Consider the following 69,748-nt stretch of genomic DNA (forward strand, 5'->3'; position numbering starts at 1 on the left):
AAAGCCTGGCACCTTGGGGAACCTCTATCAAACCTCACCCAGCCTAACCTTCATTCATTCATTGTCGTATTTACTGAGCGCTTACCGTGTGCAGAGCACTCTATTAAGCGCTTGGAAAGTACAATTCGGCAATAGAGACGATCCCTGCCCACACTTGGCTTGCAGTCTAGACCGGGGGAGACAGACATCAAAACAAGCAAATGGGCATCAATATAAATAAATAGACTTATAGATATATACATAAATTATATATGGGGTAGGGGCATGGTTGGGGAAGAGCAGAGGGAGCGATCGAGTGGAACTCAGTTCAACTAGCTCTTCTCTTACCTTTCCCATTCTCCCTCCTCTCACAGAGACACTCAAAAAATAGCATCGATTGGTTGGCCTGCCCGTTCGGGCCTGAGTTCAGTTCTCATTGTTTCTTCAACCATATCTGCAAAGCACATAGCCACACCTTTGAAGCTGGCAGCAGGATGGGCCTAGCGGGACCAAACTTGTGGGCAACATTTAAGTAGCACTAATAGTGTCCATTGAGCCACCTACTGGGCACAGAGCACCGATGGAGACTCTGGGGAGGAACGATGGGTAAGCCTCGGTCTTGTAGGATCATAAACCTGCCCTGAGGAATTGACTAGAGGCAGGGTGGTTTGCACAGTGCCATTCACACTCTCTCTCATTCTTGATAGCGGGGCACCTGCCAGTGCAAAGAAAACGAGAAGGAAGTTGGTGAATGGTGGTGGCCGGGGAGGGTGGCGGGCGGCGCTTGCAGAACACTGAACTAGGCCCCAGGCAAGTACAGTGAACTATCATTTTTCCCCACAATGTGAGCTTCAAAGCTGTCCTCTTCACCCCAGACATTCATTTTGAAATATGGTAATATAATAATAATAGAAGCAGCGTGGCTTAGTGGAAAGAGCACGGGCTTGGGAGTCAGAGGTCGTGGGTTCTAATCCCAGCTCCGCCACTTCTCTGCTGTGTGACCTTGGGCAAGTCACTTAACTTCTCTGTGCCTCAGTTACCTCATCTGTAAAAATGGGGATTAAAAAATGTGAGCCCTATGTGGGACAATCTGATTATCCTGTATCTACCCAAGCGCTTAGAACAGTGCTGTGCACATAGTAAGCGCTTGACAAATACTATCATTATTATTATTATTATAATGGTATGTGTCAAGCACTTACTATGTACTAGGCACTGTAATAATATTAATAATGGTATTTGTTAAGCACTTACTATGGGCCAAGCCCTGTTCTAAACGCTGGGGCAGATACAAGGTAATAATAATAGTATTTGTTAACTGCTTACTTTGTGCCAAGCACTGTTCTAAGCAGCGTGGCTCAGTGAAAAGAGCCTGGGCTTCGGAGTCAGAGGTCATGGGTTCGACTCCTGGCTCTGCCACTTGTCAGCTGTGTGCCTGTGGGCGAGTCACTTAACTTCTCTGTGCCTCAGTTACCTCATCTGTAAAATGGGGATTAACTGTGCGCCTCACGTGGGACAACCTGATTACCCTGTATCTACCCCAGCTCTTAGTGCTCTGCACATAGTAAGCTCTTAACAAATACCAACATTAATTACAAGGTAATCAGGTTGTCCCACTTGGGGCTCACTGTCTTAATCCCCATTTTACAGATGAGGCACAGAGAAGTGAAGTGACTTGCCCAAAGTCACACAGCTGACAAGTGGCAGAGTCGGGATTAGAACCTATGACCTCTGACTCCTAATCCCGGGCTCTTTCCATTAAACCATGCTGCTTCTGTACTAAGCACTGGAGTACCAGATGCTAATTAAACTAATCCTTAACTAGTAATAATAATTTAGCTACTTTAACTGGCTAATTTATCTGCCTTACTTTCTGCATAGCTACTCTCTAAAGTGCACTTTCTGTTCTATATTAATAAGAAGAAAGTCTGATCATCCAACAGTTTGGTCAAACCTAACTCAACCCATCTGAAAACAGAGACTGCAGAAGCTATTTCGGTCATATCACAAGGAGGAGTCAATGCAGTTTGCACTGGGAAACTATCAGGTATTTGGCCTTAGGAAAGTGACCTGAAGTGAACATTAATCCAAGGGCTCCAGAACAAAATGTAATCAATTCCTGTAAGACCATGAGCGGGGGGTAGGTTATTAATAAATAATCTGTCCTGTAAAAGCTTTTAATAATGTTGCCATGACCCGCTCCAAGCAGCTCCAGGGACCTGGTGACTGGAATGGAAAATATAAGACTGGACTTTGGTATCCTCTGCCTCACCGTTCTGTGGGCCGAGGGCAAATTAAGCTTTCCAGTGACTTCCTTAAGAATATCGGCTCTTTGTGATAACCGTGGGCATAGAATAGTAGTAATGAGAATAATAAAAATAATAACTGTGGTATTTGTTAAGCACTTACTATGTGCCGGGCATTGTACTAAGTGATGGGTCAGATACAAGTTTATCAGGTTGGACACAGCCCCTGTCCCAGATGGGGCTCACAGTCCTAAAAGAGAAAAGAAAAGAACACACTCCCCATCTTTAAGGGGGGCAGAAGTCTCAGAGGAACAGAGACAAAGCTGTCATATAACTCCAGCCCCTCCATGATGTCTGTCTCCCCCCTCTAGGCTGTAAGCCCATTGTGGACGGGGATCGTCTCTCTTTATTGCTATATCGTACTTTCCGAGCACTTGGTACAGTGTTCTGCACACGGTAAGCGCTCAATAAATACGATTGAATGATTGAATAATCCCCATTTTACAGATGAGTTAACTGAGGTACAGAGAAGTGACTCAGCGTCACACAGCAGACGAGAGATAGAGCTGGGATTAAAACCCATGACTAGCAGGAGTAATAGTAGTGTTTATTAAACCCTTTGTGTATAGGGCCCTGGGAACGAATACAACAGGTAGGAATTAAACACGGTCACTGGCCCTCAGAGGGCTCATATTTTAAAATGTAATGGTGGAGAGGGTACTGGCGACAGACAGGAAAGGAGAGAGAAAGCGAAACACTAAGACATGGGCAGATACGCTAAATAAAAACCAAGTTCGGTAGGACACTGAGGCTAAAGAGCAGAATTTTTTAATGGTATTTGTTAAGCACTTAGTATGTGTCAAGCACTTTTCTAAGCACTGGGGTAGATACAATTTAATCAGGTTGAACACAGTCCCTGTCCCACACGGAGTTCAGAGTCTGAGTAGGAGGAGCGCAGAATTGTCCATTCCAAGCGCTTAGTACAGAGCTCTGCACATAGTATGTGCTCAATAAGTACTATTGAATGAATGAATGTGGGGAGCGGGGGCCTGAGAGACATAGTGGGATGGTGGCTGCTTCCCAGAGGATTTGCTGTTCTGCCTGGTGGAAAGGGTGCTGTGCAGTGGCTTCCCCATGGGGTTTGAGGTATGCTCCCAGCGCTTAGTACAGTGCCTGGAACATACTAAGCACTTAAATACCACAATTATTATTATTAACAGGCTCCCTGGGAGAGCAGCAGCTTCCCAAGGGGTTGTTTCTCCTGCCTGGAGGAGAGATCCAGGGCTGCTCTGCAGTGGCTTAAATCCTTGCAGCCCACAGGGCACAGGGCATAGTGGGAACAGGCTCCTTGGGAAAATTTTCCCAGAATATTCCTGCTGTCTGGCGGAGAGGCCCGGAAGGCGCTCAGCAGCAGCCTAGAACTCCGTGGCCCAGGGCGCACAGATCATTCCAGAAGTGAGGATCCTGGGAGTCACGGTCTGTGGGTTTGAGGGAGGGAGGAGGGAAGGGAGGGAGGCCTGGTGGCAGATTCCGGGGAATAAGGTCCGCAAGGCAGTATTGCACATGGAAGACTGGCTGCAGAATGTAGGTGCGGAGGTGGTGGACGGGAGTGACGAGAGCAGAATGGACGGGCATGTCAGGAAGTAGATCCTGTTCCCATTTTCAGCTCAGGGCTCCCTCACATTTTCCCGAAACTTTTTATCAGCCCTTCAACAGCCATGGGGAAACCCTGTGTGCTGCTCTTAACTTACCCCACTGCTCTGACAGACTACCTTTTGGGTTGTGATAGGGTCTAATTAATATAATAATCATAATATTGGTATTTGTTAAGCACTTACTATGTGCCGAGCACTGTTCTAAGCCCTGGGGTAGATACAGGGTCATCGGGTTGTCCCACATGAGGCTCACAGTCTTAATCCCCATTTTACAGATGAGGGAACTGAGGCACCGAGAAGTCAAGTGACTTGCCTAAAGTCACACAGCTGACAGGCGGTGAAGCTGGGATTAGAACCCATGACCTCTGACTCCTTGGCCCGTGCTCATTCCACTGAGCCACGCTGCTTCTCATATCATATCATGATAATATCTTTATCAACAATTTCCTGTTTGTGATTGGGCAATAAATGAATTTAGAGAAGCAGCTTGGCTTAGTGGAAAGAGTGTGGGCTTGGGAGTCAGAGGTCGTGGGTTCTAATCCCACCTCTGCCACTTGTCAACTGTGTGACTTTGGGCAAGTCACTTAACTTCTCTGGGCCTCAGTTACCTCATCTGTAAAATGGGGATTAAGACTGTGAGCCCCACGTGGGACAACCTGATTACCCTGCATCTACCCCAGCGCTTAGAACAGTGTTTGGCACATAGTAAGCGCTTAATAAATACTACAATTATTAGTATTAGTCACTCTGTGCCTCAGTTTTTCCAATCGTAAGAGAACAGTTATTCTCAACCGAATAGCAAAATAGTTATCTATCGGGAGCCAGGGGGCAGACATTTTAGCAACTCCTTTTTTCTCAGTCATTTGTCACATTTTGTTGCTTAAAAGAAACTAAAAAATGAGACCTACAAATGGCCGGTTGGAAGGTTTTGAAAGAAGCAGGTTCTAAAAAGGAGGGCGTCAACAGGTAATTACAAACTGGCAAAGTGGGATTGTTCTAGGAAAAATAATTGGAATCTTGATTCGGGTCCCCAAGAGAAGTGGAATAGGACTGGGCAGTATTTATTACCAAATTTCTCTTTCTCTCAACCAGCTGCTTTGTTGGTACACTTTTTGAAGGAGGGTCATGGTGGCTGAGTCAGGCTGGAGGAAAAGAAGGTGCAAGAAGGAAAACTGGCTCTAGACCACTCCCCATTAATGGGAAGCAACATGGTCTAGTGGAAAGAGCAGGTGCCTGGGAGTCAGAGGACCTGGGTTCAAACGCCAGTTCCACCACTTACCTCCTCTGGTGACCTTAGGCAAGTCACTTAACTTCTCTGTGCTTCAGTTCCCTCATCTGCAAAATGGAAATTCAATGCCTCTTCTCCCTCCTACTTAGACTGACCCCAACGTGGGACCTAATTATCTTATCCTAGTACAGTGCTTGGCACAAAGTAAGCGCTTAACAAATACTATTATTAGTAACATATCCTTATACTCCATTATTTCTCCTATCTGTAATTTGTTTTAATGTCTGTCTGCCCCTATAGACTAAGAAGTTCCTTGCGAGCAGGGATTGTGCCTACCAACCCTATGGTAATGTGTTTTTTCCAAGCACTTAGTACAGTGTTCTGCACAGACAGGTGCTCAGTAAATACCATTGATTGATCAGCCTTCTCAAGTGCACCTAGAACTGCAGAAGGAGAGGTTTTAATCGAGTTCCTCCCTGACAGCTAGAAGTGTGTACGTTGTTAACATCCAAAGTAAATGCTTAAGTAGCTTGGCTGGGACACACAATTCCAGAGCCAGTAAGTCCATCTTCCAGATTGGTCTTTCCTAACTGGACATGCAGTACTTAAGGCGACTTCCGAAGCATCAGACTTTAGCACTGACCGTCCTGTTGGGCTCCGGCCAGGGCCTCTCGTTCGAGTTGCCAGCCCTAAAAGCCACAAAATAATTGCCATGGTCTTTTTGGTGGCTGTTCTGCCCTTGCTGATGACCTCCTCCCTGGTGAGTTGATGAACACCGTCCTTTCGGGACCAGAAACGGACGTCACCTAAGCCCTTTGGAGCTGCAGAGTATGTGACTTTCTTTCCCCACTCCTTACAAGGGGGAGCCTTATAAGGTAAGTGGCCTGTATACTCTCAGCGAATGTGCTTTTTTATGGTACTTGTTAAGCACTTACTACGTGCCAGGCCCTGTACTGAGCGCTGGGTAGAGGCAAGCTAATCAGGTTGCACACAGTCCATGGCCCATGTAGGGCTTGCAGTCTGAAGAGAAGCAGCGTGGCTCAGCGGAAAGAGTCCGGGCTGGGGAGTCAGAGGTCATGGGTTCAAATCCTGGCTCAGCCGCTTGTCAGCTGTGTGACTTTGGGCAAGTCACTTCACTTCTCTGGGCCTCAGTTACCTCACCTGTAAAATGGGGATGAAGACTGTGAGCCCCACGTGGGACAACCTGAGCACCTTGTATCCTCCCCAGTGCTTAGAACAGTGCTTTGCACATAGTAAGCGCTTAACAAATGCCATCATTATTATTATTATTATTATTAATCCCCATTTTAGAGATGAGGTAACTGAGGCACAGAGAAGTGACTTGCTCAAGGTCACACAGCAGACAAGTGGCAGAGCCAGGATTAGAACCTACATCTTCTGACTCCCTGGGGGCCCAAGCTCTTTCCATTAAGCCACACTGCTTCTTCTTCCCCTCTGGCAGCCTGGGACCCACTGGTGCCTTTCCAGGATCAGACTGGAAGCCTGAGTGGCCGTTATATGCCACAGGAGGGTAGACAGAGATTCCTTCATCCATCCTTTCATTCAATCGTATTTATTGAGCGCTTTCTGTGTGCAAAGCACTGTCCTCAGAGCTTGGGAGAGTACCCAACCCTGAGGAGGAAACTCAGCTCTCCCCACCTACCACTTTAACTCCAGCTACACCGAATGCTGGACTTGAGGGCAGCCAAAGCTAGAAACTGCCTGGGACGCTGAAAGCGGGGGAATGGTAAAGAGTCAGGAGCCACTCTCGAGATGATGGAGGCACCAAAATCCCTTCTGTTGCTGCCTGCCAGTATCCCAGAAATGTCCTGAAATCAGACCAAAGTTAGCGTCTGAGAGATACAAACATACCCGATCAATCAATTGTATTTATTGAACGCTTACTGTGTGCAGCGCGCTTAGGAGAGGGCAAGATAACAGACACAGTCTCTGCCCACCACAAATTTACATTCTAGAGGGTGAGATAGACAATATAAATGAATACAATTATAGATATGGTCAAAAGCGCTTCAGAGTCGGGAGGGAGAAGAGTAAAGGGAGTAAGATAGGATGATGAAGAGGGTGAGTGGAAAAAAGGAAAAGAGGGCTTAGTGAGGGAAAGTCTCTTGAAGGAGATGTGCTTTCAATAAGGCTTTGAAGGGCGGGAGAGTAATTGTCGGATATGAAGAGGGAGGGCATTCCCAGGCCAGAGGCAGGATGTGGGTAAGAGGTCAGAGATGAGATACACGAGATCGAGGTACAGTGAGAAGGTTGGCATTAGAGGAGCAAAGTGTGCAGGTTGGGCTGTAGGAGGAGAGTAGTGAGGTGAGGTAGGAGGGGGCAAGGTGATGGACTGCTTTAATAATAATAATAATAATGTTGATATTTGTTAAACACTTATTAGGTGCAGAGCACTGTTCTAAGCGCTGGGGTAGATACAGGGGAATCAGGCTGTCCCACGTGAGGCTCACAGTTAATCCCCATTTTACAGATGAGGGAACTGAGGCCCAAAGAAATGAAGTGACTTCCCCACAGACACACAGCTGCCAAGTGGCAGAGCTGGGATTCGAATCCATGACCTCTGACTCCCAAGCCCGGGCTCTTTCCACTGAGCCATGCTGCTTCCCCCTAATAATAATTATGGTATTTGTTAAGCGCTTACTACATGATGAGCACTGTTCTAAGCACTGGGGTAGATACAGGGTAATCAGGTTGTCCCACGTGAGGCTCACAGCCAATCCCCATTTTACAAGTGAGGGAACTGAGGCACAGAGAAGTGAAGTGACTTGCCCACAGTCCCACAGCTGCCAAGTGGCAGAGCCAGAATTCAAACCCATGACCTCCGACTCCCAAGCCCAGGCTCTTTCCGCTGAGCCACACTGCTTCTCGGCTTCTTGCTTAAAGCCAAGGGTGAGGAGTGTCTGTTTGATATGGAGTTGGATGGGCAACCATTGGGGTTTCTCGAGGAGTGGGGAACATGGCCTGAACGTTTTTGTAGAAAAATAATCCAGGCAGCAGACTGGAGTCAGGAGAGATGGGAGGCAGCGAGGTCGGCAAAAAGGCTTGATACGGGAATCGAGGTGGGATGGGATAAGTGCTTGGATTAACGTGGCAGCCGACCTTATTCCCCCATTCATTCAGTAGTATTTATTGAGCGCTTACTATGTGCAGAGCACTGTACTAAGTACTTGGAATGGACAAGTCGGCAACAGATAGAGTCCCTGCCCTTTGACGGGCTTACAGTCTAATCGGGGGAGACAGGCAGAAAAGAACAATGGCAATAAATAGAGTCAAGGGGAAGAACATCTCATAAAAACAATGGCACATAAATAGAATCAGGGTGATGTACATCTCATTAAACAAAATAAATAGGGTGATGAAGATAAATACAGTTGAGGGGATGAGTACAGTGCTGAAGGGGTGGGACGGGAAAGGGAAAGGGGGGAGAAGAGGGTTTAGCTGCGGTGAGGTAAAGGGGGGGTAGAGGGAGCAGAGGGAAAAAGGGGGGAGCTCAGTCTGGGAAGGCCTCTTGCCCTTCACATCTACCGTCCTGGCTCCATCAGGAAGGAGAAGAAAGGTGTTTTATTCTATCTAGGGCTGGCAGCCCACATCTGCTTCTCCATCACCCCAACCTCCTACTCCTGTTACCTTGTCTCTCCCTCTGCTCCACCACCTCTTCTACTTTTGCCCCCTAACAATAATGATCGTATTATTTAAGTGCTTACTATGTGCCGTGCGCTGTACTAAGCACTGAGATAGATTAAAAAAAAAACAAAAACCATCAGGTCCCAAATGGGGCTCAGTCAAAGTAGGAGGAAGAACAGGTATCGAATCTCCAGTTTGCAGAGAAGTGACTTGTTCAAGGTCACGTAGCGGGTAAGTGACCTACCGATGGGCAAAGCTACCAGCCAGACATATTTTTTCTTGATCCAAGGCGGAGGATGGGGAAATTCAGAGTGGGATCGATGTGGTGAGTCTCAGGGACACCCAAATGACATTCTCTCATGCTTTTCTGCGGAAAGTAAGACTCCAGAATGGCTGGAGGGAGGAAATGTGGATGGAAAGGAGCCCATACTATCCCTACTGGGAACTTTTCCCTCCCCTTTAGAAGAAGGGGACGAAGAAGCAGTGTGGCCTAGTTGATAGAACCCAGGCCTGCGAGTCAGAAGGACCTGGGTTCTAATCCCCGCTCCACCACTTGTCTCCTGGGGGAACTTGGGCAAATCACTTAACATCTCTGAGTTATTTCAGTTATCAGTAAAATGGGGACTAAAACTAAACCCCATTTGCCTGTATCCAATCCAACTTGTATCTACCCTCCACCCCCACTTAGCACAGTGCCTAGCACAAAGTAAGAGCATAACAAATACCCTTTTTTTTTAAGGGTCCCCATTTTTAAAAACGGTAAAAGGGTAGACGGAATATGGAGAAAGGTCTCTCTGCCCGGTATCTGGCTGAGCGAGGAAACGACTGCCCTTTTCCAACTCCGTCTTCCTGGAGTTCTTGCGGCCCTAGACCTAGTGGCAAGAGCCCGGGCTTGGGAGTCAGAGGACGTGGGTTCTAATCCAGACTCCACCCCTTGTCTGCTGTGTGACCTTGGGCCAATCACTTCACTTCTCTCTGCCTCAGTTACCTTATCCGTAAAATGGGGATTTATTCATTCAATTGTATTTACTGAGCGCTCACTGTGTGCAGAGCACTGGACTAAGCCCTTGGAAAGTACAATTCGGCAACAGACAGAGACAATCCGTACCCAACGGCTGGCTCACAGTCTAGATCTAGACTGTGGTTGAAGAAAGAATGAGAGCTGAACTCAGGCCCGCACGGGTCAGGCCATCCAATCAATGGTATTTTTTGAGTGTCTCTGTGAGAGGATGGAGAATGAGAAAGGTAAGAGTAGAGCTAGTTGAACTGGGTTCAACTTGAGTCGCTCCCTCTGCTCTTCCCCAACCACGCCCCCACCCCATATATAATTTACGTAAATGTCTATAATTCTATTTATTTATATTGATGCCCATTTGCTTGTTTTGATGTCTGTCTCTCCCCTGTCTAGACCGCAAGCCAAGTGTGGGCAGGGATTGTCCCTAGCGCCGAATTGTCCAGTCCAAGTGCTTAATTGAGTGCTCTGCACACAGTAAGCGCTCAGTGAATACGATAATGAATAAAGGTTAGCTAGGTGAGGTGAGGTGTGACAACCCGACTACCTTGTAAGCGGCACGGCTCAGTGGAAAGAACCCGGGCTGGGGACTCAGAGGTCATGGGTTCGAATCCCGCCTCCACCACTTGTCAGCTGTGTGACGGTGGGCAAGTCACTTCCCTTCTCTGGGCCTCAGTGGCCTCATCGGGAAAAGGGGGATGAAGACTGGGAGCCTCACGTGGGGCCACCTGATGACCCTGTATCTCCCCAGCGCTTAGACCAGTCCTCTGCACAGAGTAAGCGCTTAACAAATACCAACATTATTATTATCATTACCCCAGCGCTTAGACCAGTGGTCGGCACGTAGTAAGCGCTTAACACAATACCATGGCAGTTAGGAGGATGGCGCGTCGCCATGGCAACCCCCGGGGTTTCCCTTGCCGTTGGCCGGGGGGGAGACCAGAGGGCCGCCTATGGGGGCGGGGCCTAGAGCGGCCGTGACGTCATGGGCGCCCGGGGAGGAGGGGCTAGCGCTGCCGTGACGTCACGGGCGGGGGGGCGGGGCCTGGAGCGACGGGAGCGTCGTACGCGAAGAGGGCGGGGCTCAGAGCGGCCGTGACGTCAGGCGCGATGGGCGGGGCCGCCGCCGCAGTGACGTCATGCGCGCCCGGGGGCGGGGCCTGGAGCGGCCGTGACGTCGGCGGGCGGCGGGGCGGGGCCTGGAGCGGCCGTGACGTCGGCGGGCGGCGGGGCGGGGCCTTCTTAAAGGGGCCGGCGCCTTCTTAAAGGGGCCGGCGCCTTCTTAAAGGGGCCGGCGCCTTCTTAAAGGGGCCGGCGCCTTCTTAAAGGGGCCGGCGCCTTCTTAAAGGGGCCGGCGCGATGGCCCTGCCGCCCTCCCCGCCCGCGCTCCTCGTGCCCGACTGGCACCGGACCGCCCAGGGCCAGGAACAGCTGGCCGCCCTGCTGCGCCGCACCCGCCAACGGCCCTGCGGTGAGAGCCGCCCACCCCCGCCCCGCCCCGACCCGACCCGGACGAGGACGGGGGGCTCCGGGGCGGGGGGGGCAGGGCCGAGGGGGCGGGGCAAAGCTCCGGCCTGGCCCGGGCAGGGGGCCTGGGGGGGATAAGGTCTGCAGAGGGCAGGGGTCCGGGCTGGGCAGGGCTCTGGAGGGGGCAGAGGGCGATGGGCAAAGTTCCGGGGGGGGCCGGGGCCCTGGGGGGGCAAAGCCCCGGGGTGGGCAGGGGTCCGGGGTGGGCAAAAGTCTGGAGAGGGCAGGGGGCCCTGGGTGGGCAAAGCTCCGGGGTGGGCAGGGGGCCCGGTGGGCAAAGGTCTGGAGAGGGCAGGGGTTCGGGTGGGTAAAGCTCTGGAGAGGGCAGGGGGTCCGGTGGGCAAAGCTCTGGGGTGGGCGGGAGGCCCGGGTGGGCAAAGGTCCGGAGAGGGCAGGGGGCCCTGTGGGCAAAGCTCTGGAGAGAGCAGGGGCCCGGGTGGGCAAAGCTCCGGGGTGGGCAGGGGACCCGGTGGGCAAAGGTCTGGAGAGGGCAGGGGTTCGGGTGGGCAAAGCTCTGGAGAGGGCAGGGGGTCCGGTGGGCAAAGGTCTGCAGAGGGCAGGGGTTCGGGTGGGCAAAGCTCTGGAGAGGGCAGGGGGCCCGGTGGGCAAAGGTCTGCAGAGGGCAGGGGGCCCGGTGGGCAAAGGTCTGCAGAGGGCAGGGGGCCCGGTGGGCAAGGCTCAGGGGTGGGCAGGGCCGCGGGGTGGGTGTGGGTTCAGTTTGTCCCTTCCCGTGGGCCGGGCCCCCGCCGCACACACCCCCTTTAACCTGGGCCGGGCCTCCCCTCCCTCCTCCCTCCCGCCCACACCCACCCGGCCCGCACCCGCACCCGCACCCTCACCCTCACCCGCACCCGCACCACCAGCGCCTTCACCCACCGCCTACTCCCGGCCTGGGCAGTCAGAGCTCAGGGCTTCCAATCCCGGCTCTGCCACTTGTCCGCTGTGTGACTGTGGGCAAGTCACTTCGCTTCTCCGGGCCTCAGTTCCCTCATCTGTAAAACGGGGATGAAGACTGGGAGCCTCACGTGGGACCTCTTGATGACCCCGTATCTCCCCCAGCGCTTAGAACAGTGCTCTGCCCAGAGCGAGCGCTTAACAGATACCCACGTTATTATTAAACGCTTGGGAGAGTACGACAGCGTGAGAAGGAACTCTCCTCTCGAGGCGGAAGAGGAAACCGAGGCCTCATGCCCTGCCACCCTAAGGGGTGCCGGGGGTCCGGAATCTGAACCCCCACCCCCGGTCCGATTATACTGCATCTTCCTTAACGTTTAGCACAGTGCCTGGCTTAGGCACAATAAGTGCAATAAGTCCCTCTAGTTGTTGTGGCCAGGGAATGTGTGTTATTGCATTGCACTCTCCCGAGTGATGATGATGAGGTTGGTATTTGTTAAGCGCTTACTATGTGCCGAGCACTGTTCTAAGCGCTGGGGTAGACACACAGGGGAATCAGGTTGTCCCACGTGGGGCTCACAGTCGTAATCCCAAGTGCTCAGTACAGTGCTCCGCACACAGTAAGCACTCAATAAATACGAACAAATGAAAGTGCGTGGCACATACCGCGATCCTTATTACGGCAACGTGGCTCAGTGGAAAGAGCCCGGGCTTGGGAGTCGGAGGCCGTGGGTTCTGATCCCGGCTCCGCCACTTGTCAGCTGTGTGACTTTGGACAACTCACTTCACTTCTCTTTGCCTCGGTTACCTCGTCTGGAAAATGGGGATTAATAATAATGGCATTAGTTAAGCACTTGCTATGTGCAAAGCACTCTTCTAAGCACTGGAGAGGATACAGGGTGATCAGGTTGTCCCATGTGAGGCTCACAGTCTTCATCCCCGTTTTACAGATGAGGTAACTGAGGTCCAGAGAACCGAAGTGACTTGCCCAAAGTCACACAGCTGACAAGTGGCGGAGCCGGGATTAGAACCCATGACCTCTGACCTCCAAGCCCGGGCTCTTTCCACTGAGACGGAGAGCCCAATGTCGGACAACCTGATTACCTGTATCTACCCCAGGCTTAGATCAGTGCTCGGCGCATAGTCGGCGCTTAACAAATACCGTCATTATTATTCCTATTGGAGATTTGAGTGAAATGCTGGCCCTCAGGATGGAGTACTCTTTACTTTGAAAAAGTGGGCCCTATAAAATAGCAGCAGTGGATTCAATTACAAACTTCTCAAGTGGATGAACTGTGACCTTTACTTGTATGTTCCTCACCTCCTAGGTCAGTGCTCTGTCTACGGTAGAAGCTCAGGAATGACTTTGAATACCCCTGCAAGATATTTATTGAATGCCTAATTGTCAAAGCATCACACTAGATTGTAAACTCACTGTGGGCAGGGGACACATCTACCAACTCTGTTAGATTGTACTCTCCCAAGTGCTCAGTCCGGTGCTGTGCACACAGTACCTGCTTGATAAATAAGGATGACTGATTGATACTAGGGACTTGGAAGCGTACAATAGAATTAGTAGGCGTGATCCTTGTCCTCAAGGGGCTCCCAGACTAGCAGGGGCAAGTCAATAAGTGAGGTGGATCTAAAAGCACCTACAGATGGATGCCTGCCCTCTGGGAGCTTCCAACAAACCGAGAGGCTTCAGATCCTACACCGAGGGCCTGTAGAGAGACGTAGATTCTTGAGCTAGAGCGAGACGATGGGGCCGAGGGACGAAGGGGATCGTTTTGTCGCCGCAGGGCTGATCGAGCGCCCGGTGCTGCCTCCGCAAGTAGCTGCTGACACCGCCAGCTACAAGATCTACGTGTCCGGGAAGAGTGGGGTGGGCAAGACGGCCCTGGTAGCCAAGCTGGCCGGGCTTGAAGTCCCCGTAGCCCACCATGAAACCCCAGGTGAGCGGAGGACCCGGCCGGGAAGGGCTCATTCCTGAATGGGGAGGAGGGAATTCACATACATTCTCCTCATTTATTCAATCGTATTTATTGAGCGCTTACTATGTGCAGAGCACTGGACTAAGCGCTTGGAATGTAGATTCCAGGCTGTACCATTTCCTCTCCTCCCTCCCCGATGGGGCAGTGGAGAGACTACCTGTCTCTCTGACCTGGAGAGGATGCCAAAGGAAGAGGTTTAGCGTGGCCCGTCGATTCCTTCGTGTTCCTCCCCGTGGGGCTGAGACCGAAATTCATTCAATTCATTCATTCAATAGTATTTATTGAGCGCTTACTATGTGTAGAGCACTGGACTAAACACTTGGAATGGACAATTCGGCAACAGATAGAGACCATCCCTGCCCAGTGACGGGCTCACAATCTAAATGGGGGAGACAGACAGCAAAGCAGAACAGAACAAAACAAAGCAAGACATCATCAAGCTAAAAAGAATCATGGAGATAAACACCTCATTAACAAAATGAATAGCATAATATATACAAATAAGCACAATGCTGAGGGGAGGGGAAGGGGGAAGAGCAGAGGGCAGGGAGGGGAGGAGGAGCAGAGGGAAAGGGGGGCTCAGTCTGGGAAGGCCTCCTGGAGGAGGTGAGCTCTCAGTAGGGCTTTGAGGAGGGGAAGAGAGTTTGGCGGATGTGAGGAAGGAGGGCGTTCCAGGACAGCAGTAGGTCATGGGCCAGGGGTCGACAGTGGTACAGTCGCAAATGGGGCACTGCGAGGAGGTGAACGGCGGAGGAGCGGAGTGGACGGGGTGGGCAGTAGAAAGAGAGAAGGAAGGTGAGATAGGAGGGGGCGAGCTGATGGAGAGCTTTGAAGTCCAGAGTGAGGAGTTTTCCAGCCTGGGCTGGGAAGGGATGAGCTATAAAACCGACCCCCCTTTGATTTCCCTTCAGGGATCCAGATGACAGTAGTGTACTGGCCAGCGAAGCTGCAGGACAGCAACCGGATCCTCATCTTCCGCTTTGAGTTCTGGGACTGCGGGGAGGCGGCCCTCAAGAAGTTTGATCACATCCTGCCCGTGAGTGGAAGATTCGACTCCGGGCTCCCCCACCGCACGATGGGGGTTTGCTTTCCGGGACGGGAAGGGGTGGGACAGTTGAGGTGGGCGGGGAAACCCTCCTGGAAGGTGCTTTCTGTTCGCCTCCCTCTCAGAGTCCGGGCGAAGGGTCAGAGGAGACGGTTGGGACCTCAGGATCTTGGAATGGCCAAACTGACCTGGCTCCCTACCCCCGCTTCTCCTCGGGTCTCTTCCAGGCCTGCAAAGAGAGAGCAGATGCTTTCTTCTTCCTCTTCTCCTTCACCGACCGCTCTTCGTTCGAGGATCTCCCCAACCAGATTGCCCGAGTGGCCGATGACGCCCCCAGGGCCGTCAAGATGGTGATAGGCTCCAAGTATCCTTGGGCAGTGAGCTGCACCAACCCCTCGGTCCCCCACACTGGACCTCTGCCCCCATCGGGCTGACATGCAACGTATGAGACATAACTCAGCTCCAGAGTGTCAGTGGATGGTGGGTGGCCAGGGGGATCTCAGCGAGCCCTCAGAGGGGACCGGAGATGGGGGTGGAAGACCGAGAGCGAAAAGAGTATGTTCCTGGCCTTACAGCGCCAACTCTTTGCTGGGGAAGGTCGACCCCTGGGGCTGGGATCCTGAGCTACTGTTACCACCCTCCACTGTTTCGTAGATTCAGGACCAGCAGGTATATCATCCATGTTCTTGTTGGGTTTGGGGCTGGGGAGGAGAGCGAAAGGAGGGACACACAGCAGGTAAGTCGGCCCAGGACACGGTCCCGGCTAATGGAAAATGTCTTGGGATGGACAAGCCAAGGGCTAGGAGGTGACAGCAACCATGAGTGGAGGAACGGGGCATTTCAGGAAGCCAGAGGCTGGGGGCCCAGGCCTGCCGGTTGGCCTTGCGGATACTTTGTGGACTCCTTGATGCTGCTCACCAGGTTTGACCAATACATGCACACGGACGTGCCCGAACGGGACCTGACAGCCTTCCGCCAGACCTGGGGGCTGCCCCTGCTGCGGGTGAAGAGCGTCCCTGGGCGACGGCTAGCCGACGGACGCACCCTGGACGGCTGGGCCGGGGTAGCCGACGTGGCCCCCGTCCTCAACAGCCTGGCGGAGCATCTCTGGCACCAGGACCGGGTCTCCGCCGGGCTGGTCCCCGGCCCCCGGGAGGTTAGCCCGGATTGAGAAAGGAGGTTGTGCCCCGCAGATGGGCCAGCGGGGCACATTCCAGCCTTGCTGATCAGGCTGGCAGAGGGAGGGGCATGAGGTGACATTACTGGGGCTAAGCAATACTGAAGAGGCCTCCCGCCCCCAATGCTGAATTGGCAGCCCCAGGGTGTGCAGACGGAGGAGAGGGTGCATCCTGGTGCCCAAGAGCACTACCGACCTCCCTGCTGATCTGAGGGGTTCAGCCCACAAAACAGCCTGAGGAGCACGCCCCTCCTCCCCTCCCTGACCCTCTCCCTCCCTTCTCCCATCATTCCCAGTTCTGGACGCCACGTGCAGGTTAGCAGAGCCCGGTGACCCGATTCGGGTGATGCTGGCAGATCCGGCCCTGCAAGCTCCAGAAAGGATTTTCCATAGGTGGCAACTGGTCTCGATTTCAGGAAGAGCACTGTACCGGACCAGTGAGAGAGATACCGTCCCCAGCCCGCCTTGATGCAGGGGCAGGAGGTGCTTTGTTTGCCCTATCACATCCTGCTCTGTGCCCCTTCACCCGGAGAACACGGGCAGAGGCCAGGTGACCCAGAGGGCCTCTACCCTTGCCCCACATCCTTAGGGCATGAGACTCTAACCGGTGATTGCTGATATTCCTGATGGGGCCCCAGAAGAGGCTCTCTCCTGTGGCCCTTAGATGCCCTTCTTGCCCACTGCCCTCGTGCCTACAGCCAAGCTCAAGCCCAAAGAAGTAACCAGTGAGCAGGCACCGTGAGGGCCGGGCTTGAGGCCTGAGGCAGGGGGACTGAGGTTCCACAGGACCTCATAGGGGGAAGGGAGGCCGTATGTATTTCTGAAACCAATAAACATTTTGGGCTTCAGTGACCTGCTTCCTTTAGGAAATCTCGGGGCCAACTGGAGTCATGTGGGCCCTTGCCCCACGCAGTCAGTAATTCTAGGACCTGGGAGGGTTGGCACAAGGGGCCAGGAAAATGGTCTTTTCCCCTCTAAACATCCCTGGGAAAGGCCGGAGATGTTGGACGGGGGAGAGAGGAATCCAGGGCCTGTTCTCATCCGTTCTGTCCAGGTTATGGGTTCCTGGGCCGAGGGTGGGGTTGACCCTTTTTGACCATCACAGGGTGATTGCGGTACAGGAGATTTGTAGAGCCCTGAAATCCCCTGCACCCATCTGCCTCCCCTTTCCAGTCCCCCTCTGAGATCTGTGCCACACTGCCAACCCCAGGCTCCCCAACCCTGGGCTTCCTCCCTCAAATCTCTGGTTTTGTCTCACCCTTGTTTGACAGATCAAGGCTGGGAGGCTGGCAGCTCACAGACGAATCCCCCTCAGCGTCCGTTCCCAGAGCTGGAGAGTCACCTGTCCTCTCTCCTCTGAGCCAGTGACCCAGAAGTCCCCGTCACAGAGGGAGCCCCACCAGAGGGTAGGATCCGGCTCCAGAGCCATCCAGCAGTGGCATTTACTGAGCACCTACTCTGTGCAGAGTGCTGTACCAAGCGGTAGACAGAGGAGGTCTACAGCTCCAGACTCAAGTTGTCTGGGGCTTCTGGTCACTCCTTGGCACCTCCCTCTCCTGCTGCCATGCTCTCTGGAAGCCACAAGCATTGAAGCTCTCAGACCTCCCAGGAAGCCAGAGCCAGAGCAGGGAGGAATAGTAATAATCATGGTACCTGTTCAGCGCTTACTATGTGCCGAACACTGTTCTAAGCAAGGGTAGATGCAAGTTAATCAGGTTGGACACAGTCCCTGTCCCACATGGGGCTCACGGTCTCAATTGCCATTTTACAGATGTGGTGACTGAGGCACAGAGAAGTTAAGTGACTTTCCCAAGGTCACGCAGCAGACCAGTGGCAGAGCCGGGATTAGCTTCTCCCCGTGCCCAGTGGGGTTGGGGGAGGTGGAGGCAGAAGCAGGTACCTACCCTACCTCCCCTCGCTCAGATTAGATCTAGACCTGGCTCCTGGGCCCGCGCTCTATCCACTAAGCCACGCTGCTTCTGCAAACCAAGCTGTTTCTGAATTTAGCACCTGGGAAAGTACAATACAACAGAGTCGGTAGTCGTGCTTCCTGCCCGCCAGGAGCTTACAGTCTAGGGAGGAGATGGGCCTTAAAAGACGTTACGGATATCTACGTAAGTCCTTTGGGGCTGAGGGTGGGTGAATATTAAGTGCCTAAAGGGTACAGCTCCGAGCGCGTAAGCAAAATCAAACATTGGCAATTTTTGAGTGCTTACTGTGTGCAGAGCACTGTATAGAGCGACTTGGGAGAGTACAACACAACAAGCAGAAGGAGGGAGCCTAGATGGATCCCTGTCATCCCAAGGTCAGCCCTGTAGAGGGGGAGGGGGAATGAGGTGATCGCCCCTGGCAGGAAGGAAGTACACCTGCTCCCTGCAGCCCCTAGCAGTCCTGTGGACTCAGCCCCAAGATGGCAACCAGTCCTGGGTTGGGAGAGACCACCCAGAGGTCTGCCTCATGTTTCTCTTCCTCCCCTTGGGTTGGGCAAAGCTCTGTGACTAGGAAGTGACATAGGGATGCAGAAGGCTCTCCACTATCTGCTGCTGAGTGTGCCCTGGGAGGGGCTAGGTTTGTGGAAGAGCCATGCAGGCGAGCATCTCTGCAGGGAGGGGCTGGCCCTGCAGAGAGCACCCGGCCTGGCAGGACAGGCGGATGCTGGGCTCGGGGGGCCCTCCATCCAGGGTCTTGCCAGGGCTCGGTGCCCACTCCGGGGAGGGAAGAGTCCCAGGGGCCAGGCCGATGGGAATGATGCCCCCTTTCTCCTCGAGCCCTGCTAGGTCTGTGCTTTGGCAGGCCAAGGCCCATCCCAGCCCTTGGCATGTGAAGGAATCCAAGAGCACAGGGCTCTGGGGTGCAGCTGAGGTTGGGCAAGGGTCCGTGGGCTGCCCTGGGTGGGGAGGCATTTCCACCCTGAATTCCTGTGAAGGGGAGCATGTGGGGTTTTTTTGCAGGGGGAGGGGGCAGCTGGGAAGAGGGGGAAATGTATGGTAGAGAGATCAGCTGCTGTTGGGAGGGAGGGAGGGATGTTCAGGGACCTGGAGAGGGCCCAGCTGGGGCGCTCCGCTCCCAGCCCCACCCTGACGGGGACAGCTCAACCAAATGGCAGGGCTGCCTGCCGTGTTCATGCCTACGTGGCACCTGGCCGCAGTGAGTCCCCTGCAGATCCTGGATTACCACACCAGAACTCCAAGGTCATCTTGGGGGCCTCCCCAATCCCCAATCTTTGTCCCTCCTATCACTCCTCCCTCTCCTGCCTGTCCCCAAATCCTGGGGAGTGCTCAGACCCAACTCTTGTGATACACAGAGGGCCCCAATGATGAACAAGCCAACTCCACAGGCAGTCTGAGGAGGACCACCTCTCTCTGGCTCCCACACCTTGCTGCCTTCTGCCCCTCCTTATGGAGCTGTTTGGCCAGACTGCCCACAGACAAACCCACTGTGTCTGGGCCCCAATCCCAGTGGGTCCTGTTCCCAGCCTCCTGGCATACCACATAAATAATAATAATAATGGTATTTGTTAAACGCTATGTGCTAAGCACTGGGGTAGATACAAGGTAATCAAGTTGCCCCACGTGGGGCTCACAGTCTTAATCCCCATTTTACAGATGAGGTAACTGAGGCACAGAGAAGTGAAGTGACTTGCCCAAGGTCACATTTTCCCATGAGATAGCTACTTGTCTGCCAGCCCACATGCTCATCATCAGCCCCATAGCCATCGGTGCATTTGGTGAGAGGGAGGAGAACTGGGGGTGATTGGAGGTCAGCGGTGGAAGAGCTGTGTTGAGAGATCAGGGATTGGAGGTTGGGGGGGAGAGATTGGGGGTTAGAGGTCAGGGGTGAAAGATCAGGGATCAGAGGTCAGTGGTTGAAGAGCTGGAGTGGGAGATCGGGGATTGGAGGTCTAGAGATCTGAGGAAAACCAATCGCTCAAACAATGGTATTTATTGAGCACTTACTATGTGAAGAGCACTGTACTGAGTGCTTGGGAGAGTGTATTGCAATAGTTGGTAGTCACGCTTCCTGTCGTCAAGTAACGTACAGACTAGTCAGGGAGAGAGACGTTAAAATACATTACAGAGAGGGGAAATGGCAGAGTATAAAAAACTTCTTCAACTTTCCTGTCTTTCCCAACAATATCTCAAGAGGAAATTTCCTGCCTTTTCTTAAAATCTACTTCTTTAACGTGCTTCTCTGAACCCATCCTTTTACACTTTATTAAAACTCTTGTCCCCTCCCTTCTTCCCCCCTCCTTGTACCCCCCCCCCCCCCCCCAGCCCCGATTGCCATCGTCAGCTATTCACTTTTCAACGGTTCCTTCCCCGGTACTTTCAAACCAACGAGGTCTCCCCCATCCTCAAAAAAATGAAGAGAGGGGAGGCAGGGAGGGCAGCAAGGAGGGCTGATGAAGTAACCGGGGGAGGATATGAAGAATCAGTGTGGAAGCAGTGTTTTAGGTAGAGAGGAAGGGGCGGATTCTAGAGACGTTGTGAAGGTAGAACCGAAAGGATAAGAAGGAAAAGTCAAAGGCAGAGACGGGATGAGCAGGAGAGATTTTAGAGAGGTCACCCTTGACGGTTTCAATTTAATTGATGAAACAGGTGGCAAGGTCGTTAGGGGTAAGAGATAGGGGAGTTGGGGGGACAGAGGGGCTCGAGGAGGGGAATTTAAAGTATGACACAGTCGGCCCAGACAATGGGCGTAGGAGTTAATAAGATTCTTGTCCTCACACAGTGTGGAGGGTCTGCCCTGCCTGGCAGCCCAGTGCCTGCTCTGTTACCTCCAGCAGGACACCTGCCCCCCAAGACCCTGGTCCCGGCTCAGATGGAGACCGGGGGGCTCCAGGGCCAAGGCCCCAGCCACCTTGCTGGGATGGATCCGGGGGGAGAACTTCCAATTGGACCTTATTTTCTGGAAGAAGAGCCCCCAGCCTGAGCCGAAACTACTCGAACCTGCCTCTCCATCTCACTGACGTCCTCCTTCGGGGCGAGGGGCGTTTAGGGAGAGCTCCCATCCCTAGCCTGTGGAGCCCCTGGGGAAGGGCAGAGTTGCAGATTGGAGCTGCCCTCTTGCTTGTTGCCTGGGGCTCCTGGGACTTCCACTCTAGCCCCGGGGACAGCAACTGGAGGCTCATATCCTGATCCTCCACGACACCCCCCTGTGCCACTTCTGACCCCTGTCCCCCACAGGGCTGGGCTAGATTGAAGGACGGGGGAAGCACGAGGTGCATCCCAGTAGGAAGTCGGGGGGGGGAGTGGGGGGCAGGTCTGCGGCCCACTTTTGGACCCTTCCCTTCTTATAATAATAATGATGATGGCATTTAAGCGCTTACTATGTACCATGCACTGTTCTAAGCGCTGGTAATGATATTTATTAAGCACTTACTATGTACCAAACACTGTTCTAAGCGCTGGGGTAGAGACAAGTTAATCCGATTGTCCCTCGTGGGGCTCACGGTGTGGCTCAGTGGAAAGAGCCCGGGCTTGGAAGTCAGAGGACATGGGTTCTAATGCCGGCTCCGCCGCTTGTCAGCTGTGTGACCTTGGGCAAGTCTTTTAACTTCTCTGTGCCTCAGTGACCTCATCTGTAAAATGAGGATGAAGACTGTGAGCCCTACGTGATTACCTTGTATCCACCCCCGTGCTTAGAACGGTGCTTGGCACATAGCGCTTAACAAATACCAACATTGTTATCATTATTATTATTGATCCCCATTTTCCAGATGAGGGAACTGAGGCCCAGAGAAGTTAAGTGGCTTGCTCAAAGTCACACGGCTGACAAGTGGCGGAGCCGGGATTAGAAGCCACGACCTCTGACTTTCAAACCCGGGCTTTTATCCCCACTGGGGGCAGAGGGCGTGGGCATTGCCGGGCAGCAGGGCCGAGCAGCTGATTCTCCTGGTGAGTCCGAGGAGTAGGGGCTCTGGGGTTGCTGGTAGCGGCCACCCCCTAGTTCCGACCATCTGAGAGCCCCCCGACTCCCCCACCGCCACTGCTTCTGCACGTGCCCTCATAGGGTCTGACATGGGTCCTCTTGGGGGGTTTCTTGGTGATTGAGGCCATGCTGGGTAAGGCCAACGAGGGCAAAGGGCGCTCTTGGGGGTCCTACCACCCCTTGATTCTATTTATTGCTATTATTTTTGTCTGTCTTCCCCGATTAGACTGTAAGCCCGCCAAAGGGCAGGGACTGTCTCTATCTGTTACCGATTTGTACATTCCAAGCGCTTAGTACAGTGCTCTGCACATAGTAAGCGCTCAATAAATACTATGAATGAATGAATGAATGAATGAATGAATTAATTAATGAACGTGGCTCAGTGGAAAGAGCCTGGGCTTGGGAGTCAGAGGTCGTGGGTTCTAAACCCGGCTCTGCCGCTTTTCAACTGTGTGACCTTAGGAAAGTCACTTCACTTCTCTGGGCCTCAGTTCCCTCATCTGGAAAACGGGGATGAAGACTGTGATTACCTCGTACCCCCCTCAGCGCTTAGAACCATGGTTGGCACATAGTAAGCGCTTAACAAATGCCATCATTATTAGTACCCACCAGCATTTGCCATCCAGGCCAGGGCTGAGCCCCCTGAGATTGAAGCCTAAGGGAGCTGGAGCTCCGAGGGTGGAACCGCCCCCCTTCCCACCCCCCAACACACACACACAGAGACCCAAAGACACACACAGACACAAACACACAAAGACACACACAGAACCAAGCAAATACACAGACCCAAACACACAAAGACACAGACACAAACACACCCAGACCCAAACACACACACAGACACACCCAGACCCAAACACACACACAGACACACTTAGACCCAGACACACACACACACACAGATAAACATTGCCATTGTTCTCGTCTGTCCATCTCCCCCGATTAGACCGTAAACCCGTCAAACGGCAGGGACTGTCTCTATCTGTTGCCGACTTGTTCATCCCAAGCGCTTAGTACAGTGCTCTGCACATAGTAAGCGCTCAATAAATACTATTGAATGAATGAATGAATGAATAAACACACACAGACACACCCAAACGCAAACACACACACAGACCCAAACAAACACACCCACAGACACACCCAGACCCAAACACACACAAACACACACAGACAGATAAACACACACAGACACACCCAAATGCAAACACACACACAGACCCAGACAAACACACACACAGACACACCCAGACCCAGACAAACACACAGACACAAACACACAGACACACCCAGACCCAGACAAACACACGCGCAGACACACACACACACACACACAAACACACCCAGACAAGCACACACACACAAAGACAAACACACACAAACACACGTAGCGTGGCTCAGTGGACAGAGCCCAGGCATGGGAGTCAGAGGTCATGGGTTCGAATCCCAGCTCTGCCACTTAGCTGTGTGACTGTGGGCAAGCCATTTAAACTTCTCTGGGCCTCAGTGACCTCATCTGGAAAATGGGGATGAAGACCGTGAGCCTCACATGGGACAACCTGATGACCCCGTATCTCCCCCGGCGCTTAGAACAGTGCTCTGCACATAGTAAGCGCTTAACAAATACTAACATTATTATTATTATAGACAGAGAGAGGCCGGCGGGTCGGGCGGTCCTAGTGACCCCGGCCCCGCCGCGCAGCGCCCCCTGGTGTCAGAGCTCGGGATGGCCGTCATTCATTCATTCATTCACTCCATCGTATTTATTGAGCGCTTACTATGTGCGAAGCGCTGTACTAAACCTTTGGAATGTCCACCCTCCTCCCCCTCCCCGGGTGTCTGCTCCCGACCACCGCCCAGGGCACCCAAACACCCGCACCCAAAGGCCGCAAAGGGGAAGGGTACCCTGTTTATTTTGTTAATGAGGTGTCCATCCCCTTGATTCTATTTATCTCCATGATGTTGTCTTGTTTTCGTTCTGTTCTCTTTTGCTCTGCTGTCCGCCTCCCCCGTTTAGACGATGAACCCGTCTCTGGGCAGGGAGGGTCTCTCTGTTGCCGAATTGCCCGTTCCAAGCGCTTAGTCCAGTGCTCTGCACATAGTTAGGGCACAATAAATACTATTGGATGGATGGATGGATGGATGGATGGATGGATGGATGGATGGATGGATGGATGGATGGATGGATGGATGGATGGATGGGGAAGGGATGCCCTGCGGGGCGCCGTGCCCGCCCCGCGCGCTCCCGCCGCGGGGGCGCGCTCCGGACTGGCCAAACCTGTTCTCGGGAGCGGGAGGGGCGCGGGGCCGCGCGGGAGGAGCGGGCAGGTCGGGGCAGACACACCGCTCCCTCCTCCTCCTCCCTCCTCCTCCCGCTCCCTCTGTCCGTCCCGCCCCGGGCCCGAGCACCATTCCGGCCCGCACCCCCGCCCCTCTGCCCAGCCCTCTGCCCCTCTGCCCAGCCCCCTCCGCCCCGGGTCTGCCCGCCCCTCCCCCTGCACACCTCTGCCCCTGCCCCTGCCCTGCCCTTCTGCCCAGCCCCCCGGTGTCCCCGCACACCTCTGCCCCTGCCCCCCTGCCCCTCTGCCCAGCCCCCTCCTCCCTGGGTCTGCCCGCCCCTCTCCCTGCCCACCTCTGCCCCTACCCTGCCCCTACCCCTGCCCTTACCCCGCCCTGCCCCTCTGCCCCTGCCCCTCTGCCCCCGCCCAGCCCCCCGTCTGCCCGCCCCCCTCCCCGCTCATCTCTGCCCCTGCCCCTCTGCCCAGCCCCCTCCCCCGGTCTGCCCGGCCCCCTCCCCGCCCCCTCTGCCCCCCTTCTCCCCTCCCCCCTTCCCCGCCCCCGCCTTTGTCCCCGGGGCGGCCTGGCCGGTCCTGGCGGCAGAGGAGCCCGGAGGGGCCTGTGGCGGGGGTCTCGGGGGTCCCTGCCGGGAGGCCGCCGGTGTCCGGAGGGAACCGGCCGGGAGGACCGGCCGCCGCGGGCCGCAGGTCGGAGGACCAGGTAGGGCCCCAACACCCCCCATCCCGGGGCAAAGCGCAGCCGACGCCCGCTGCCCACTGGGCACTGCCCATCTCCTCCCCTCTCTTGGCGCTGTCATCCCGGACGGCCGGGTGGGCTCTGCCCCCAGCCCCCACCCCCCATCACCGTCCCCGGCCTGGCTTTGTTTCCGAGGGCGCAGGCCTCAATCCCGGGCTGGGGCAGGTGGATCTGTCCCCAGCGGGCAGGGGCAAGGGGAGGGGGTCGGGACCTCAGTTCTGGGCTGGGGCAGGTGGATCTGTCCCCAGCGGGCAGGGAGCAAGGGGAGGGGGTCGGGGCCACAGACCCGCAGGGGTGGAGGGAGCAGAAGAGCTGGTGCCAAACCCCTTTGCTCTTTGGGCAAGGGCCACCCCATCCCGTCCCCCACCGAGGTCAGCTAGCACTCCCTCAGTGTGGCAGGGCCGCCAAGGGGGTACCGCCCCACAGGCAGACGAGACGAGGAGCAGAACAAGGGAGGTTTGGCACAATCCCCTTCCCAGCCCCTCGGCCCCCTGCCACCCTGCCATGCGGGCATTCCTCCTACAGCCGCTCCTCGCCCCGTACTTCTGCAGAACCACCGGGGAGACCGGAGGCCACTGGGTGTAGGGTAATCATAACGATGGCATTTGTTAAGTGCTTACTATGTGCAAAGCACTGTCCTAAGCACTAGGGAGGATACACGGTGATCAGGTTGTCCCACGTGGGGCTCATAGTCTTAATCCCCATTTTACAGATGAGGTAACTGAGGAACAGAGAAGTCAAGTGACTTGCCCGAAGTCACACAGCTGACAAGCGGTGGAGCTGGAATTTGAACCCATGACCTCTGACTCCCCAGCCTGTGTTTCCACTGAGCCACACTGCTTCTCTTGGGTACCCAGAGTATGGGAGGGGGGCCCTGAGATCCCCTAGAAACCCTCACCCTCGCTCAAGCCGGGGTTCGCCACGACTCTCTTTGCCCCAGAAGATGCGATGCAGCAGGGCACCTGTCCTGATTGGCTGCCAGGTCCAGGCTGGGCTCTGCCCCTGCCACCTCCTGGCTCAAACTTTTCATCCACCCAGAATCCTTAGCAAGAAGGTCTGGAGCCGAGATGGGCAACTCCAGATGGGTCAGGAAGGCATTCCAACCCAGGCACCTCTTCAGGGAAGGAAGTCAAGGGTGGGCCTGTGGGTGGGGATGGCTCTGCCGGGCATCCTCAGTGCCAATGCCCAGATCAGACTTACCCCTGTTCCTTACCTGGGGTGGACCTCCGGGGTCAGAGCTCAGAGGCTTCCCCAAGCCGGTTGATGTCCCTGCCCAGGCCCGAGCTGCTTCCTCTCAGGGTTCCCGTGCCCTCCTTCTCGCGAGGGCATCCAGGGTCGAGAGCCTGCACTCAATGCCCAGGAACCGAATGCCGTGCTGATTTCTGCAGGACCAGTGTGACCGACCTTAATGCCGTTAGCTTCACTGGGTCTGTTGGCAGGATGCCGAACTGTGGCTCTGACCCCCACTAGACTCGCCATCAAGGTTCCTGCCTGCAAAATGCTTACATTTGAATGGCCAAGCTTGCAGTTTTTCTATCCTTCAAATGCAAGGGCGTTGGGGGCTTACATAACGTTGGTATTTGTTAAGCGCTTACTACATGCAGAGCACTGTTCTAAGCGCTGGGGGAGATCCAGGGTCATCAGGTCGTCCCACGTGAGGCTCACAGTCTTCATCCCCATTTGACAGATGAGGTCACTGAGGCACAGAGAAGTGAAGTGACTGGCCCACAGTCACACTGCTGACAAGTGGCAGAGCCGGGAGTCGAACCCATGACCTCTGACTCCCAAACCCGAGCTCTTTCCACTGAGCCACGTGCTCCCACAAGTTGCTACTGCTGCGGGGTCAGAGGGCAGCTCTGGAGGACATTAGCAGAAAGCTGGCTGGAAGGAGTAGAATACCCTCCCCTCTGGCTCAGTTTCCCCACCCTGGAGACAATGGAACAGAAAGAGAAAGTGGCCAATCTGGTTTGACTGCATGGAGGCACTGAGGACAAGATGATGGAAGCAGAGGGCTGGACCAGATAACCTCTCAAAGTTCCTTCCATCCCTTGGATTCCCTGCAGGGCTGCATGCATTGGCTCCGGGACCCGGTTCGTGGCTCCAGGTCATGTCATCAGATGCCCATGTCCTTGCTGCCCCAGTGCTTTCTCGGGCTGAGATGGGAGGAGGCAGCTGCCGTTTTTCCCTGGACAAGGGCATTAAGACCCCAGCCTCCCCATGGGACCCTCTCTGGCCTTGTTGAAAATCAGCTTGGTCAAGTGGAAAGAGCAACTGGAAGTCAGAACACCTGAGTTCTAATCCCAGCTCTGCCGTTTTTCTGCTGCGTGGCCTTGGGCAAGTCACTTTAATTTTCTGTGCTTCAGATTCCTCCTCTGTAAAATGGGCATTCAATACTTGTTCTCCCTCCTACTTAGATTTTGAGACCCTTGTGGGCCAGGAGCTGTGTAGATTTTAATTAAGTTAAATCTACCCCAGTGCTTAGAACAGTGCTTAACACATTGTAAGTGCTTAACAAATACTTTTATTATCATTATTATTACACATAATAAGCAGTTAACAAATAGCATTATTATTGGTGTTGCTTCCCTATCTCCCTTGGGCCCAGAGCAGCGAATCTGAGCGAGTGACCCCAAAGAGGCTTTGAGAAGGATGTTGGATGCCGCTCCCTCGCCCTGGGAAAGAAGGAAAACCCAGAGCATCCTGGCTCTCAGACACAGGCACCTGAGGTTCTTTTTCTGGGTGCAAAGCTTCCCCTCCAGCCCCTAGGCCAGGGGCTGAGAATAACACTTTGGTCTTACTCCCTTTCCATCATTCAGGTAGTTCCCTAGCTGTCCCCTACTTCTCCAGCGGGCTTAGAGGAGGGTCTGAGTTCCTACTCTTCAGAGCCCCTGCCCAGCTTCCCTCTACACCTCTTGTCTGCCCTCGGAGAAACTTCATCTGCTCTTGGTGGTGACCTTGAGGTTAAGTGTGATTCTCTCCCCACCGCTGGGCCCAGTGGGGAGATGCCAGGGGTGTCAGACAAGTGTCCCAGCCGTGCAGAGTTCAAGCCAGGTGGGATTGGCTGGTTGCCGTCCTGTTCACCCGCAGAGCCCTGAAAGACTGGGTCTAGCAAGAAGAGCTGGTGTGCCCACTGCGACCGAGAGGGCCATCGACTCAGGGGGACATTGGAGCCTCCAGGCTGGCCCCCAGCATGTGCAAGTGGAGTTGGGGAGGCCCTCTGGGGGCCACAGATCCGGGTTTGGGGTGAGAGGCTCAGGAGGAAGTCAAAAGGGTCTTTGCTTGTGCCCGGGCTCTTAGGAGGATCCAGGAGCCAAGTGGAAGCTGGCAGGGGACTGGCACCTGGCTCCTGCCCATCTCTTGAAAGCTGTCTCCTCCCGTTCCCCGGAGCTGCCAACAAAACAGCTTAGTGCCTCCTAGGTGGAGAGGTGGCACAGAGAGCTGAGCCTTTGAGGGCAGGCGGGGAGGAGTGTTGCTTGGTGGACAGAGATGGAATGCCCCAGTGATGCCCTAGTGATGCCCCAAACTAGCTAGAGTCTTCTCCTCCCTCCTTCACCCCACCACCCCCTCACCAAGGGTTCAGTTCCCCACCTGTAGACGGGAACTAAATCTGATCCAGAGTCTCCTGGCAGGCGGGTGATGAGACATTGTGAGACTGGGTTGTGCAGTCCTGAGGGCACCGGTTCTCAGCCTGGGGCTTGACTGAGGGAAGACCCTCTGGAGTGGGAAGGAGAGGACCCCTTTCCTTCAACCTTCCAGATTCAACCTTGCAATTGGGGAGTTAAGGTAGACCCTGGGGTCCTCAGTAGAAAGGGTGGTAGTGGTGAAGAGGGTACTTCTCGTCCTGAACCGAGGTTGCTCCTGACCCAGCTGGGCCGCGGAGCCCAAAGTTGGGGTCGGGTTCTGCAGTAGAACCCAGAGGTCCCCAACTCCCAGTCCCTTGATGATGATAACGATGATGATATTTGTTTACTATGTGCCAGGCGGTATACTGAGCGCAGGCATAGATCATCAGGTCGGACACAGTCCCTGTCCGCCATGGGGTGCACATTCTAAGCGGGAGGGAGAACAAGTATTGATGATGTTGGTATTTGTTAAGCGCTTACTATGTGCCGAGCACTGTTCTAAGCGCTGGGGTAGACACAGGGGAATCAGGTTGTCCCACGTGGGGCTCACAGTCTTAATCCCCATTTTACAGATGAGGGAACTGAGGCACCGAGAAGTTAAGTGACTTGCCCAAAGTCACACAGCTGGCAAGTGGCAGAGCCGGGGTTCGAAGTATTGAATCCCCATTTACAGATGAGGAAACTGAGGCCCAGAGAAGTTAAGTACTTGCCCAAGGTTACACGGCAGGCAAGTGGCAAAGCTGGGATGAGAACCCAGGTCCTCTCACTTAACCCAGGTCCCCCGACTTCCAGGCTTTTGCTCTTTCCACTAGGCCACACTTCTCCCTTGTCCCTCCTTCCCTATCTTTCTGCCCCTCAGGCTATCCTCAGTGGGCCTCCTTTCTCTATCTGTTTGTCTCTCCATCTCGAACTCTGCTTTTGTGTCTCTGTTTTTCTCTGGTCAAGTGCCTTTATTCTTGTCCCTCTCTGATTTTTATCTCCACCTGCTTCCCTGCCTGGGTGTCTTTCTGTCTCTGCCTCTGCCTCCTTCATTTCCTGTCCATGACTTGGCTGGGCAGGTTCTGGTGTGTTGGGGTCTGGGAGGGGGTGGATCCGTGCTCTTGTGCCGCCCCCCCCACCCCAACCAAACTGGGCCGAGGAGGCGGGGCAGCCCCTCTCTTTGGGGCAGGCAGCCACCAGCCTTCCCCACCCCCAGCCCTGCTCCCTCTGCCAGTTTCACCGCAGGGTTTTATGAATCAAACTCTTTGTCTGGGTGGGAAGTTCCTTAGCCAGCGGAGCTGAGCAGGGCTTCCCCGGAGAGGAGCACAGAGGAGAGGAGCCGAGCTGGCAGAAGGAAGGGGGAGACTGGGCCGGGAGGCCATAGGGCTCTGTGGCTCCAGGTAAACCCTCCATTTCCTTCCCGGGGAGCTGGGCTTCGGTTCCAGGAAGGCTGGGTCACTGGAAACTCCAGCCAGATGGACTGTTGGCTGGCCAGCCAGCTGGGGCAGAGCTGGGAGGGGAGAGCCTAGGGTTGGGCCAGCTTCCTGTTTACGGTCTGGCCTAACATACCCCTTTGGGATCGGGGTAGGCACAGGGGAGTAGGCACATCCCTGAAGACTGTTGGGATCTCCTTGGGGAGGGACTGCCATCTTGGTCCGGGCCTGGACATGGTAGGGGTCGGAGGTGGGTCTCTGCCAGGGCCTGGAGGTGGCAGGGGGTGGGGACTGTGTAGGGACTGGATGGGCGTGTCTGTGGGAAAGTGCACTGAGGTATGTAGGTGTGCGAAAGTGTGTGTGAACTAGGTGTGTGCTGGGCGGCTAGTCTGAACGGAGTAATCGATGTTTGCTGTGTGGGTGTGTGGATGTTCATGGCCATCTGCGTCTGCGAATGTGGCTTTATGAGAGTATGTTTGTGTATGTGTATGTGTTTGTGTGTGTGTGTGTCTGTGCAGTGGAGACACTGGAGAGCCAGAGAGCTGTGGAACCAGCCCTTATAGGATTTTGGAGGTGTGGAGATTTGGGTTTCTTCTCCCCATTTCCTTCCCCTGGGTTGTTCCCCCTTCCACCCCTCTCTTTCTGGACTGGACCCTGGATTCTGCCCAGGCCCCTCCCACCCAGCCCTGCCCTGTGCCCCGTAATAATAATAATAATAATAATAATAATAATAATAATGTTGGTATTTGTTAAGTGCTTACTCTGTGCCAAGCACTGTTCTAAGCGCTGGGGTAGATACAAGGTCATCAGGTTGTCCCACGTAGGGCTCACAGTCTTCATCCCCATTTTACAGAGGAGGTCACTGAGACCCAGAGAAGTGAAGTAACTTGCCCAAGGCCACACAGCTGACAAGCGGTGGAGCTGGGATTAGAACCCATGACCTCTGACTACCAAGCCCGGGCTCTTTTCACTGAGCCACGCCCTTAGCTCTGCCCCCTTCGGCTCGGACACCTGGGGTGGGGGCCTCCTCTGCCCAACTCCTCCTCTTCCGCAGGTGTAGGAGAGCGGCCGGCCCAGCCCTGCGGGATGGACTACCGAGCGCGGCCTGACTTCCAGCCCCACCTGGCTTCTCTGCCTTACGGGCGGGGGGCGGGGCCCCTGGGGCCGTTGCCCAGAGGGGTGGCCCAGGACCGAGAGGAGCCGACCAGCCCCAGGCGCCATCCAGTAGCTGTGTGCCAACAAGAGAGCTTGTCCTTCGCCGATCTGCCCACCCCAGCGAACTTTGACCTTTTCCCCTTCTCCACCGAGGACCCGGCAAGGCCAACTCACTGGTTGTTGAGATCTCAGGGCTCCCCAGATCAGGATCGCGGGCTGTTCTGGCCCCTGCCCATTGGGGATCAGGATCCTGGAGTCCCCGCTGGCGTCGGGCCCCGACAGGGCAGGGCGGACAGCTGGCGCCCTTGTCTCCTTGCCCGCCCCACAGACCCACTGCCCCTTGGAGACTCTGCGCTCGACAAGTTCCTGGGGGGACCCAGGAGTCCCCGGCACCCGGAGCTCCAGCGTCGAGCTAGCCACAGCTCTGAGGAGAAGTCTGCCTGTGAGTGACCCCCCTGGGGACCCCTTGATCCTGGGATCGGGAGTCGGGCAGGAGGTGGGGGGAGTTGCTCCTGTCAGCAGGGAGCACGCCCAGAGAGGAGGTTCAGAACTGGCATAACTCTCTCTGACCAGCCACCAGACCGCGATCCATCTTGTCTCCCCCTCTGTGCCCACTTCTGGGCCTTTGGCCTGAACCTCGGAGGCGGAGGTGAGAGCGACGTCTCTGTCACCTGGCAGCTTAAAAGCGGTGCACGGCTGTCAGGGCCAGGCCCTCAGAGGCGGGTGAATCTGCTTTGTGGCCCCTTCCCATCAGGGGCCCGAGCATCCGGCTACCCCGATCCCCCCTTTCCCCAGGGCGGAAAATGCGGGTATATCACAGCGAAGAGACAGGAGGCAGCCCTGGCTCCGAGGACCATGCGGCCTTCCTGGAGGCTGGAGTGGAGGAGCCAGAGCCGCCCGCGGCCCCTGTGGTGCCTAAGACCCTGGAGTCAGTGCTGCCGACCCCAGCCCGGGAGGGCACGAAAGAGCCAGAGAGAAGGCGCTTCTCGGCCTCGGAGCTGATGAACCGGCTGCAGTTCTCCCAGCGACGCCCCACCTTCTCCCTTCGCCTGGGCAAGGCCCTCTCTGCCAAGGCTGGGTCCAAGGAGCGGGGGGCCTGGCCTGCCCGAGAAGGTGCCTGCTTCTCCCGGGGGACCTAGCCACGCGGTCAGGGATGGGGGAGTGTCAGTCAGTTAATGGCATTTAAGTGCTTACTTTGAGTAGAATTCTGTACTGAGTGTTTGGGAGGTGGTTAAACTTAGATTCTGGGGCCTGTCTGCCAGGCTCGGGGCCGGGGTGGGCTATGGCTTGACCAGTTGGGAGGCCCCAAGCCTCCCTTGGCATTGACGAGGCTGCCACTTCAGGGGCAGGGACAGGTGTCCCTGGCCTGAGCTCCTCTTGTGACCCGACCTCACTGCAGGCAAGAGCCTCGGGAAGGAGCAGAGCTGCCCGGAGCCGAGCTGCCCGGAGCCACGCTGCCCAGAGCCACAGGGTGATGGCACCATGACCCCTGTAATGGGGGTGCCTGGAGAGAGCCAGAGCAGCTGGACCAGCCCTAGGTAATTCTCCCTGCTCAGAAGCTGGAGTCCATTCCCTACTGGACAGCCCACGTGCCCCTGCCCTGCCTGGCCCCATCCTTGCCTCTTCCCTCCCTCCTCCAGCCCTGACTCCTTGCCCATCTCTCCTCAGGCCCGAGAGGCTGGAAGAGCCAGCCCCAAACCCCTGGGTCCCCCACGAGCGGCGCCAGTCTCGGTTTCTCCTTAACTGTAAGCGGAGGGGCCATGGTCATGGCCCAGGTTGGGGTGGGCAGGAAAGAGGTAGAGATGGATGGGACTTGGAAGGGGAAGGGGGAGGCTGGGGAGTCCAGCAGGACAGTGTTCAGGCCGGGGGTGTGGGGAGAGGGAGGTTGTACTATTTCCTAGGTAAGTACTGGCACCTGTTAAGCGCTTACTATGTGCCAAGCACTGTTTTAAGTTCTGGGGTAGATACAAGTCAATCAGGTCAGACACGGTCCCTGTACCACATGGGGCTCATACTCTTAATCCCCATTTTACACATGAGGTAACTGAGACACAGAGAAGTGAAGCGACTTGCCCAAGGTCACACAGCAAACAAGTTGGGGAGCCTGGATTAGAACTCAGGTCCTTCTCACTCGCAGGCCTATGTTCTATCCACTAAACCCCGCTGCTTCTCCCAGGGTCATGGTTCCACGTCCCATGCCCCACGTTCCATGTCTCGCATCCCATGTCCCATGTTTTATGTCCCATATCCCGTTTCCCACTCCCCGTGTCCTTTCCCGCAGCTGTGCTGTACCAGGAATACAGTGACGTGGCCAGTGACCGCGAGCTGCAGCGGCAGAAGCGTGAGGATGCTGTGGCGGAGGAGGTGGAGGAAGAGGAGGAAGGAGGACGGGAGGAGGAGGAGGGGCCGGGCCCGCCCCGCGTCAACCTCTCTCCCAGCAGCTCCTTCCGGGCGCAGCGTTCCTCCCGCAGCTCCACCTTCTCCCTGTGGCAGGACATCCCCGACGTGCGGGGCAGTGGCGTGCTGGCCACTATCAGTCTGCACGAGTGCAAGCTGCAGGAGGTGAGCCCGGTCCGGCCCGGGAGGCACCAGAACCTGGAGAGCATGAGCCCGGGGCGGGGACCCGGCAGCCTGGGGGCAGGAACCCAGGGGACATGGGAACCTTGGGGATGGGAGCCCAGGGAAGCATGGGAGCATTGGGGGTGGGTGCCTGGGGGGCACAGGAGCCTGGAGGGCACTGGAGCCCATGGGGGCACGGGAGCCTGGGGGACAGGAGCCCGGGGGGCCACACGGGAGCCTGGGGTGGGAACCCAGGGTGACACGGGTGCCTAGCAGGCACAGGAACCTGGGGGACATGGGAGCCTGGAGGGCACGGGACCCTGGGGGTAGCACGGGAGCTTGTGGGTTGGAAGCCTATTTGTGATGGGAGCCCGGTGGGGTGGGAGCCCAAGGTGGGGGTGCTGAAGAAAGGAAGGAGGGAGAGGGTAGGGGAGAGAATCCATGGGGAAAGACAGGAGGGAAGTGGAGGCTGTGGCCCCTGGAAGGCAAAGAAGAATGCCTCGGTCTTCTGCCTGATCTGGGAGGAGGCTTCTGTCCCTGGGGCTCACAGGGCTGTCCCTCCGCTGTGTCCTCCAGGCCAAATTTGAGCTGATCACATCAGAGGCCTCCTACATCCACAGCCTGTCGGTGGCCGTGGGGCACTTCCTGTGCTCGAGAGAGCTGGGCGAGTGCTTGGGGGCCCAGGAGAAGCAGTGGCTCTTCTCCAAGCTGCCCGAGGTCAAGGACACCAGCGAGAGGTGAGAGGTGGCCTTTCGGACTGGCGTCGTCCCCACTCACCCCTCGCCCTGTCCGCCCACCACCCGCTTCCCAGCCGAGGATGGGGGCCGAGCCCGGGGCACCCAGCCAGGTTGGGAACTGGAGATGATGATGTTGATGGTATTTGTTAAGCGCTTACTATGTGCCAAGCACTGTTCTAAATGCTGGGGTAGATACAAAGTAATCAGATTATCCCATGTGGGGCTCACAGTCTTAATCCCCATTTGACAGTTGAGATAACTGAGGCCCAGAGAAGTTAAGTAGCCTGCCCAAGGTCACACAGCAAACAAGTGGTGGAGCCGGGCTTAGAACCCACGTCCTCTGACTCCCAAGCCTGTGCTCTTTCCACCAAGCCACACTGATGAGCTGGCTACCTTGTGGAGTCCCCACGGAGTGGCCGTGACCTGCCCACAGTGGAGGTGGGGTGCCCGCGCCTCAATCCCCAGATAGGGCGCGGGGGGCCCGAGCCTGCAGGCCAGCCTCGGCCAGAGCCAGGGCCGAAGACAGAGAGAGGGACTCTTGCCCACCGGCCACCCGCCTTGGCCCTGCCCCCAGGTTCCTGCAGGAGCTGGAGCAGCGGCTCGAGAGGGACGTGCTTCGCTTCGACGTGTGTGACATCGTCCTGCGCCACTGCCCGGCTTTCCGCCGCGTCTACCTGCCCTACCTCACCAACCAGGCCTACCAGGAACGCACCTACCAGCGCCTGCTGTATGGAGGGCCTGGCATAGGGCCAGAGGGCGGGATCTCCAGGGAGGGGGCTGGGGGCAGAAGCTGGCGCTGGGGCCACCGGGAAGCCTGGGGCTGGAGACCACGGGAAGATCAGAGAGGACAGATGGAAAACGGGGGAAACAGAGGCAGGCTGGACCTATGGCCCCCTGTCCCCCACCCCTGTCTCCAAGGCCTGGCCCTGCAAGCCCTGAGTGCAGATGGCCAGATTTCAAATTGATGGTTTATTCCAGAACAGGGCTCTCTGGGTGGGGGTGTTGCAGTTTGGCCCTGGGCAGGGGGCTACACAAGAGGCCTCCCTACATCCTCCCACCCCCTCACAGCTCTGACCTCTTCCCCTGGCTCTGAGGAGCCCCTATCCTCTGCAGAGAGACACACTCCTTCACTCTTCTCTCCGGTCCATCCACCTCACCCAGGTCGGGACCCGAGCCCCTGAATCACCCAGCAATGGGACCCAAGCCTCTCTCTCTGCCATCTGGCTCACCTCTTGCCCAACCTCAGCGAGGGGGAGGCCCCGGGGAAGGAGGGATGGAGGAGGGGAGAGAAGGACGGGGCGGCAGGGAGAGATCATATTCGGACCCTGGACCCAGGGAGGAGTGTCCTGGCATCCCTGGGGCCAGCCGGGGAGCGGGGGTGCTCCCAGACCAAAGGGGAACTTTTCTCAGAGGATGCCAGAGCGCAAGGAGAGCTGGGGAGAACCAAAAGGCAGTGAGGAGGGACTTAGAAGAGTTGTGGAAGGTAGCAGATTTGGGGGTCGGGGCAAGGAGTTGGTCTCTTGACAGAATTGGGGTTTCAGAGGCAAGGGGCTGGCAATTTGTAGATCTGGGGTCAGGGGACTGGTGATTGGCAGATCTGGAGAGGCGGGGCAGTGGGCTGGTGATTGGCAGATCTGGTGGTTCGGAAGCAGGGGCCTGGTGATTGGCAGGTCTGGGAGTCTGTGGTCAAATACCTGTACCTGTTCTCTGAAGGAGCCCCTGGGTGCCCACACTCTGCCCCCTTCCCCACGTTTAGTGTGTCCTGCCCATGCTTCACCCCAGGATGGTTTTTCCAGACTGGAGAACCCCAAGTTTCCCGGCATCCTGGCCCGGCTGGAGGAGGCACCCATTTGCCAGCGTCTGCCTCTCACCTCCTTCCTCATCCTGCCCTTCCAGAGGATCACCCGCCTCAAGATGCTGGTGGAGGTACCCGGGGCAGTGGGCCAGGAAGCCTGCCCTTTTAGAGCTAGGGCAGGGGGAGGGGAGAGGCCCAGCCACCCACAAGGATCCATGAGCTTGAGACAAGGTGCCCGTGCCCCTGAGTTCCTGCCCCCCCCCCCCAGATAATCTACTTCAGTGCCCAACCCGGCGCGGCTTGACAGCAAAGAATGGGCCCTGCCTCGGGGGCCCTGGGCCTGGGGAAGAGGGAGGTGATAGAAGCCCTGGACCACTTCACCGGGGTCCTTCTTCCCGCAGAACATCTTGAAGCGGACAGCACAGTCTTCTCCCGGGGAAGACGTAGCCACCAAGGCCTTCAATGAGCTCAAGAAGGTGAGCCGGGCTCTCTTCCTGCTTTCTCCCTGCTTTTCCTCTCACCCTTCTCCCTTCCGACTCACCTGCAGAGATCCCATTGCTGTCTGGGTGCTAAGATCTCACTGGTCCTCCCAACAGTCTCCCTTTGACAGATAGGGAACTGAGTCCCAGAGAGGTAGCGGTAGTAGTAGCGTTTATTAAGTGCCTACTTGTTTGGGTGATCTGTATTAGGTGCTTGGGAAGTACAGAATAAAGAACAAGTCCCCTGCCCACAAGGAGCTGGCATGCTAATGGGAGAGGGATTGATTGCCTGAGAACCAGGCAGAGAAGAACCCAGGTATCCGGGTTCCCTCCTGGAGCACAGGGCCCAGCTCTCTGCCAGGCCACTGTCGGGCTCAGTAGCCTCTGCCAAAGCCCAGACCCCTGGACGCTCTGCCTCTGAACCACAGTGTCTGGGTTGGGCATTTCACCTCTCCCAGCCCTGGAGCCCTCCTGGGGTCTTGGAGCAGGTGTCTGGGGAAGATCCAGGTACCCTGATCAGCAAGAGTGGCTGGTAGCTCAACCCTGACACCCACCCTATCCAGCTGGTGCAGGAATGCAATGCCAGTGTCCAGTCCATGAAGAGGACGGAGGAGCTCATTCACCTCAACAAGAAGATCCACTTTGAGAGCAAGGTGAGTGTCCAGCCGGTGGGCTGGGCAGCCAGTGGGGGCAGAGCCCGGGCAGATGGAAGCCTCCTCCCCCAGAGACCCAGAGGTCCTCTCATCCCAGGGACCAGGGCTCTCTCTCCTCCTCCCCTCCCGGCTCTGGCCGCCCTCCAGCCCCACCACACTCTCTGCGTCCTCCCCATCCCTGGGGGCCGACATGCCTCTCCCCATGCCTAGATCTTCCCGTTGATCTCCCAGTCGCGCTGGCTGGTGCGGCATGGGGAGCTGGTGGAGCTGGCCCCGCCCCTCCCACCCACCGCGACCCCCACCAAGCTCAAGCTGTCCAGCAAGGCCGTCTACCTGCACCTCTTCAATGACTGTCTGCTGCTCTCCCGCAGGAAGGAGTGAGTGACCCGCAGGAGCCAGGGCGAGGAGGGCGAGGGTGGGGGGCCTGGTTGGGGCAGCTATTGACGGGGAACAGATTAAGCCTCGGGCTCGTCCGGGCCAGTGCCCCCATGTATTGCATGCCCCCAAGTGTTTGGTATCTGAGTGCCACTATACTACTATTACAATTATTATTATTATTATTAGAGAGGCCCCTTAGCCCTCCATTGTCCTCCCTTGTTGTCGGGGTGATGCTGTGGGATGGCCTCAGGGGCAATTTTCAAAGCACCTGGGCAGACCTGCTGAGCTGGGGGCCCCGAAGAGGGCAGGGTTCAGGGGCCCTGTTCTGTCCTTGAGTATCTCCCGCGTCTGCAGGACGGGGAAGTTTGCCGTGTTCGTCTACGCCCAGGTACCCGAGCTGAAGGTGATGGATCTGAGTTGGAAGCTCCAGGGGGTCCCTGGCCAGATCTTCCTCCTGCAGCTCTTCCACAATCAGCAGCGGCTCAAGCACCAGCTCCTGCTGCGGGCACACACTGAGTAGGTGCCCCTGGGGGGTGGGCGCGGGGGCAGGAAGGCTCCCTCTGCTTCTCTGCATATCAACCGCTCTGCCTCCTGGCCCCACCAGGCCAGCCATGGGCAGGCCGTAGGTAAACCATAGTGGCATGGGGCTGCAGGCTTGGCGGGCTTATGGGGTGGTCCCTGGAAGCTGGTTCTGGTGGCCCAGTACCTCTGACCCTAGCTCCTCCCGGGGCTGCTGGTTCAGCTTGGCACCCACCAGAGGGGATGCTTTTTTTTTTTTAAATGGTATTTGTAAAGCCCTTACTATGTGCCTGACAGTACTAAGCACTGGGGTAGCTACAATCTAATCAGTTTGGGCACAGTCCATGTCTTACGTTGGCCTCACAGTTTTAATTCTGTTTTTACAGATGAGGGAAATGAGGCCCAAGGAAGTTAAGTGACTTGCCCAAAGTCACACAGCAGACAGGTGGCAAAGCAGGGATTAGAACCCTGGTTCTTCTGACTCCCAGGCCTGTGTGTATCCACTAGGCCACACTGCTTCTAAGGGACTTGGCTCTGACATCTCTCTCTGGCTCTTGAGGGCCTTAGTGGGTAGATGTGGGGCTAGGTGGTGGTGGTTGGTCCATGACCCATCCTGAACAGGCGTCGGGTGGCCCATGGGGCTCCCCACTAGACTGTAAGCTCCTTGAGGGCAGGAATCGTTTCTACAAACAAGTGCTGAGTGCAGAGCTCTGCCCAAGCTAAGCTCTCGGTAAATATTACCATTAAATTGAAGCAGTGTACCTTCCCAGAATGAATGCAGCCTGAGAGTCAATGCCACTCACCTGCTAGGTAGCCTTGGGCAAGTCACTTCACTTCTTTATGCCTCAGTTTCCTCATCTGTAAAGAGGGAATTCAATACTTGTGCTCCTTCCTACTTAGACTGTGAGTCCCATGGGAGACAGGAACTGTGTCTGACCTGATTAACTTGTGTCTACTCCAACTCTTAGTGCTTAGCACTCTAGACTGCTAGAGTCAAAATGAGCACTCTAAGCTCATTTTGGGCAGGGAATATGTCTGTTTATTGTTATAGTGTACTCTCCTAAGCCCTTAGGAGAGTGCTCTGCACACAGTAAGCACTCAATAAATACAATTGAATGAATGAACATAGTGAGTACTTTACAATTACCACAGTGATAATTATTATTATGAGCGATTGACTGACTGTTTTCAAGACTCCTTGGGCCGGGCTCGATTCTGGAGCAGGAGCAGGCAGAGGGTGCAGGCCAGGGAAGGAATTCCCCAGCTCAGGGAAGGCACTGGCGATAGCATTTGTGGGGGGCCACATTCCAGATCGGGGTCTCGGAGTGGGTGACTGTGGGAGGTTCTCTTGGAGCCCCTCCTGGCTCTGCCATCCCTGGCACTCCTTTCTGCAGGAGTGAGAAGCAACGGTGGATCTCTGCCCTGTCCCCATCCAGCGCCGAGGCTGACAAGGAGTACGTCAACGAGAGAGAAGGTACCCACCCCGTCCTGCCCCATCTCCTCCTGCCCCACTGCCTGCTGGCCTCCCCAACAGCCACTTTCCCACCCCCCTCCTTCCTCTGCTCGCCTCACCACCCACCTACATCCTCTGACAGTCATCCCTCCGCACCCCTGACCGGCCCCTACCCTCTCTACCACCCACGAACCTCCCCAACAATCACCCCACCCCACCACGACCTACCCTACCGCCCACCAATATCCCCAATATCACCAATATAGGAGAAGCAGCATGGCTCAGTGGAAAGAGCACGAGCTTGGGAGTCAGAGGTCATGGGTTCTAATCCTGACTCTGCTGCTTGTCAGCTGTGTGACTTTGGGCAAGTCACTTTACTTCTCTGTGCCTCAGTTACCTCATCTGTAAAATGGGGATTAAGACTGTGAGCCCCATGTGGGACAACCTGATCATCTTGTATCCCCCCAGCACTTAGAACAGTGCTTTGACACAGTAAGTGCTTAACAAATCCCATCATCATCATCCCCCCCACAGCCACCTTTGCCCACCCCACCACCCATCCTCCTCTCCCTATAGCCACCACTACCCACTCCTGCCTGTCCTTCTTCCCACCCACCTCTCCCATAGTCACCCCTGCCCTCCCCACCACCCACTAACCTCCCCACACAGCCACCCCACCCACCCGCCTCCCCACAGCCAGCACCTGGCTCAGGGCTTCATCACACTACCTGTCTGGACCTCTGCCTCAGTCTTCTCACTGACCTCCCTGCTTCCAGCTTCTCCCCTCCCGAGTCCACTTACATCAGCCTACTGCCTGGATCATCTTTCTAAGACATAATTCTGCATACAACTCCCCACTCCTCAAAAATCTCCTGGGTGCACATTCCTCTCTGCATCAGGTAGACACTCCTGACCATCAGCTTTAGGGTGCTCCACCAGCACTCTTCCTCTTACTAATCCATTCCGTTCTCCCACTACACCTCAGCTTACACCCTGCATTCATCTCAGTCTAACCTACTCACTGTGCTTTGTCCTCATCTCTCCCACCTATGACCCCCAGCTCTCACCCTCCTGCCTGGAAGTCTCTTCTTCTTCAAATCCACTGGACACAGCATCTTGAAAGCCCTTCTGCAACCCCACTTCACTCATCAGACTTTCCCTGATTCATTTTCTCCTTCTCAGGTCACCTCCTCCAAACTTACCCCTTCCACATTTATGCATACATTCAGCCCGTGGAGCACTTATATTTATATTGATTGACACACTCTCTCCTTAAGTGCTTAATTATTCACCTGTCCATCTGTCTATTCTCTCCTTCATCCTATCTTGCAAGTACTTTGTGTTCTGGCCACCCCCACCCCCAACACTAGATTGCAAGTTCCTTGAGAGCAAGAATCATCTCTTCTATCTTTAATGTTCTGTCCAAAGCACTTAGTACGGCCCTCTGTGCACAGTAAAAGTCACTGGCGCTGTCCTCTCTTGGCTCTCCTTCCATCTTTCTGGCTGCTCCTTCTAAGTGTCTTTCACAGGCTTTTTCTGCATCTCCTACCCTTTAACTTGGAGTTCATCAAAGCTCAGTTCTGGGTCCCCTTCTATTCTCCATCTACACCGACTTCCTTGGAGAACTCATTGTCTCCCACAGCTTCAACTATATCTCTATAAGGATGATTCCCAAGCAAACCTCTCTAGCCCTGATCTCTGTCCTTCTCTGCACTCTTGTGTTTCCCTCTGTCTTCAGGACATCTCTACTTGCATGTTCTTCTGATACCTCAAACTTACGCCCAAAACAGAACTCCTCATCTTCTCACACAAACCTTGTCCTCCTTCTCTTTCCCATCATTGTAGATAACACCACCATCCTCCCTGTTTCACAGGTCCTATAACTGTGGCATTATCCTCAAGCGTGGCTTATTGGAAAGAAGTCAGAGGTCGTGGGTTCTAATCCAGGCTCTACCACTTGTCTGCTCTGTGACCTTGGGAAAGTCACTTAACTTCTCTGTGCCTCAGTTCCCTCATCTGTAAAATGGGGATTAAGATTGTGAGCCCCACAGGGGACATCCAGATTACCTTGTATCTACCTTGAATCACTTGGAACAGTGCTTGGCACATAATAAGTGCTTAACAAATACCATTATTATTATAATTATTATTATAATGCCATCTCTCTCTTGCTCCACCTTCCTAACATCTCTATAAATTGCTCCTTCCTCTCCAGCATCATCATCATCATCAATGGTATTTATTGAACACTTACTATGTGCAGAGCACTAGACTAAGCACTTGGGAGAGTACAAGACATCAGAGTTGGCAGACACATTCCCTGCGCACAACGAGCTTATAGTCTAGAGGGGGATATGGACATTAATGTAATGATATAATTTAATTTTATTTTCTCTTTAAATTTTATATAATATAATTTAAAGATATGTACATAAGTGCTGTGGAGTTGAGGGTGGGATGAATATCAAATGCACAAAGGTCACAGATCCAAGTGCACAGATGACCCAGAAGGGAGAGGGAGCCCGATATCTTTATATCTTTAATATCCCGATATCTTTAATCGGGAAAGGTCTACTGGAGGAGATGTGATCTTAATAAGGCTTTGAAGGTGTGGAGGGTGGTGGTCTGGCTTATATGGGGTGGGGAGGTGTTGGGGGGGATTCCAGGCTAGGGGGAAGACGTGGTAAAGGCCATCCAGACTGCTACCACTCTGATCCAAGCACTCATCATTTCCCACCTTGACTACTACATCAACCATCTCTATTATTTCCCTGCCACCTGTCTCTCTCCACTCTCGTCCATTCCTCACTGTGCTGCCTGATCATTATTCTAAAAAGAGTTCAACCCACATCTCCCCACTCCTCAAAAATCTTCAGTGGTTGCCCATCCACTGATCTACTCCAACCTAGCCTTCACACTTAACTCCTCTAACATCAAACTACTCTCCGTACATTGATCTTGTCTAACTCGCAGCTGACCCCTTGCTCCTATCCTTCTTCTTGATTAATTGATTAATTGTCCTGACACTTCTTCCCCCTTCATATCCTACAGACCTCCATTCTCCCCAACTTCAAAGTCCTTTAAAAATCTTCTCTCTTTCAATCTTAATCTTTTAATCTTCTCTGATTAACCTCTTTTCCTCACCCTATTGTCCCTCCCCCCTGCCCTGCCTCTATACTTGGGTTTGTAGTCCTCAAGTACTTTGACACTCCCCACCATCAGCACCTCAGCATTTATGTCCAAAACTTTATACTCTACACCTTCCCCTCTCTGTAATCTATTTTCATGTTTGTCTCCCCCATAAGACTGTAAACCCCTTTTGGGCAGGGCCGTCTCTGTTGTGTTGAACTCTCATGAACGCTTAGTATAATGCTCTACACACAGTGAGCATTCAGTAAATACTATTGACTGAGTGATAGTAGTATTTATTGAATGTTTCCTTGGTGTGGCCCACTGTACTGGGCACTTAGGGGGCGGGTACAGAATAGCAGCAACACAGTCCCTGCCCATAAGGAGCTTACATTCCAGCTGTAGGTGTTCAGGAAAGACTATTGCTTGATTGATCAAACCCTGTCCCCTTGCCTGTGAGCTCTCCCCTCCTCTTTCCCCCCAACCACTGCCCCCTGCAACCCTTCATTCCCATTAATAATAGTAATAATAATGTTGGTATTTTGATTCTCACCTCCTCCTGCCTTGCTCCCAGACCCTCCCCAGGTGCAGTGCATCAAAGCCTACAAGGCCCTGGAGCCTGATGAGCTGACTCTGGAGAAGGCTGACATCCTGGCAGTCAAGACCAAGACCAGCGATGGTGAGAGGTAGTCCCTTCCAACCCCACCCCTGCCATGGGAGCTATCCTACTGAGAGTTCACCTCCTCCAAGAGGCCTTCCCAGACTGAGCTACCCCCTTTTCCCTCTGCTCCCCCTCCACCCACGGCTCCTCCCCCTTCCCCCTTCACCTCCCCTCAGCTGAGCCCCCTTTCCTTCTGCTCCTCCCCCTCCCCTTCCCTTCCCCTCAGTACTGTGCTCATTTGTATTTTTTTATATGTTATTTATTACCCTATTTATTTTGTTAATGAGGTGTACATCTCCTTGATTCTATTGATCGTGATAATGTTGTCCTGTTTTTGTTTCGTTCTATTTTGCTCTGCCGTCTGTCTCCCCCGATTAGACTTTGAGCCCGTCATTGGGCAGGGATGATCCCTACCTGTTGCCGAATTGTACATTCCAAGCGCTTAGTACAGTGTTCTGCACATAGTAAGCGCTCAATAAATACTATTGATGAATAGGGAAAGGGGGCAGGGGAGGAATGGGAGCTCGGAGGATCCCTGTAAACCACAAGGAAAGTTTTAGAAACTGAGGACAGAAGAGTAAATGGACTTGAACTGGCCTGGGGTGGGCAGGAGAAGAAACAGACTTGAATTGGCATGGGGTGGCTAGGAGGAGGAACTTGGCGTGGCGTTGTTGTTGAAGGCCCGAGGGACTGGACTCTCCCTGGCTGGGGGACATGATAAAGAGAGGAGAAATTCTGGTTGAGCAGCTGGAGTGAGCTAGGCGGGGCCAGCCTGGATGGAGGGAGTTGATTGAAATGATCTTTCAAGGAGGTCCTTGCCCAAGGATTCTTAGGGTCTTAGAATCCTGGAATCCTAGAGTGAAAGGGGTCCTCAGGAAAGCATCAGGTCCAGCCCCTTTCCTCCAGGTAGGTAAAGGGGAGGGGGAAGAGTTAACCCTTTGGGTGCAGAGTCCAGCCAGGCATTTCTTAAACTAAGACATAAGCCCCCCGGTTGTGGCCCCTGCTGACCCCGGCCGACCCTGCCCTCAGGTTGTGGTGTGTCCTCAGGTTGGCTGGAGGGGATCCGGTTGGCCGATGGCGAGCGGGGCTGGGTGCCCAGGGCCTACGTGGAGGAGATTGTGAGCTTCGGTGCCCGCCTGCGTAACCTGCGGGAGAACAGGAGGATCAAGAGCGCCACCCGCAAACTGGAGGAGGAGACGGTTTGACCGCTGGGGCTTGGCTTCCCCTGCCCGGCCAAGAGCGACCCCTCGGCAGGGCTAGGCTTGACTGTCTCCCCAAGGCTCTGATTGCCCGGATTGTAGCCGTGACCCCAGGATTTTAGAACTACTCTGCTTGGTCCGGAGTGGCTGGCTCCCTGGTATTCATCCCGGACCGTAACTGTGACCCCAAACTTTAGAATTCCCCCGCCCGGTCAGGAGCGATCCCTTGGCAGAGCTGGGTTGGGCCAGCTTCCCGGGTTTCTGACTGCCCGGATCTGTACTCATGACCCCAGGACTTTAGAACTCCCCCAACTTGGCCCCTCTGCAGGCTGGGCTGGGCTGGCTCCCCGGGTTTATGACTTCCCGGACAGTAACCATGACCCCAGGATTTTAGAACTCCCCCACGTGGGCCTGGCTTGAAGCTGGGAGGAGGTTTCAGATCCTGCCCACCCTCTGCTGCAGCCCCTGCCCCTGAGGACACCTTCCTGTGTCTGGGGAAGGGACCCCCTGGTGAGTGGAGGCTCCTGGAGGTTCCCGGAGGCTCCGCTCAGCAGAGATGGAGGGACATACCCTCCTGACTGACTTAACCCAGTGTCCTTCTCTCCCTCCCCAGAGGAGGCTGCTGCCAGCTGGTTTGAGCTGCCCCTGCTCTGGGCTGGGGAAGCCTGGAACTGGGAAGCTGGGGGACTCCTGGACTCTTCTCCCTTACGATTGCCCTCCTTGACTTGGATTCCTCCCTCCCCAGGGCTATGGGCTGGCTTTTTCCTGGGACCTTCAGTGGACTGAGTTGGGTGGAGGTGGGCAGTGGGATGGGAGCTACCTGGCCAGCTATTTGACCTTGGGTTGGGCTCAGCTTTCAGGAGTCTTGCCGCCTCGCCTGTCCTGGCTTAGGGAGGGCGGGGGAACCAGGCAGCCGGTACGATACATGTAATTAAACAGTTCGGATTTGTCTGCTGGAATGAGGCTGATCCCCCTTATCTTGCAGAGGATGAAGAGATGAAGGGGGAACAAACAACTCAAGCAGATCCAGTGCTCATCGCACTGAATGTCGGTGGCCAGGATACCTGGGCTCTGTCCTGGCGCCCATCTCGAGGCGTTATTCCCCTTCCTGAGTCCTCCTGGAGAAGCGGAGAGGGACCACCAGCTCGGTGCACCAGCTACCCTGGTGTGTGTCTGGAGATCCCTGAGGAACAATGCCCGATGGCGCTGCTCAGAGTGGCCTGGGAATAGGGCACCGAAGCATGTCTGGGAACGGGGCACTCTTGGTTTTCCCGGAAAGGGGTGGAGAGAGGATTTTCCTGGGGCAGCCTGGGATGGGGGGCGGTGGGTGAGCCCAGGTTGGCAACAGACACAGCAAAAGAATGAGTTCTGCCTTTACCAAGCCTGCCCTGACCCATCTGGGGTTTGGCACCCATTCAGGGGCTGGTGCCAGGTCAGAGAGTTGGCCCTGGGGGCTTTGTGCTCAAGAGCAGAAAAATCATAAGAACATAAGCCCATTACCAGTGCCATTCCTGGCTCAGACCAAAGCCCCATACAGCCCAGGGCCCACCTTTAGACCAGTGCCTCCCCAGTCCAATGCCCTCCAACCCAATGTCCTCCTAGCTCAGGGCCCACCCAGCTCAGTATTTCCCTAGCTCAGGGTCCCCTCAGCCCAGTGCCCTTTCTGCCCCTTGGCCCAGCCAGTGTCCTCCCTAGTCGAGTGTTCCCCTGGCCCAGAACTCACAGCTCAGGATGCCTCCTCGGTCCAATTTCTCCAGTCCAGTGTCCCCCTAAGCCAGTGTCCCCCAATGCAAGGCTGTTAGAAATAGCATGACCTAGTGGAAAGAGCATGGGCCTGGAAGTTAGAGGTCCTGGGTTCTAATTCCACCTCTTCTACTTGTCTGCTGTATGACCTTGGGCAAGTCACTTAACTTCTCTGTGCCTCAGGTACCTCATCTGTAAAATGAGGATTAAGACTGTGAGACCCACATGGAACATGGACTATGTTCAACCCCATTAGCTTGTGTCTACCCCAGTACTAAGTATAGTGTGTGGCACATAGAAAAATATTAAAAAAGCTCACCAGGCCCAGTGTTCCCTATGTCCAATGTCCCCCAATCCAATGCCCCCCTCAGATGAGGGATCTCTGAGCCCAGCGCCCACCTAGCCCAGTATCCCCTAGCTCAGGGCCCCTTCAGCTCAAAGTCCTCCAGTCAGTATCCCCTAGTGTCCCCCACCCCCACCCCTGGCTCCACAGGGACACCATGATGACCCTTGAGGGAACAGACTGGATTTCAGAGTCCTCCTTGTCACTCTGGATCTGGAGCCTGGTGTGATGACTCTTCTAGAGGTGCCCAAAAATCATTCTATAGCTCAAATACATGCAGGTCCCTGGCTTGTGCGTGTGATGGGGCAGGCACAGGGGAAATAGGGGAGAAGCTATAGTGGAGTGAGCTGGGAGAAAGGGCTCAGTGGAGTGGAAGGACCCCTAAGAAATGTTCTCTTTCAGGATCTGAGTACCAAGGGTGCCCAAGGCCAAGCCTAGATCTATTCCTCCCTGTCTCAGTATGTCAGAGGCTCCCTCCTGGTTTGAATCAGCTGCCTTCAGGGTGTCACCTGGGAAGTCCTTCTTTGGGGACTGTCCTGAATGGGCAGAGATGGAAGAAGTGGGTAAAGTATTGGCAGAGTAATCACTTCACTCTCCTGTTGGGAGCTGGGCATTCCTGAGGAACCCTGTTTGACACCACCAACTGGACACTGCTCTGGTCCTGCTAATGCTGGGGGCCAGAGTGGCCAAAGGAATCAGAGTGTAATCTCGGCTCTGCCACTTGTCTACTGTGTGACCTTTGGCAAGTCACTTAACTTCTCTGGGCCTCAGTTACCTCAACTCTAAAAGGGGAGTTAAGACTTTGAGTGCTGCATGGACCATAGACCGTGTTCAGCCTGAAAAGCTTGTATCTACCCCAGTGCTTAGTACTGGGCCTGGCACATGGTAAGTGCTTAACAAATACTCTGTATGTGTGTATGTGTGTGTGTGTGTGTGTTTTGCATATATATATATATATACATATGTATGTGTATATATATACGGATAAACTATATAGTACATATATAAGCATGTATGTATATATATATATACATCCAACCTTTTGGACAGTGGCCCTGTCTCTCCTGCATCCTCATCTACCTGGGCTCACCCTTTGTGATCTAGCATTCTCAAAGGTTAGTTCATCCAGACCATCCCCCTGCTCCTGGACAGGAAGGCCCCTAACCCAACCTGGTGCTCGAAGTTCCTGTTATTTATTTAAGAGGAACAAGCTCCGCTGGGCCAGTGTTCCTGACCAATTTCTCCAATCAGCTCTTCTGGCACTGTTGTGGGAGCCAAGGAAGAAGGGGAGATCTGCCAGCCTCCGACCCCAGGCAAGCACTCTGCAGTGGGCATCCCTGTGGCGGGACCGGGCAGAGGGGCTTTTTAATGGTATCTGTTAAACGCTTACTATGTGTCAGACACTGTTCTAAGTGCTGAGGTAGATTTAAGTGAATTAGGTTGGACAGAGTCCATGTCCCATATGGGACTCGCAGTCTAAGTAGAAGAGAGAACAGGAGAACTGAGGCACAAAGAAGTTGTGACTTGCCACTCGGCAAGTAATTAGGAGAGCTGGAATTAGAGCCCAGGTCCTGTGACTCCCAGCTCCGTGCTCTTTCCAAAAGGTCATGCTGCTTGACGGGTGAGGGTCCTTCTGACTCGGGGGCAAAAGTCGGCTGTTGCATCTCTTCCTCTGAGAGCTTCAAAATCGGGGAGCTGGCCACCAGCCGGGTTTTGGAATCCCGGCCAAGACCCGGGTGCTGGTGATTTTGACCTTGGCTGGCTGCGGGCTCCGGGCTGAGGCTGTGGAGCTGCTTCCTGGCGTCGATGGGAGGAAAGATAGGGGGAGGAAATCTGCCCCAAGAGCTAGAATGCGAGGGGTCAGGGGGAGGCCCTGCCCCTGGGGTGTCTCTCTTCCTCTCTAGACTGCTAGTCGGTTGTGGGCAGGGAACTCGCCCAACTCTGTTGTACTGTACTCTCCAAAGTGCTTGCCCAGTGCTCCGCACAGAGTAAGCGCTCAGTAAGTAGCACTGTTGGATTTGCTCTGTTGGGGTGCAGAAACCCAACCCCCGCAGTGTGTGGCAGTGGGGGCTGCGGAGAGCCGGTCCCCAGGGCTTGGCGCCACCAGGGGGCAGCAGAGGCCCGGCCTTGGGCTCCCGGCCCTGGCACGGAGGGAAAGGGGAGCTCCACGAGGGATCTGGGCCTGACCATGCCACTGGTGAGGGGGCATCTGTCTCCGCCATCCGGCCCTGGCTTGCCTTCTGCTTGCCCTCCTTCCCCAGATTCCTGTCCCCAAATGAGGGGGTCTTGGGGGTTCAGACTGTCCCCCTCAAAGCCTTCAGTTCGGGGACCCTGGGGACCAGTTCACTCCAGAGCCCCAAGGGGACTTGGGGTTCTCCCCCCGGGTCAGTGTGCTCCCGCCCCAGCCCCTCGGCAGATGTGACCTGAGTCCAGGGTCCCAGGAGTGACCAACCCTGTGGTCCTTGGCTCAGTGTGGCCAAGGGTCATCTGTACTCCCACCTGGGAGTCAGAAGGACTTCCTGCAAAAACGATCTGGGCATATCACTCCCCTTCTTAAACACCTCCAGTGGTTCCCTATCAACCTCCACTCCAAACAAAAACTCCTCACTCTAGGCTTCGAGGCTCTCCATCACCTTGTCCCTTCCTACCTCTCCTCCCGTCTCTCTTTCTACCGCCCACCCCGCACGCTCCGCTCCTCCGCCGCCCACCTCCTCGCCGTCCCTCGGTGTCGCCTATCCCGCCGTCGACCCCTGGGCCACGTCCTCCCGCGGTCCCGGAACGCCCTCCTCATCTCCGCCAAACTGATTCTCTTCCCCTCTTCAAAACCCTACTCAAAACTCACCTCCTCCAAGAGGCCTTCCCAGACTGAGCTCCCCTTCTCCCTCTACTCCCTCTACCGACCCCCCCTCACCTCTCCGCAGCTAAACCCTCTTTTCCCCCATCTCCCTCTGCTCCTCCCCCCTCCCTTCCCATCCCCTCAGCACTGTACTCGTCTGCTCAACTGTATATATTTTCATTACCTTATTTATTTTGTTAATGAAATGTACATCGCCTCGATTCTATTTAGTTGCCATTGTTTTTACGAGATGTTCTTCCCCTCGACTCTATTTATCGCCATCGTTCTCGTCTGTCCGTCTCCCCCGAATAGACCTTAAGCCCGTCAAACGGCAGGGACTGTCTCTATCTGTTGCCAACTTGTTCATTCCAAGCGCTTAGTACAGTGCTCTGCACATAGTAAGCGCTCAATAAATACTATTGAAAAAATGAAAGGACTTGGGTTCATTCATTAATTCAATAGTATCTATTGAGCGCTTACTATGTGCAGAACACTCTACTAAGCGCTTGGAATGGACAAGTCGGCAACAGATAAAGACAATCCATGCCCAATGATGGGCTCACAGTCTAACTGGGGGAGACAATTCCAGTTCCTCCATTTGTCTGCTGTGTGACCTTAGGCAAGTCACTTCCCTTCTCTGGTCCTCAGTTATCCGTAAATGAGGATTGACTGTGACTCTCCTGTGGGACATGCACTGTGCTGAACCTGATTAGCTTGCATCTACCCCAGCATCTAGTACAGTGTCTGGCATGTAGTAAGTGCTTAACGGATACCATTAAAAAAAAAAAAAGGGCACACCTGCTCCATAGCGGCCTGGGGTTGGGGATCACCGGGCTAAGCAGCCCTTTGGTCTCCTCAATCAATGAATGCTATTTATGCAAAGTACCACCCTAAACATTTGGGAGGGAGTACAATATAACAGAGGGGGTACACACATTCCCTGCCCACAGTGAGCTTAGAGTCTAGAGGGAGAGACAAGCATTAATATAAACAGTGCCTGGTACACAGTAAGTGCTTAACAAATACCATCATTATTATTATTATAAATGAATAAATTACAGGTATATATGTAAGTGCTGTGGGACTAGGATTGGGGGCGGGTGCCATGGAGTGCTGGGGGTTGGGGTGCCCTCTTTAGGTAGGGGTGGGAGCACCCACACCTTCCTGGCCCCAGATGCCTTGGTTCCTACTTTCGTTCTTCCCCTAGGGTTTGGGCTCTGCTTCCATCAGAGTGGGAGAGAGTCCAGGGCAACACAGTCATCTCTGGGTCAGCAGGGCTAGACCTGGGCATGGACAAGGGCTGGGGAAATTAATTAGTATTTACTCAGTGCTTTCTGTGTGCAGAGAACTGTACTAAATGCTTGGGAAAGTTCAGTACAAGAGAGTCGGTGGACAGAATCCCTGCCCACAACGAGTTGATAGTCTAGAGGAAGATTTTACAGTCTAGAGGCAGGAGACTTTGCCCAGTTGGGTTATTACCGGGAGTATAACCCCTCACCCCTCCATCCCATGATGCCAGCCAGTTGCATCTTCAGTCCCGCCTCTCCTTTTGGATGGGCACCCTGCCCTCCCTACCTTCCTTTCCCACCGGAGCCAGCCAAGGAGACGCTGGGGCCAGGGCCAGGCTGACAGCTGCTTTCTTAATCTCATTATCGCCTTCACGCTGGGAGGGAGAGAAGTTGGGAGGGGCTGCTATGGCAGGGACAGGGAGTGCACCCTGGAAAACTCTGCCTTCTGCAATACCCCCCTTTCTCCCCCATCCCTCTCATTCCCCTCTCCCCAACATCTCAGGGCCTCCAAGCTGCCCGTCTTTATTCTGAGGTGGCAGAAGCTGGCTGGCTGGGGTTAGCCAGAGATGAGTTGGGATTCCTTTTGGCAGGGCTGGAGAGGGTAGGGGTGGCTCAGGATGGTCAGCTGGAAGGAGGGAGAACACTGGGGTTTGCTCTGCCTGCCTGGTCCACTCAGCCCTCAGAGTGGGGCAGGGGCACAGAGTTCTCTTTGCCCCTGGGTCCGGACCAGGCCAAGTCTGCCCTCAGGGACATCCAGGTTCTGGCTGGGTCCTGGCTGGAGAGCAAAACTCCCGCTTGCCTGGCTTCACAGTTCTCTTGGGACAGGTTCCCACTCACCCCGGGCCTGAAGGGTCTGAGGGGTCTAGGGGTCCTGGAATTGGAGGAGATCTGGGAGTCTGCCGACGTCCAGAAGTCCCTGGTTTTCTCAGAGAGAGAAGCACCAGTTCTCTGGGTGTTGGCTCGGTCAAGGCGCATCAGTCTGGTTTCCCCAGGGCCCCGTGGCCTGAGCTGAGACACCCCTGCAGACGGTATCTGTTCCCTGGGGTCTGGAGGGGGGTGGGAAACTGAGGCACGGGGATGCAGGGGTGTGGATGGGAAAAAATTTCAGGATGGCCCAGTCCCAGCTTGGCTCCGGATTGGGATGGGCCCAACCAGCCAGGACCTGAGCCTGGTCCCCCACGGCCTCTCCTGGGGTGGCTCCGGGAGAGGAGTCCCCACTCCCAGCCTCCGACTCCCTTTTATGGGCTTGTTTATGCCGGGCCCACGTACCCAGCGGCCCGGCTAATTGCTCTCTGTCTGGGCAAACCGGTTCAGAGAGCCGCGGCCCTCGGCAGGGCCGGGAAACGGAGCTGGGAGCTGGGCCAGGGCCACCGGGCTCAGAACGGACCGGGCCGGGAGGGAATTGGATCTTGGGAGCCGAGGTGCCAGGAGTCGGACCCCTGAGGGTCCCCTCCCCTTTTCTTCTCCCCTCCCCTACTGCTACACCCAAAGTCCCAACGACTTTCTAGGGAAGGACCAATCTAGTCTCAGACGAGTTTGTGTCATTTTGGCAATTTTACAGGATAGACCTGCTGCTTCTGGCCCTCTGCTGGGGACTGCATTGTCGGTCTCCTGGCTGGTCTCCACTTCAGCTCGACTCAACTCCCTCCTTGATCCTCTTCTCTGGGAGCTCCGCTATCATGGCTTTCCCTGCCCGTCACCCCCGGTGCTCCGGGCCTGAGAGTTTGGTGCGTTCTCTGCGTCGGCTCCGGACCCAGATAGCAGACCCTTCCATCTCCACCCCACTGCACCCACTCCCTCCCTCCGCAACCAGGGCAAGACAGCTGCCAAGTCGTCTCGTTTCTGTTGAGCGCCAGGAGGCAAAGCTTGGGAGCAAGGAGGGCACCTCAGCTGGAGACGTGGGGCAGCCCTGGAGAGGTGAGGGAGGAAGTGTCGTGGGGGTCAGGCGGAGGCTGGAGTCCTGGGCAAAACCCCTCCAGATGGGTCTCCCAAAAGCCAAGGGCCCTTCCCCACCAGCCTCACCCCAGCCTCCGGCATCTCGGGGCCTCCCTGCAGGGAGCACAAGGAAGTGACCCCATCTCTAACATTAATCAGCACATAATAATTACTCCCAACACCGCCTCTAATTGTTTGCTTGTGAAATAGCTCAGCCAACAAGTACCTGACTGAGCACTCAGAGCCTGCAGTGTTGCAATGGCCCGTTCAGGTCAGCTTAGGGAGCCCCGGGGAATAACGCACCAGGTCCCGGGCTCAGGGCTCTGGGCACAGTGGTGGCAAAGGGGGTGGGATCGGGGCCGGAGGAGGGGAGGAGCATGGCCGGGTTGAGGGCGAGCGGAAGTTTGGAAGGGGCGGTGGGAGCGCGGTGGCCTGGGGATCAGATCGGCTTGGCTGGGAATCAGCTGGGGATATGGGAGACCTGGGTCCAGATGGAGAAGCAGTGTGGCTTCGTGGATAGAGCACGGGTCTGGGAATCAGAAGGACCTGGGTTCTAATTTCAGCTCTGCCGCCTGTCCCCTGTGTGACCTTGGGCAAGTCACTTCACTTCTCTGGGCCTCAGTTCCCTCATCTGTAAAATGGGGATTAAGAGTGTGGAACAGGGACCGAGTCCAACCTGATTATCTTGTAGCTACTCCAGTGCTTAGCACAGGGCTTGGCACATAGTAAGTACTTAATAATACCATAATTATTATCATTATTATGCCCAGGAGAAGCCTGAGGCAGGAGACCAGAAAAGAGGCATTGAGTCCTCGCCACCTGGTTGCAAGGGAACTTCCCCTACAGCGGTTAGGGTGCCACCCCTCTCCCCTTGACCTCCCCTCTCACCAGCACCAGCTGGAGAAGCAGCATGGCCTAGTGGATAGAGCATGGGCCTAGGAGTCAGAAGGACCTGGGTTCTAATCCCAGCTCCACCACTTGTCTGCTGTGTGAACTTGGGCAAGTCACTTTACTTCTTTGTGCCTCAGTTACCACATCTGTAAAACAGGGATTAAGACCATGAGCCCTGTGTGGGACAGGGAGTGTGTCCAACTCAATTACCTTGTATCTACGCCAGTGCTCAGTACAGTGCTTGTCACATAGTAACTGATTAACAAATACCACAGTTATTATTATTATCATTATTCATCCAGGCAGCCTAGATGTCCAGTTACCACGCCCTTATAGCCCTGGAACTGTGGGTTGTGGCTGAAGAGGCTCATCAGGGGTTTCCCAACTCTGTGAACTAAATCATGGGGGCAAATGGCAAAACACTTCCTAGGCCTTGGCTTTCTAGAGCTGCAGGGCCGAAAGTCTGGCAAGGGAGGGAAAAAGTGGCAGACTCCCTGGGAGCACAATAAAACCGACTTGTTAACACCTTCCCTGCCCACAGAGAGATTACAGTCTAGACGAGGAGACAGACATCAATATAAATTAATAAATTACGGATATGTACATGAGTGCTGTGGGGCTGAGGGAGGATTGATTAAAGGGTAGGAATCTAAGTACAAAGGTGACACAGAGGGAAGTCAATAGTATTTATTGAGCTATTACTGTGCACTGTACTAAGTGCTTGGGAGAGTACACAAAGTAAACTCTCAGTTTACAGTCTGGGCGATTGAATTGAAGAGCAGAGAAGACCGGCTCGGGTCATGTATTTATACATCAATGTAAATAATTAAATTATGGATACATTCATAAAGTGACACAGAAGGAAGTCAATTGTATTTATCGAGCGATTACTGTGCACTGTACTAAGTGTTTGGGAGAATACATAGAGTAAGCTCCCAGACATGGGGCTGGAGAGGGTGCTGGAGCAGGGCTGCCCACAACTACTCAGACTGTGAACCCTAAGTGGAACAAGGACTGTGTCTGACCGATTTAACATGTACCTACCCCAGCACTTAGAACAGTGTTTGACATATAGTAAGCGCTTAACAATTACCATTAGAAAAAAACAGAACACCTCCTGCAGCCTCGGTCCTGGGCTGTTGGGTTTCTCTCCCCCCAGCTCCAAGCTCTTGGGAATTTCCACTCCCCAGGGCCAGGGATGTGTGTCGAGCAACTTTCAACCATCTCTTCGTCCCACAAATAGACCCCATAGGGAGCATCTTTCCCTTCCCCTCCTCCGCCGGCCCCTCCCTTTCCTGATCCTTCCCCAGCCCTGGTTCCTCACTCTCCCCCAAACTCTTCCCCATCCCCTACCCCTCGCAGAAGCTTCTGACCTATCGCGGGTCTAAGCAGAAAGGCCCCCACCCTGGGCAACAACGCTCTGACACAGAAGGATTCTGGGACAAAAAGCCAGGAGTCTGATCACTACCCTGAATAGTGCAAGGTTCTTAACCCTCTGCAACCAGGGCTGCACAGGGAGCAGAAGGGAAGAATCAATCAGCCAATCAATTAATGATATTTACTGAGCATTTACCGTGTTCAGTGCACTGTACTAAACATTTGGGAGAGCACAATTTAGCAGAACTGGTAACACATTCCCTGCCCTCAATGAGTTTACAGTCTGGAATAAATCATGTCTCACCACTGACCTCTCACCCATATCCTGCCTCTGGTCTGGAACGCCCTCCCTCTCATATCAGATTACTGCTCTTCCTGGCTTCAAAGCTTTACTGAAGGCACATCTCCTCCAAGAAGACTTCTCTGACTAAGCCCTCCTGTCTTCTTCCACTCCCTTCTGCGTTATCCTGACTTACCCCCTTCACTCATCCCCGCTCCCAGCCCCATAGCACTTACTTTTACACCTGTAATTTATTATTTGTTTTATTATCTCTTTCCCTCCTAGACTGTGAGCTCACTGTGGCAGGGAATGTGCCTGTTTATTGTTATATTGTACTCTCCCAAGTGCTTAGTACAATGCTTTGCACACAGTAAGCGCTCAATAAATCTGAATGAATGAATGAAAGTAGGAGACAGACATCAATATAAATAAACAAATGACAGTTATGTACCTAAGTGCTGTAGGGCTGAGGGAGGGGTTACTAAAGGGTGCAAATCCAATACATAGGTGACAGAAAAGGAAGTCAAAGGTATTTATTGACCAATTAGTATTGTGCACTATACTAAGTGCTCGGGAGAATACATAGAGTAAGCTCCCACAGTTTACAGTCTAAGGGGATTGAATTGAAGATTGGAGAAGAAAGGTTTTCGGGTCATGGTCCCCTTCAATTTATGAGTGAGTGGAAAGTCCCCAGTAGCAGGGCCCACGCTCTCTGTCCCTCTCACCAGCTGGCATGAGTGTGAAGGGGCCAGGAGGTCCATCCTGCTGGACTTTGGGACTGGCTAAAAGTTGATAGTGCACGATGTTCCCCAGAAGGAGGAGGAGAGGGGGGCAGAGGAAGCCGGGACCAGGCCCTGGGGAACTGAGTTGAGCTTCTCTCTCCCTTGAGCTTGTTTTCACATTCCAGAGGCCTGTCTCATCACCGAGCTGCAGCGGGCGGGCGGGCGGCAGCGGGCCTGGCTTCCTTCCTCCCGCTAGGCCGGCTTCAGCCAGACCATGCGAGCGAGCTGGGGGGCCCGGGGCCCGGGGGCGAGGGGACTTCCCGTGGCCGCCTCCCTCTTCCCCTTCCCACTGGTCTCAGGGCTGGTGGTGTGCTGGGACTCTCTGGCAGGGGGTGGGTAAACGGCTGGAATTCACTTTCCCTATTCTCAGCCTGGTCAATCAGACATTCAGTAATAATAATGATAATAATAATAATGATGGCAATTTTTAAGCACTTACTATGTGCAAAGCACTGTTCTAAGCACTGGGGGGATACAAGGTGATTTAGTTGTTCGGGGTGGGGCTCACAGTCTTAATCCTCATTTTACAGATGAGGAAACTGAGGCACAGAGAAGTTAAGTGACTTGCCCAAAGTCACACAACTGACAAGTGGCGGAGCTGGGATTAGAACTCGTGATCTCTGATTCCCAAGCCCGTGCTCTTTCCACTGAGCCACGCTGCTTCTCCACTCTTTGAGTGTTCACTGGCATGAGGACCACCCAGATACTGGCCCAGGTCAAGAAGCCACGGACACTTGTGTGAGTTGGAAGTGTGGGTTTCATTCATTATCTTCCTGAACTCCGCCTAAGGGCAAGACAGGCTGGTTACTCAGTGTCTCAGTTTTGCTGGCTGGTCCTTTTTTTTATGGTATATGTTAAGCACTTACATATGCCAGGCACTGTACTAAGCGCTAGGGTAGATAAAAGCTTATATGTTTGACACAGTCCCTGTGCCACATGGAGCTCACAGTTTTATTCCCCATTTTACTGATGAGGTAACCGAGGCACAGAGAAGTGAAGCAACTTGTCCAAGGTCACACAGGAACTATGAGGCAGAGGCAGGACTAGGACCCAGATCCTTCTGACTCCCAGGCCAAGGCTCTATCCACTAGGACACGCTGCTTCTCAGTGATCCTGATATATGAGCTTTTGCTAGAGGGCGGGGAAAACCTCCAGCTGACAGGGATAGGAGTCTGGAGGGGGGGTTCTTAGAAGGCCAGGATTGGGAAGGAGGAGAGAGGTAGATTTCAAGAGAGGAAGAATAGTCCTCCATCTACCCGGAGGTGAAAGGACAAACCACAGGTATCACTGGGGCTCTGAAATGGGTAACTGGAAAGGGATTGAGTTGGGAGGACCCACAGGGAGGCCATAGCAGAGAGACAAAAAAGCAGTCACTGGCAGGCAGTGATTGGCTGATGGGTGTGTTGGGATGGGCCCAGTTCCATCACTGCTTGAAACCTTCCAGGCCCGTTTGGGCAGGCTGGAGGTGGGGGCTGCTGGGACATTCTGTGGGACTGCCCTTCCTTGCTACAACCAACCACCAAGACCCATAGGATCAGAGGAAACTTGTGCTAGATTCAGGAGGTCATTTTGTCCATCCCCTGCTACTAGGCAGGTCAGCCATCCAAGGCCTGGTCATCAGGCTGGGGTTGCTCCCACAGGAAGCTGCCTGAACCTGTCTGATCCGGAAGCAGACAAGGAAGCAGAGGCGGGGGTCATCAGATCAGGTCTCGTTTCCTTTCCTCCTTCCGTCCCCAGGTCGCCCGACTCTAGCTCCTCTTGAGTTCTCCTGCTTAGGTGCCGGAACCCAGTGCCCCGCAGGCTGGCTGATCTCGCAAGAGTTTGCTTCCTTCCCCCTCCCTCGTCTGCTTCCCTCTGAGCCGGGAGGGGGCTGGACCGGCTCTGGGTCCTCTCTGGGCCCCGGGTGTTTGGAAAGATGCTCCAGTTCTAATTACAGGTGTTTGCACTAACCTGGAAAGACCAGCTTAGCTGCCTAAGCAGCTCTAATCTCTCTTATCCGGGGTAGTTTAGCTGTTGGCACCACCTGACAGAGAGGAATTCCCCGAACAGCCCAAACACCACTTATTTCGGCAGTTTCACTTGCCAATTTCCCCATGCTGCCTCCCTCCTTTGCCAGGGGCCCTTGGCATGTCAGAGGCCACGCTGGGAGTCAGATGGGCACACCATTCCCAGCTGAGTGGCTGGCACAAGCGAACACAGCCCATCGTGGCTGCCGCAGAGTTGGCCGGCTGCCCGCAGTGTCCCAGTGAGGAACGGAGGATTGGACGACGAGGCGGCTGGGGAGTTTAGGAGAGCAGGATTTTGGGGGTGGGTTGGGGTGGGGCATCAGCTGGTCCATGCCTGGAGCCTATCTGCTCAGCTGCCTTCAGGGCTTTGCTTCTCCCTGAGGTCAGAAGGACCAGCTATTCTTGAAGATTGGGGGAGGCCAGACCCCAGCTGGCAGCACTGGGTCCTCTTTCTCTGACACCAATACCAACCCTCTCCCTCCCCCCCACCCCCACACCCCGGCCCCTCAGTCACTTGATCCTGGAGCCAGAGCCAACTCCAGGCCCTGGGAACCATGGGCCCCCTGTCAGTCCAAGTTATCGAAGGGTTGAAGTTGATTCAGGCGAGGAACCTGGTAGACCCTGTGTAACCAGTACCCCTCGTGCCTGGGCACCTTGGCAAGGCTGAGGGACTGGAGGAAAAGCTTTTAAGGGCTGGTTGCAGGTGGAACCGCAGCACCAAAGACCCACTTTGCCAAGGAACCTGGTGTGCAGGAGGGATAGGAGAGCCAGGCTGTCCACTGAGGCCTCTGATGGAGTAGGTGGAGTAGGACCCAGGTGACTGACTGGAGAGAGGCCAGGAAGAGGCTGTGCCTGCACCGACCTTGAGACACAGTCTCCCCTGTGGGCTGGGGTGAAGCCCGCCTCCCAGGCCCACATCACCTTGACTCTGATTTCCTCTGATAGTGATGGGGGGGGGGGGGTACTCCAGTGGATGTAGCTGTCTGGTCCAGAGTTACTGTGCTTCCTTCCCTCTAGGCCACCCTTGGAGGGAGCTCAGGGTAACTCAGAGTTCCTGACAACTTTTATTCCTCCTGCTCTGTCTCCTGGCCTCCCTCATTCCCAAGATGCAGTTATGAAGATCAGCTGTTCCCTGGGGCAATGACACCTTCCCAGGGGACTGGCTGGAAGGGTCAGGGAGTAGTGTGGCCTAGAGGAAAGAGCACGAGCCTGTGAGTCAGAGAACTTGGCTTCTAACCCAGCTCTGCCCCTTGTCTGCTGTGTGACCATGGACAATTCTCTTCATTTCTCTGTGCCTCAGTTTCTTCTCTTTATTAGATGTGAGCCCCATGTGGGACAGGGACTGTGTCTGAACAGATTATCTTGTAGCTACCCCGGTGCTCAGTGCAGTGCTTGACAGTAAGTTCTTAACTAATAGCAAATGATTAATATATGATAATAATAATGATGATGGTATTTGTTAAGTGCTTACTATGTGCTGAGCACTGTTCTAAGCACTGGGGTAGATACAAGGTTATCAGGTTGTTCCATGTGGGACTCACAGTCTTCATCCCCATTTTACAGATGAGGTAACTGAGGCCCAGAGAAGTTAAGTGACTTGCCCAAAGACACACAGCTGACAAGTGGCAGAGTCGGGATTCGAACCCATGGCCTCGGACTCCCAAGCCCGTGCTCCTTCCACTAAGCCACACTCCTTCTCAAATAATGGTATTTGTTAAGTGCTTACTATGTGCTAAGTACTATTCTAAGCGTTGGGGTAGATAGAGGGTAAACAGGCTGTCCCACGTGGGGCTCACACTTTTAATCCTCATTATACAGATGAGGTAACTGAGGCACAGAGAAGTCAAGTGACTTTCCCAAGGTCACTCAGCAGACAAGTGGCAGAGCTGGGATTAGAACTCACCACCTCTGACTCCCAAGCCCAGGCTCTTTCCACTAAGCCGCGCTGCTTCTCGTGATATGATATCGTAGTATATATATCTCAGTATCATATTATAGTATATGATAATATTAATATATTGTGCATCACCCTTCCACTTGGATTTGTACCTTTATATGCCCTACCCTCAGCCCCACAGCACTTATGTATTATCTATAATTTATTTTAGTGACCGTCTCCCCCTCTAATCTATAAGATCTCTCTGGGTAGGGAATGTTCCTACCAATTCTGTTGTACTGAACTCTCCCAAATGCTTAGTACAGTGCTCTGTGGACAGTAAGCCCACAAAAAAATGTCATCGATTAATTGATAGTCTATAAACTCCCTGTGAGCAGAGGTCCTATCTACTTACTCTACCGTATTTCACTCTCTCAAGTGCTTAGTACAGTGCTCTGCACACGGTAAACACTCAATGAATAGCCCTGATTGGCTGATTGGAAGCAACCCTGGGAATATTAAAAGGGCAGAATGTCGGGTGACAGTGGTGCCTCCTGCAGTCCGTTCTCTCACCCCCAACTTTGAAATTTGAACCATAGAATAGCCTGTGGTCCCCATCCATACTAGCACTCCCCTTCCCTTCTCTAAGTCACAGCTAATTATTATATCATCAAGTGTCGTCGAGTTGTTTCCAATCCAACTAGGAATATATTTTCTCCAGAATATCCGGTCTTCTGCCATAACAACCTCCAAATAATTACTAATAATTGTGATATTGGTAAAGCGCTTACTATGTGCAAAGCACTTTGCCAAGTGCTGGGGTTGATACCAGAGGAGCTGATGAGACATGGTCCCTCCCTTCCCCACATGGAGCAGGAGTGGGGTCATGGGAGCTTGCCAGGGGATGGGAGCCTCTTCAAGAGCCTGAGGAGGAAGAAGTCAGGGGTCCTCGCCTCTGGCTGAGAGGAGCTTATGTATATATCTGTAATTTATTTATTTATATTAATGTCTGTCTCCCTGGCTAGACTGTAGACTCGTTGTGGGCAGAGAATGTGTCTGTTTATTGCTATTCTGTCCTCTCCCAAGCGCTTAGTAGAGTGCTCTGCACACAGTAAGTACTTAATAATTACGACTGACTGACCGATGGGGGCTGAAGAATGGGGTGAGGTGGGCCTGGCTTGGGGGAAGGCCACTACTCGGCGCCCTGCCCCGCTGGGCATGGGGGTGGGGGATTCTGGAAGCGTGCTGGAAGCTGTGACCTCCTGTGTTTTGTTACTTGCACAAAAGGGACCGAGAGCCCTGGGCTTAGCAGTGAATAGCCCGGTCCGGTGCTCTTGGGGCCCTGCTCAGCCCCAGCCCTCCCCTCTGGCATTGTCCCGGATCTGATGAGCTCAACGTTTCCCATTCAATGGCCGACAGGGCTCGGAAAACAGGAAGGTCAAAGGGCAAAGGGCTTTGCTGCCCCTGCTGCTGCTGTGACCCGAAGTGGCGGAGATTATGGGGAGCAGAGATATGGGGGAAGGCAGGAGATTGGGGTCTCCAGCCTACCCCCGCCGGCCGCATGCTGATGGTCAGCATCTGGTTCCAGGATGGGGAGACGGTTCCACAGCGTGGGGCCAGCTGGAGCTGGGCCAGAGACACAGACTCCTGGCCCATGCTGTTCCCTAGACTGTAAGCTCCTTGTGGGCAGGGAACTCTCTTGTCAAGTACTCTCTCAAACACACTCTACAGTTCTGAAGGCACACCTCCACCAAGATGCCTTCCCTGACTTAAACCCTTCTTCTTCTTCCATTTCCTTCTTCTTCCTTCCTTCTTTTTGACTTGCTCTCTTCATTCATCCCCCCCTCGCAGCCCTGCACCACTTATGTGCATATCTGTAATTTAGTCATTTATATTCATGTCTGTTTCCCCCTTTAGACTGTAAGCTCACTGTGGGCAGGGAATGTGTCTGTTTTATTGTTATACTGTACTCCCCCAGGCGCTTAATACAGTGCTCTGCACACAGTAAGCACTCAATAAATACGATTGAATGAATGAATGAATACCCTGCACAGAGAAAGTGCTCAATAAATACAATTGATTGATAGATTGATTGATGGCTGAGGCCGAAACCCGGTAGGCTAGACAAAGCCTGGGGGATCCAGGATTAGGGGGCCACCAGGTGAGAGCAGCTGGAGACCTGGTCTGCTGGTACTTGCTGACTGTGAGTCCCCCTGGGTGGGAGGAAGGGCTCTAGCTGGGTCAGCCCTGCCACTAGGGTCCTCTAGATTTTAAGCTCATTGTGGGCATTCATTCTTTCAATCGAATTTATTGAGTGCTTACTGTGTGCAGAACACTGTACTAAGCGCTTGGAAAGTACATTTCGGCCACAGGAACAATCCCTACCCAACAACGGGCTCACAGTCCAGAAGGGGGGAGGCAGGCACCAAAACAAAGCAAGACAAGTAAACAGGCAGAGAATGTGCCGGCTATACTGTTATATTGTACTCTCCAATGCGCTTAATACAGTGCTCTGCACACAGCGTTCAGTAAATATGATAGACTGACAAGGTTGTCGTACCAATCCAGTCAGAGATCCAGAGGGTTTTACTGGGGGCAGGGGTGGGGGAAGAGGCTTCACCGATCGCCAAATGGCTCCCTCACAGGAGCCAAGTTTGGGAGGTAAGGGATCTGGCTTCTAGTCCATTCTTTCATTCATTCAATTGTATTACTTGAGGGTTTACTGTGTGCATAGCACTGTACTAAGCACTTGGGAGAGTACAATGTAACAATTAACAGACACATTCCCTGCCCACAAAGAGCTTACAGTCTAGAGGGGAAGACTCTAGCTCTACCTCTTGCCTGTTGCTTGGCCTGGGACAAGTCACTTAACTTGCTTCAGTTTTGTCATCTGTGGAATGGGGGATTATATACCTGTTCTCCATCCCCCTTAGATTGAGAGCCCCTTGTGAGTCAGGGAATGGACTTTTTCTATCCTAGCGCTTAGCACAGTGCTTGGTACACAGTAAGTGCTTAACAGATACGATGATTATTTTGATTAGGGATCCCTGCGCTGGTGTTGAAGGCCGGGCACATGATCGGGTGGCAATGCCCACCTCTTCTTGGCACCCATTTCTGAGCTATACCAAAGCACCCTGGCTCTGTGGGCCTCGAGCTCCCGAGGCTGTCTCTGTGGGCAGAGATGTAACAGTAATAATTGTAGTATGTGTTAAATGCTTACTATATGCCAGGCACTATAGAGAAGCAGCGTGGCTCAGTGGAAAGAGCCCGGGCTTGGGAGGCAGAGGTCATGGGTTCGAATCTCAGCTTTGCACTTGTCAGCTGTGTGACTGTGGTCAAGTCACTTAACTTCTCTGTGCCTCAGTTACCTCATCTGTAAAATGGGGATTAACTGTGAGCCTCATGTGGGACAACCTGATTACCCTGTATCTACCCCAGCGCTTAGAACAGTGCTCGGCACATAGTAAGCACTTAAATACCAACATTATTATTATTACTAACCTCTGGGGAGGATACAAGCAAATCTAGTTGGACATAGTCCCTACCCCATGTGGGGCTCACAGTCTCAAACCCCATTTTACAGATGGGGTAAGGGAGGCACAGAGAAGTGAAATGACCTGCCCAAGGTCACAGAGCCAACCTGTGGCAGAGCCAGGAGTAGAACGCATGCCCTCTGACTCCCAGGCCTATGTTCTATCCACTGGACCATGCTGTTTCTTCTCATGTGCTGTTACCCACTCTGGCCCGGGCGCACCCTTCATATTCCCACCCCAGGAGGCTGGCCCCGCCCCCCACATTCCTACCCCATCCGGGCGGGCAGGAGCTGGCACCACGTCCCCGGGCCCGCAGCCGCATTCCTGTGGTGGGGTGCGGCCATCCGAGGCTCAGGGCCTGGTGCCCGGTGCCTGGGGCCCAGCCCCAGGGCTAGTGTTTGTTTGCCCCAGGCCCCGGCCCGTTGCTAAGCGAGCCCCGTTGTCCTGTCGGGCACTGACTCAGCGGGAGGGGCCCAACTGGTCCCGGTGCAAAATCCTGACTACGATGAAGACACGAAGACACGACACACTGCTGTGACAGCCCGGGGAGGAGGAGGAGGTGGGGGAGGAGGAGGAAGTGGGGCCTGGCTCACAGACGGAGAGTCCAAGGTCAGCCTAGGAGACCAGGGGTCAGGGGGCAGGCAAGAGCTGGGAGGATCAAGATGGGGCTTTTGGGGGGTGGTATAAAGGGGTAGACTGGCAAGGGTGGGGGCAGGCAGGAAGGGGGGACAAGTTACTGGGGGTGTAGGGAGGGGTACCCTGGAAAAAGCGGGCAGGTGGGAGGGGAGAGGACAGGGCAGTGGTGGGGATAGGCGAAGAGAGGCAGGCGGGAGCCAGGAAGGGCCAGGACGGAATATGGGCCGGTAAGGAGGGATAGTCTGGTAAAGGGGGCAGGCAGGAGGGGTATACAGGATGGAAGGAAGGTAGGGAGGAATAGCCTGACAAAGGGGGACACTGGATAGGGCAAGGGCTAGGGGGGCGGGAAGGACATGACAGGGTGGCTAGTAGGGGGAAGGGGCAGCCTTAAAAGGTAGGGGGTTGGATGGGGTAGGGACAAGGTGTTGGGATTGTTCGGCCACCGCTCTGAGTGCCGGATGAGTCTTGGGAGTGAGGAGATGAGATGGAGGCAGGGAAAGCCCTGTAATCTCATCTCCTCACTCTAAGAGGAAACGGCTTAAATTGAAGGGAGAGAACCTGAGTAGACATGAGGAAGAACTCACTGACTGTCAAGGGGATTAAGTCCAATAACACGTCACAGAGGGAAGTAGGCAAATTTCCATCCCGCAAGATCCTTATAAAAAATCACCTATTTGATCTGGATATTATGTCACTCACCTGCCTGGAGGCAGGGGCCTGGACCAGATGACCTCTCAAAATCTCTTCCAGTTCTGGGATTGGCCATATTCTCATGCACTCCATCTTGTCCTGGGGGACCTCGGATGATCCTAATCTCTCTTCATTGACTTGAAACCACTGTGGAAATTGGACTGTCCAGTAGTGGCAGCAAGGAGGGACATCATCAATTGTTATTTTCTGAAGTCCCGAATGATGTAAGGCACTGTACTAAGTACAGTCAGTCAATCAATCAATCAATTGTTTATTGAGCACTTTAAGCAGAGTACTGTTCTATGCACTTGGGAGAGTATAAGCCCGGTGGGAAAAGCCCAAGTTTGGGAGTTAGAGGACCTGGCTTCTAAATCTGGCTCCGCCACTTGCCTGATGTGTGACTCTGGGCAAATCACTTAACTTCTCTGTGCCCCAGTTTCCTCATCTGTAAAATGGGGATTCAATACCTGTTCTCTCTCATAAATAGAATGGGAAACCTAGTTGGGGCAAGGACTTTATCCTCCTCAAATACTTTGATTAACTGTAGCGCTCAGTACAGTCCTTGGCACAGAGTAAACACTTGCAAATCACTTTGCTTCTCTATGCCTCAGTTTCCTCATCTGTAAAATGGGGATTAAGACTGTGAACCTTGTGTGAGACAGGGATTGTATCCAACCTGATTTGCTTGTATCCACCCCAGTGCTTAGTACAGTGCTTGGCATGTAGTAAGTGCTTAACAAATTCCACAATTATTATTATTATCTGATATCACAATTATTATTACTATATCATTGTTATCATTATTACAAAAGTGTTAGAAGGCATGATCCCTGCTCTCAAAGAGTTTACAATCTAATTGGGGAGAGAGAAACTAAAATAAATTGAGGAATGGGGAAACAATAGAATATAAATCACTGCCACCAAGGAATTTACAATCTAAATAGGGTGGACACAAAGCTTAATATAGTGCTCTGTACACATAAAGCACTCAACAAATATCATTGACTGACTGACAGATGAAAATTATAATAGGAAGTAGTAAAATGTATCAGAATGAAATACTTGAATAAATCATTGAATGGAAAGATTGTATTAGAGAAGTAGCGTGGCCTAGTGGATAGACCGTGGGCCTGGGAGTCAGAAGTACCTGGGTTCTAATTCCCCCTCTTCCATTTGTCATTCATTCATTCGTATTTATTGAGGGCTTACTAAGTGCAGAGCACTGTACTAAGCGCTTGGAAAGTACAATTGGCAACAAATAGAAACAATCCCTACCCAACATAGGGCTCACAGTCTAGAAGTGGGGAGACAGACAACAAACCAAAGCAGAGCAAGTAGAAAGGCATCAATAGCATCAATATAAATAAATAGAATTATCGATATATACCCATCATTAATAAATAAATAGAATAATAAACATTCATTCATTCATTCAATAGTATTTATTGAGCGCTTACTATGTGCAGAGCACTGTACTAAGCGCTTGCAATGTACAAGTCAGCAACAGATAGAGACAGTCCCTGCCCTTTGACGGGCTTACAGTCTAATGGGGGGAGACAGGCAGACAAGAACAATGGCAATAAATAGAGTCAAGAGGAAGAACATCTCATAAAAACAATGGCAAATAAATAGAATCAGGGTGATGTACATCTCATTAAACAAAATAAACAAAATAAATAGGGTGATGAAGATATATACAGCTGAGCGGACGAGTACAGTGCTGAGAGGGTGGGACGGGAGAGGGGGAGGAGGAGAAGGAAAGTGGGGAGAAGAGGGTTTAGCTGCGGAGAGGTGAAGGGGGGGTAGAGGGAGCAGAGGGAAAAAAAGGGGGGAGCTCAGTCTGGGAAGGCCTCTTGGAGGAGGTGAGCTTTAAGTAGGGATTTGAAGAGGGGAAGAGAATTAGATTGACGGAGGGGAGGAGGGAGGGCATTCCAGGACAGTGGGAGGACGTGGCCCAGGGGTCGACGGCGGGATAGGCAAGACCGAGGGACGGCGAGGAGGTGGGCGGCGGAGGAGCGGAGCGTGCGGGGTGGGCGGTAGAAAGAGAGAAGGGAGGAGAGGTAGGAAGGGGCAAGGTGATGGAGAGCCTTGAAGCCTAGAGTGAGGAGTTTTTGTTTTGAGCGGAGGTTGATAGGCAACCACTGGAGGTATTTAAGAAGGGGAGTGACATGCCCAGAACGTTTCTGCAGGAAAATGAGCCGGGCAGCGGAGTGAAGAATAGACTGGAGCGGGGCGAGAGAGGAAGAAGGGAGATCAGAGAGAAGGCTGACATAGTAGTCTAGCCGGGATATAACGAGAGCCCGTAGCGGTAAGGTAGCCGTTTGGGTGGAGAGGAAAGGGCGGATCTTGGCGATATCGTAAAGGTGAGACCGGCAGGTCTCGGTAATGGATCGTATGTGTGGGGTGAATGAGAGAGACGAATCAAAGATGACACCGAGGTTGCGGGCCCGAGAGACGGGAAGGATGGTCGTACCATCCACGGTGATAGGGAAGTCTGGGAGAGGACCGGACTTGGGAGGGAAGATGAGGAGCTCAGTCTTGCTCATGTTGAGTTTTAGGTGGTTAGGTTGAGGTTGAGTTTAGGTTGAGTTTAGGTGTACATATAAACACAAGTGCTGTGGGGCAGTCAGGGAGGTAGAGCAGAAGGAGGGAGTAGGGGTGATGGGAAGGGGAGGAGGAGCAGAGGGAAAAGCTGGGCTTAGTCTGGGAAGGCCTCCTGGAAGAGGTGAACTTTCAGTAGGGCTTTGAAGGGGGAAGTGTGCTAGTTTGGAGGATGTGAGGAGGAAGGGCATTCCAGGCCAGAGGTAGGATGTGGGCCAGGGGTCGATGGCCAGACAGGCGAGAACGAGGCCCACTGAAGAGGTTAGCGGCCGAGGAGTGGAGTGTGAGGGGTGGACTGTAGAAGGAGAGAAGAGAGGTCTGCTCTGTGACCTCCGGCTAGTCACTTCACGTCTATGTGCCTCAGTTTTCTCATCTGTAAAATGGGGATTAAAACTGTGAGTCCCTTGTGGACGGAGACTGTGTCCAACATGATTACCTTGTATTTACCCCAGTGCTTAGAATAGAACTTGGCACATAGTAAGCATTAAACAAGTATCATTATTATTATTATTATTAAGCTGTAAGTTCCTTGTGAGCAGGGAACATGTCTACCAACTCTACTGTATTGTAGTCTCCCAAGTGCTTAGTACAGTGCTCTGCACATAGTAAACACTTAATAAATATCCTTGACGAACTGACTGGTAATTAGAGCTTACTCTGTGCCAAGCACTGGGGTGGATACAGGATTATCAACTTGGACACAGTCCTTGTCCTACCTCATGGTCTAAAGAGGGAGGGGGAATGAGCATCATGGAGTAGTGAATAGAGTATGGGCCTATGAGTCAGAAGGTCCTGGATTCTAATACCGGCTCTGCCCTAGGTTTGCTGTGTGACCTTGGGCAAATCAGTTAACTTCTCTGTGCCTCAATCACCTCATTTGTAAAATGGGGATTGGGATTGGGAGCCCCACGTGGGTCAGAGACTGGTTCCAACCTGATTTGCTTGTATCCACCCCAGCGCTTAGTACAGTTCTTGGCACAGAGTAAGTGCGTAACAAATATCAAAATTATTATTATTATGATTTATTCTCCCTTTTCAGATGAGGGAACTGAGGGACAGAGAGGTTAAGTGACTCACCCAAGGTCACACATCAGGTAGGTGGCAGAAATGGGATTAGAAGACAGGTCCTCTGCCTCCCAAACTCAGGCTCTTCCCACCAGGCCACACTGCCGCCAAGCCTTGTGGTGCTGAATATCCAAATAAATATGCAAATTCAAATATTCATAGGTCCATAAGTGCTGAGGTTTAGAATTAAACTATTTAAGTGCTTAGGGTGGGGATGGATTGAGTAACTGGAGTGTTGTGAACTAATCAGGGAAGGCTTCCCAGAGGAGGAGGAATTTTTAGGAGAGTTAAAGCTGTGGCCTGGTACATTTTGATGGGGGGAGGGAGTTCTGGCTGGGAATAGCATGAGGTTGGAGTCAGAGGTGGGAGAATCGAGAGAGAGGTTCAGCTACAAGGTCCGAGTGGAAATAGTGAAGAGTGCAAGCTGGGCAGAAGTGGGTTAGAAGAGCCCATACGTAAGATGGAGAGAGCTGCTGGAAGGAAACATACTGTGGGATGCCAAAACACTCTAGGCTCACAGCAGAGGGGGCAAGCATAGCCCCAGCCTCAGATGCTTAGTACAGCGCTCTGCACACAGTAAACACTCAATGAATAACCCTGACTGATGGATTAAACTATTTTACATTCTCATTTCCCCAGTGGAGGCCTCACTCAAACCACCCTTTCTGGTTTTCCTTTACTTCAAACACTGCTGCTCCCCCAAAAGCCCCAGGCCCCCTCATTCCCTGGGACACTGTAACCACCCCCCAA

The 69,748-nt window shown here is 54.0% G+C and overlaps 2 protein-coding genes across 3 annotated transcripts; both read left to right on the forward strand.

Moving 5' to 3' along the window:
* Positions 1-11,095: 11,095 nt before the first annotated feature.
* CPLANE2 (ciliogenesis and planar polarity effector 2) lies at positions 11,096-17,251 on the forward strand. Of its 2 annotated transcripts, XM_029064592.2 has the most exons (6): positions 11,096-11,236; positions 13,986-14,138; positions 15,089-15,213; positions 15,450-15,586; positions 16,144-16,378; positions 16,696-17,251. In XM_029064592.2, exons 1-6 carry the CDS (start codon positions 11,125-11,127, stop codon positions 16,717-16,719), a joined length of 786 nt encoding a protein of 261 aa, XP_028920425.1. In that variant the 5' UTR covers positions 11,096-11,124; the 3' UTR covers positions 16,720-17,251. The 2 variants fall into 2 exon arrangements, with proteins under 2 accessions (XP_028920425.1, XP_028920426.1); XM_029064593.2 differs by having other exon boundaries at positions 11,097-11,236; positions 16,144-17,251.
* Positions 17,252-25,277: 8,026 nt separating this feature from the next.
* Positions 25,278-46,074, forward strand: ARHGEF19 (Rho guanine nucleotide exchange factor 19). Its single transcript, XM_029064588.1, has 16 exons — positions 25,278-25,327; positions 31,453-31,995; positions 32,349-32,666; positions 32,953-33,091; positions 33,222-33,298; positions 33,835-34,115; positions 34,689-34,849; positions 35,424-35,576; positions 36,646-36,775; positions 37,046-37,120; positions 37,687-37,776; positions 37,987-38,153; positions 38,509-38,670; positions 40,068-40,147; positions 43,830-43,934; positions 44,964-46,074. The coding sequence occupies exons 2-16, from the start codon at positions 31,485-31,487 to the stop codon at positions 45,119-45,121; spliced, it is 2,607 nt and encodes an 868-aa protein (XP_028920421.1). The 5' UTR covers positions 25,278-25,327; positions 31,453-31,484; the 3' UTR covers positions 45,122-46,074.
* The last annotated feature ends 23,674 nt before the right edge of the window (positions 46,075-69,748 follow it).

This window comes from Ornithorhynchus anatinus, chromosome 5, assembly GCF_004115215.2.
Source record: "Ornithorhynchus anatinus isolate Pmale09 chromosome 5, mOrnAna1.pri.v4, whole genome shotgun sequence".
Taxonomy (NCBI): Eukaryota; Metazoa; Chordata; class Mammalia; order Monotremata; family Ornithorhynchidae; genus Ornithorhynchus; species Ornithorhynchus anatinus.

Bases quoted from the DNA above. Each gene is read 5' to 3' on its own strand.
- ARHGEF19 (XM_029064588.1), top strand. From the start codon at position 31,485: ATGGACTACCGAGCGCGGCCTGACTTCCAGCCCCACCTGGCTTCTCTG. The intron at 33,299-33,834 runs GTAAGCGGAGGG...CCTTTCCCGCAG, and splicing joins GTCTCGGTTTCTCCTTAACT to CTGTGCTGTACCAGGAATAC. The intron at 37,777-37,986 runs GTGAGTGTCCAG...CCCCATGCCTAG, and splicing joins AGATCCACTTTGAGAGCAAG to ATCTTCCCGTTGATCTCCCA.
- CPLANE2 (XM_029064592.2), top strand. From the start codon at position 11,125: ATGGCCCTGCCGCCCTCCCCGCCCGCGCTCCTCGTGCCCGACTGGCAC. The intron at 15,587-16,143 runs GTATCCTTGGGC...GCTGCTCACCAG, and splicing joins AAGATGGTGATAGGCTCCAA to GTTTGACCAATACATGCACA. The intron at 16,379-16,695 runs GTTAGCCCGGAT...CATCATTCCCAG, and splicing joins TGGTCCCCGGCCCCCGGGAG to TTCTGGACGCCACGTGCAGG.